The sequence below is a fragment of the Amblyomma americanum genome, chromosome 1, assembly GCF_052857255.1.
Source record: "Amblyomma americanum isolate KBUSLIRL-KWMA chromosome 1, ASM5285725v1, whole genome shotgun sequence".
NCBI classification, from domain to species: domain Eukaryota; kingdom Metazoa; phylum Arthropoda; class Arachnida; order Ixodida; family Ixodidae; genus Amblyomma; species Amblyomma americanum.
Genome location: NC_135497.1, coordinates 481641624 through 481713712, shown reverse-complemented (window position 1 = coordinate 481713712; position 72089 = coordinate 481641624). Strand labels below are relative to the sequence as shown.

The 72089-nt window shown below is 49.1% G+C and overlaps 1 pseudogene; it reads left to right on the top strand.

Moving 5' to 3' along the window:
- Positions 1-32606: 32606 nt before the first annotated feature.
- On the top strand, positions 32607-48928 carry LOC144127006 (uncharacterized; annotated as a pseudogene).
- Positions 48929-72089: the final 23161 nt, after the last annotated feature.

Below are 72089 nucleotides of genomic sequence, written 5' to 3'. Positions count from 1 at the left end.
AGCACGCAATTTTATAGGGCTCCGTCTCACTCGTCCCCCTACTCGAAGCCTCCTATTCCACCCCAGTTCCCTTCAATTCTCCCCGCCATGGGTTTTCTCGTTTTTTTCTTTGTTTTAGGCAATAATTTTCCATAATCGTGTTAATGAGACGATGGAGGCATACGCGCTCCACCTCCTAGACGCATCCACCGTCTGCGCTCGCCTCCGCGGGCACCGTTGCGCTCACTGTGAAGGCTGTTCCCGCACACTGCGCAAACTTCTCGAAGCTAGCGCAATTGTGAGAAGGCAGGAAGAAACAAGACGCCCGAACGCTGCCGCTGAAAGCCCCGTCCTGCACTGCTCTGTGCAATACGAAAACATGGTCATCGGAGCAACTCCAGTGGAAGTATCAAGCGATGACTCCACGGACTGCGAACTCAAGGAGCCTGTTTGGCCCTCCCAAGAGAGGAACACTGCCGAAACTCTTGGGCAGCCACCCCGTCTTCATAGCGCCTGCCACACCAGAGCCGCCTATTCTACGTAGCTACGACAGTAGCACTCCTGACAACCACACAATTGTGAGTTCAGGAACCACCCAGACAACCAACCTTCCTGCTGCATCCAGCAAGGAAGCCGTCGACCAACCGGCCCGCGCTAATGAGATAATTCAAAAAGCAGCTCCACTCAACCGAGACCTGCTTGAAGTTATCCAAGACAGTGCTACCCAAACCAGCCCTGACCACAACAGCCGGCAGCATCCTCCCGAGCACTCCGCCACCACTGAAACTGCCGCAGATCCTGCCGCAAGCAATGGGAATCAACGCGATGAGCTGCCAACAACTTCCGACGCCATTGAAACAGCCGCCAAACAACCCGCAGATGGCCCAGCCCAGCACATTACGGTTGCATTCACCGAGGCTTATTATGCGCGCGCAAAGCTTTATTAAAGAAGCAAAAAACCAGGCGCACCACCCCGCCGCCTGTCCCCTTCTCCTCCTAAAGCGACTGGCAGGGGCGCAAACGCTAACCAAGTCCCACCTCCCGGCAAACCAGAGCGGCCCAATCGCCTTTGCTCGCTCGCTGCTGCGTCGTCTGCTACGCGCGCGCCTGCTGCTCGCTTCTCTGCACGATCGCAAGCCAAAAAAAAAAAACCTACAATCGCAACCATTCTCTACTACCCAGCGGGCAGCAAGACCAAACTGCTGTCCGTCTCAAAGGATGCTGTTGCTGCAGCCCTCAGCAAAGAACCCGCCGTCAAAGCCGTGCAGGTGAACCGGCTGCGCAACGTCATTGCTGTCGATATCAACGCTGCAGCCGACCCCGCGCCCCTTCTCGCAGTCGACACAATTTGTGGCGTCAAAGTGCGCGCCAAAAGAAGCAGGCGGCCACACATGCTCCGGCCTCCTCTTCAGAGTCGACCGCGCTTTTAAAGAAGAGGATATAATGGCCTGCATCGAGAGCAACATTCCCTTTCTCGGATGTTCCCGCAGGGGAAGCGATATCTTCATCCGATTCGCTGGCACCACTCCGCCACAGGAAGTGGCGCTATTCAGGCTACGAAGAGCAGTGCGGGCTCGACTACCCCGACCTCTTCAATGCCTGCAGTGCGGTAGATTCGGTCACGCCACCGCTGCCCGCAAAGCCAAATCGCGATGCCTACGTTGCGGAGATCACCGCACATCACGTTGTGAAGCCGACAAGCCTCGCTGCGTCAACTGTCGCGGACTGCACGTCGCAACCGCACCTCGCTGCCCTCGATGGCAAGAGCGCGCTTTCGCAGTAGCGCTCGTCACAGCCGGGAAGCCTATTATAACCAGACAACAGGCGGCTGTCCGCAGCGCAAAAAAAAACTGATGCTGAATGCCAGGCCAGCGTCGACTCCCTGGCTGAAAACACTGCACGCAACTGTGCCCGCCCCTCCAATGTGCCCACTCGTGAGTCACGCAGCGCTGCTGCTGCTGCACACAACTCCGCTCCCTCTGACAGCCGTCCATGGCCCGCGCTCATTCCGCGATGTAGCGGCTGGTCAACACAGAGCGGCGCCAGAGAAACAGGCCGAACCCGATAACGCGACGCAGCCATCGCCGCCCTCTGTGCTTCTGTGCACACCCTGGTGGGCCAACTCCCAGCAACCTCCCCAGCATGACAACTGTGCGCGGCGGCCCTAGCCGCTCAACAGGAACTATCCCAACATAGAACCAGTCGTGTTTCCCGGCCGCCAGTGCTGCAGCGGAATTGCCGCCACATTCGCCGCCGTCAACCTGAGCTAGCAGCCATGCTGCCGCTACAAAATACGACGTTCTCGCACTACAGGAGACAAACACTCGAGCAGAGGACCTCGTTCTGCCCGGACACTTGGGCTACAGCAGTCCAACCCGGTGCGCGCTAGTGACCTGTGGTGACATCCGGGGTACCGACGCGACGCACCCTCCTGGTTCCCTTCGGGCAGCTATATACGTGCGCTCATCGCTTGCACACTACCTAGTGCCTACTGCAGACCTCACTGGTGGTCCCGTCGAGCGCGTTGCCGTCACAGTACGCATCGGGAAAAGTGACACATCTGTCGCGAGTGGCCTGCAAATCCGTGGGACGCGCGATTCACAGTTCGTCCTACTCCGCGGCTCAACCAGCACCTCCTCATCTGTGGTGGCTTCAACTGCCGACACGTTGAGCGGGGTTCCCGCACTTCATCCAGGCAGGGCTGTGACGTGCTGGACGACATTCACGCTGCTGGACTAAACTTGCCAAGCACAGGCAGTCCAACCTTTGTGCGTTCGCGCTGCACTCCCACAGCCGTCGACATCAGCGTGGCTTCCCCAGAGTGCATACAACTGGTCCACACACCCCGGTACTGGGTGATCAGACCATCTCCCAATTGACATCCTCCCAAGCACTGAATCCCTTGCCGATAAAGTCATCTACAGAGGACACGCTTCCGCGAGCTATAGATGTGAAACTCCAAGCGAACTACATAGCTTCTTTGACCACATTGCCGCCTGCGCGAGTGGTGCTACAATACGTTGTGCTGTGCTCCCAGGAACACCTGTGCCAGATATCAAACCTTTAAAGCTACGTGCTGCGCGTCGAAGGGCTGAAAGTTGAGCACGGCGCACTAACAAACCTGAACATTGCACCATCTACACGCGCTTGGACGCTGTCTGCCGTCGTCACGCCAAACGGCTGCTGCGTCGTGGTTGGATCTCCGCGTGTCGTGCCTTGGACGAACCCCGTGCGCAGGCTCGTGGCTGGCGCATTCCCTCATCCATGTTCCACCCTCAAGCACCAGGCTTCCCTGCTCTCCCCATAGCAGCGGCCGAGGGGATTGACGCTATCGCGCTAGCCGATCTCGTCGCCGATCACTTTTTCCCAGCAGTGGTGAGTGACACACCCATCGCATCCATCTTTTCCGCCGCTCCATTCGTTCCATTCGTCTGGTTTTCGCGCGAATTTCATGCCTTATACACTGAGCATTTCACTCCTCACGAGCTAGACATCGCGCTCGAACGCAAACGCAGGCGACGAAGTGCCCCTGACCCAGACCAAGTCACTTATCAAATGCTTCGGAATTTAAACAGTGACCGACGCCAGCGCTTGCTTGAAGCATACAACCAAGTGTTTGCTATCCTGGAGATGTTCCCCAGTCCTGGCGCACTGCTATTGTAATACCTGTCCTTAAGCCGGGGAAGCCTCCTGCAAACACTAATTTCTACAAGCCCATATCCCTCACTTCAGTCCCAGGAAAAATCATGGAATTTATGGCACTGAAGCGGCTACAATGTATGGCTGTGATGTCAGAGGTGCACTTGTACCAGAACAATGCGGCTTGCGCCACTCCTGATGCACCGCAGATTGCACAGCAGAGGTATCTGCCCTCCTAGAGGAAGAAAAGCACAGAAAAGAAGCTGCTTACCTCGTCCTCTTCGATATCAAGAGTGCTTTTGACTCCCTCGCCCACGCATCGATACTTGATGCTACCATAAACTATAGGTGTTGCTGAGAATCTCTTCAAATCGTTTCTCTCAGGCACAGCCAGTTGCACGAAAGTCTGAGACTCACTCAGCACCCCTCGTGATATCACCAAGGGCGTCCCACAGGGAAGCCCCTTTTTATTTAATGCTGTTCTGGCCAACCTTCCCAGAATCATTCCTCGTACTCCTTTCTAGGTACGGTTTAGTATATACGCAGACGACATAGCCTTCTACTGCAGGGGTGTTACACTGTCTGGACGCACAATTAGGGCACAGCTCCAACATGCACTCCTTGCAATGTGTCAGCCAATATCTCTCCACCGCGGGGCTCACCCTGTCAACCACCAAAACAGATGCCCTAGTATTTCACCCTCGGTCTGCTGCAAGAAAACTGATACCAAACCTGCAGCTAAAAGGCGTCCCCCTCCAATGGAAAAAAAAAAGTGCCCGCTACCTTGGCCTCATTATCGACGCGCAGCTCTCCTGGCGCCCTGCGGTCGCTCAAGAGAGGAAAGAGGCGCGCCATGTTGCCGCAGTGGGTAGCCGATTACAGGCTAAAGGAGAAGGATGCTCCCCAGAGCTGGTGCACCGCTTCTACAAAGGCATAGCGGAAGCTAAGTTCCTCTATGCCTTTCCGCGCGTCGACCTGCGCCCCAGCCATGGAGCTCCATCGATACAGACCAGCGCGCAGCCATCCTCCGCTTTATGAGCTTATCGCGTTGGTCACAAATAGTTGCTGCCTACGCGGAAGCTGACCGTTGGCCTGTCTCCCTCGCAGCAGAGGGAACAGCGCTAAATAACGTCGAGCATATGCGTAGAGCGAAAGACATCATCTCTTTGCACGCCTGCAAAGCGCTCCTTATTCGCATCTGGGCCGCACTGTCAAACTCTTCGACGCGCACATAGCCAGCCCACCTCAACTTGAACCCGCTCCACTTCCACCGAATCAAAGGAAGCCATTCAGTGTGAACCTGAAGATTCCGGGTATTCGGTCTAAGCGCACGACCCGAGCTTGCGCTCTGCAACAAGAGGCAGCTACCTCATCGCAGAGGAATTCTCCAGCCGCACAATACTATACACTGACGGCTCTGTTATTCGAGAATCAAGCTCCGCTGCAGCGGCTTGTGTTGCTCCTTCCCTCGGCATCGCAAGACAATGCCGCTCACCTTTTGCACTATACTCTAGCTGAGCTCGCTGCCCTACATTTAGCGGCTGAACTACTTCTAGAAATGTCTGAACTCACTCGAGTTGCGACTCAAGGGTAGCACTTATGCTACTGAAAAGGACGCACCTGAATCTCCCAGTTCTCCGAAATTTGGAAGAAAAGCTCCGCCGCTTCGAAAACAAGGGCTGCGATGTCATTTTCCAATGGCTTCCATCACATGCAGGAATACACGTAAATGAGCGCGCAGACGAGCTCGCCAAACAGGCTCACGATGCCAACACTCCAGTCACGACGCTGTGACCCGCTTCAATGTATCTTGTGAAAACATGCAAGCGCGAACAGTTCAAAAACACCCAGACACCCGCGTCACAACTGGGAAATCACCTAAGCTCCTACACCTCTGTGAATAGAGCCTTATTGACCGCTCTGCACTGCTGCGAATGCGCACAGGCTGTGTATGGATTGCCGAGCGAATGCATGGGATTCGCGGTGCTGCCTCACTTCACTGTGAACACTGCGGTGCTATCGAGACTCTCGAACGCCTACTCTGCCACTGAAGGACAAAGGAGAGACCTCAAGACTTGCCATCGGAAGCATTGACTCCCATGCGACACCAGAGAACACTTCTCTTCCCCTCCAGCCCGCACGAAACAACGCAGCGCGCCTTTGCTATTTGCTTCGCTTTGTTGACGCCACGCAAGTAACTCCTCGAGCGGTTTTAACAATCCGCCCCTGCTACTGCAGGCGCTTTCATCTTGCTCCCACTTCCTCTCGCCAATTTTCCCCTCTCTCTTTCTAACGCAAACTTTTAAATTTCCTCTCCCACACAGTGGCGCAACGACCATTTCCTCCTTCGGAGAGAGAACACCGCACGCGCTGTCTACCCCTTTCCTTCTTCAGCAACAACAATATTGTCTCTCTCTCAATGGACTAACAGTAACGACATCTCTCTCCTCCGTCTATGCCGGCGCTCCTTCTCGCGGCTCCTCCCGGGCGCCGACGGTGGCGGCACCTATTTGCCTTTCAGCAGCAGAGAGGCGCTAGCAGCGGCCGCCAAGACACACCGGGGAACGGGCGCCGCCGCCCAGGGACGCTGCGCGTCCGCGGGTCGTCTCCGCTGCGCTGACGCCGGCGCGCTGCCCATGTGCGCCGAGTGTGCCGTTGACATGTGTGTGTTGTGGCAGTGATGGTTGGCTTGATAATGGCGACGAAAGCGTCGCGGAGGGAAATGTCACCAGCAGCCGACAGTATGTTCACGGACGAGAAAGCAGCGTCTTCTCCGGTGGTGCAGCGACGTCGGAGTCTGCGAATTGGGGATGGCAGCCGTATTTCATGTGAGTAGGTGCAATCCCTGGCGGCCATTTTCTCGTACCGCGTCGTTCTGTTCATGTCACAGTGTGTTGTGTTGTACTGCAGCGCTCAGACGCTTGTCTCGTTTACTGTTCAAGAGAACAGATCAATGTGCACGTTTATTTGCCGGCCTCGTTACGTGAAAACGCTGTTCGAAACGGCGTTTACATGGAGGGCACAGCAAATGCGGCCTTTCGATGGCAACGTTCAAACGACACTCTGCCGCTCCGAGCGGGTCTAGAGGAATGGGCCTGGGCTCACACCAAAACTGCTAGATGAGCCTGGTCGTTTTCCGGACCCACTGCGTGGCTGCTCTTAGGAGCCGGAGGGGTCTATGACGCCCACAGTTCGGGGCTCGAAAGCCAGCTCAGCTTGCACACGTGCTCAAGTGGTACGAACCGTTTCTCGACAACAGTCGCCGATACTTTTTTTTTTCAGCCGCGATTGTTTGGAGTGCGTTCTCTCTTCGTTTGAATTTTCGTTTTCTTTTCACCCGTGCATTCCCTCGTCCACGTAGCTGGGGGTGTCCGACGATGGATACATGCTGGTCGCGGTTCCCACAGCAAAGTACTTCGTCCTGTGCACTGCCACCACGCCTTCGTAGAATCGCTGAAATTGTGGTCTTCGTGGAACTGGCACTTTCTGTCTTCGGTCGGGAAGCTTTTCCGCGGTGGTCTGTGGGTCTGCGTATGCTTCGCGTAACTTGCGTAGCTAAACCCGTCGCAGCTGGCTCCCTCTCGAGCGACACCATGTCGCCTGCTGGTGACCTGACGCTGTTGTTCGTCGTTTGACACTTTGTTTTTTGGTCTTGTGCTTTGCCGTTTCCATTGGTCATTTCTTGTTCGGACAAGACGCAGCGCGCGGCGTGTGGGGCTTGTGCAGCCCGCGTCGAGAACACAAGATGTCGTCGTGGCAGGTTACGTCGGTGTGGGAAAGGTCCACATTTCGGGCTTGCTCGCTTTGTCGTATCGTTGTGCGCTGCGTTCCCATGTCGACGTATGCTTTAATCGTCTTTCTATTCAAGCTGGCGTTGATGCAATGCTGTTGAATCGGTTAACATGCTACATACTGTCATGCTTTCATGAAAGGCCGCTGATTCGGCTAACATGCTACCTACTGTCATCCTTTGTTTTGTTAGTGCTTCTGCTTCCGTGGCGTATGTTTGCTGAACCTCTCTTCGAAACCAACCTTTTGGCTCGTGGCTCGGTTTTCCGCAATTGGTGCGCTGGTGTCTACGTTGAGGCTTTGGGCTTGCTGCCAAAAAGTGCCTTTATGAAGAGCAGTTAAAACAGTTCCTCATAGCCTGAGTCGCTTTGGGACGTTAAACCCCTATAAACCTTGTTAAAACAACTGGGCTCGCCGTTTTCTTTGTACTTTCGCCGTGGCCCCCTCGTCAATTCGTCGTCTCTGGTGTGGCGCGGACGCTGAATAACTGGTGGCAGATGGTCGTCGTGATAATGGGTCTTTGATTCCGTTTGCTTTAAGGCATCCATTCGTTTGTATACAGTCGCTTCATGAACCGAAGCAACTCTTCAGGGCTGGCGTAGTTTGACAGGGGGCGCACCGGATCACAATCTTTATGAGAGCGGTGGTCAGGTATTCGATGCGTGCCTTGTCGCCGATGTTGCAGCTTCTTGCTTTGGTCAGCTTGTGTTAACGTACGCTTCTATGCGCTCCTAGCCTGGTTCGGTGCCTCGCTAGATCTGCTGCAAGCCTGATGCTGACGCAAACGCCTTGCCGTTCAGCTTTCCACTCGGCCGTATTCGGTGGACATTTTGTGAGCACATCGTAGCACGTCTTCGCGACGCCGTACGTGTAGTTTCGTGAGGGCGGAGCAGGCCGTCTCCGGGTCGCTCCACCCGTATAGGCTACAGCTAAGTTGTCCACTTTTAAGGCGGAAGCCTTATATGTTCCTTTACGACAAAGCCCGTAGTTGGCGTCGTGGTACGAAAAATTGGAGAGCCATGAAGATATGGCAAGGGGGGGGGGGGGGGGGGGGGACAGCGACCGCATCACCTTCGGAGCGAGGGAAGATAGCCGGAGAGGGAGTGATAGGAGTAGAGAGAAATAGTACTGCAGACGGTGTCGTAGCAGAAAGAGAACAAACAGCGTGCGCGGAGTGGAGAAATATGTAGCGTTGTAGCTTTGTTCAATCTAGTAGACGTGCGAAAACGTGTTTAGCCTGGTTGGCTCATGGTTTGCTTTGATGGATCGTCGGCACGTCTGGCGGCGATGTTAGACTCAGATTAAGCCCTGGCCGAGGTTAGGCTCAGCTGATCTGTGCGTGCCGCAGATGGAATGTGGTGGAGACGACGACATTCAGTGTACTACAGCGCGAGTGTGTGTGTGTGTCGCAGTTTAACGCGAGGCGTGTTCGGCTGCGGCGTAGTCTACTGCACTCGCGCAGCGGCCTGCGAAGCTGATGTGTTCGCTCCGCCGCGGGTTCGACTCCCTGTGGTGGATATTTACTTGGTTTTGTTTAAACTTTGCATGGAATCGTTGTTGCTAGGCAGCGGCACAAGGCAGATCGAGTCAAGATTGATGGTCGGTGTTGGTGATCGTGTGAGTGTTCTGGCACAAAAAGCCCCGCAAGGGTGCCGAGCGTCGCAGGGCGTCGGCAGCAGACCACCTGCCGCATGACTCAGTCCCGCCAGCGGTTTGATGTTCTACGAAGGCTTGCGCGGCCGCTCGCGCGTCATTCTCTCCTCATACTGCCTTGTTCGACGGTGTCTGTGTGCGATGGAGTGTGATTAAACAGCGTCGACATGAACGTCTGCGGCCTGCGAGGCGACCGCGTCTCGTCAGCAGGAACAGAAGTGCGGCCACGAAAGTACGCTACCCCCGACGAGGCAAGGGAGATTCTCTGCAGAGGCGGGCAGCACCGGAGACGACCACCGCTACCGTAGCAGCACGGCACGCTAGTCTCAAACGGTTCAAGCGTCAAGAACTCCGCAATCGAGAAGCGGACATGAAGCGACAGAAGCGTGCGGGCGACGTCGAGTTCCGAAAACATGAGGCCGCTCTGTGAAAACAATCTAGAGTTGCGACAACGTGAAGCACAGGCAAGGCGACAGTCGCGGGCCAAGGATCTTCAAAATTGGATAATTCCACGTCAAACGTCCCGGACGTTGCGCTCGGCCATCTCCAATTTGTTCAAAAAAATTAATGGAAACATCCTAATGTGCGTAATAAAGGCCTGAAATATTTTTGCGGAAAAAAAATTATACATGAGGCGGGGGCTTTTTGAATATTTACAAAAGGCTAGAAACCGGACACTGCTCAGCAATAAAAAAATCCAGTTTCTTGGACAAATTTCACCAATTTTTTCTTGAAATTAGCACGAATTCTGGCTTTCGATATAATTTGGAGCATGCAGCTTGTAAAGTGATAATATAAAAAAACGAAAAAGTATGCCAATGTACCATATTTGTCGTTTTTGTTTTAAATATAACTCGCTCTCGGAAATAGCCGCTTTGCTTCTCTAGATGTCTAGGACCTATAACAAATGTTACAGGTGATGAAACTGCATACATCAAAGGAAAAAAAATACTACATTTTCAAAAAGTGCGTTTTGAGCCAAAAACACTCGGTGATGCCACCCGGAGGGGATCCAAGTAAAAGTACAAACAGTAGCCGGTTACGTAGAACAGTTTATTGGCTCTGATTTCTAAAATTGTTATTGAGTTAGTTTTTGTTTAAAGGGAGAAAAGAATTTTTGAAGTTGAAGTCTCGCGCCGCAAGTTGCATCGTCTCTTAACGCCTTTCCACCGCAGAACATGGGACCTGGCGTGGCACGACTTGACACCTATGGCCAGATAACAACTTCAGTTTGCCTTCGTTCGCTGTCGCGCATTTTTAGGTCTCGAGCTAAAGAAGATATCGCGTGAAAGTCGGCGGGTGGTATGCAATAAAAGAGATCGTTTCTCTTTCGAAGTTCGAACAGACCCGCTTTGGTGCGGGGCAGCCAAGAGAACAAATGAGGCTATTCAGTGTGCTGTCTCGCATGGACCACGAGCAGGGATGACCAGCTGGCATAACAGGCGTGTCACACAAGTGCTGTATTTTAAGATTTTTAAGATGGCAGAGAGCGTGTGCCTTGGAGTGCACGTGAAGGTGCGAAGTGCATGCCGCTGCGGCGAGTAAGGGCCGTCGTACGATCGTTTTTAAGTGGCCTCCGCCTCGTCCGGCGAATGGATAGAAAGTTGGTCAACTTCAACTTTCGGACGGTCGAGCGGGTCCGGCCAGTGACCGGATTGCAGCTATTGGCTGCTTTTTCCGTGACGTCTGTGACGTCTCGAGCCCCTCTGCCGTTCCTGGGCAAGATGACTGTCCGTCGACTGAACTGGGGAGCGCGGCCTGGGCAGTGGCAGCGATGTCGCGATGCATATATATTGGCCACATCTTGATATTACGAGTGTTCAGAGCGACTGCGAACTTTGCCGCGTTCAGCAATGGCGAGCGACAGTTCCACTAGTTGAATTCTGCAATCATCTACACTGACAAAGTTGACAGAGTGCCTCTTACACAAGACCTGTGCAGTGGCAGTGTCACGAAGTGTTTATTTCGAGCTGTTTGTGGTTGTTGCGAGCGTTTTGTAATTTCTGCTGAGTTATTTACTTGTGTGTGCGCAAATTTCACAGCATAGCGACAAGTGTCCGCATAGTGAAAGTGGTTATGGTCGGTGCGAGTGCTTTGCCGTCAAGTCAGCGATATGATCACCTGCGAAAAACTTGCGATGCACGCCATTTTCCGAATGCTGAAATGAACTTGTAGCTGTGCAGCTGGTCGCGTCCATTGCGATGGCTGCAATGATCGTGGCTGAGGCGAGCCCACGACAATGTTTCTGCTACATAGCAAACTGCTGTGTGCGACTTCACACGATCTTGGCTGCACGGCCGTCGCAGTGTTTTCTGCTGCGACAACAGCAGCGTCGCCAGTCTTGTGTGTCTTGGTGCACGATAGAGTAGTACGTTTTATCTTCATGGGTGCGCGGGTCGCGACAGTGTGCTAGCGGCATTATGTTGCCTGTGTGAAAAAAATCAGTGCGCAGTGGAAATGTCAGTTCAGGGCACCATCATTTTGTATGCATGTGTGTATGTGCCACACAGCAAAGGTGTGCCAAAGTGGATTAAGCTGTCTCTATGCTTTTGTTGGAGGTCTGTTTGCCAACATGATTTTGTCAGTGCCGAGCAGTTGTTCAGCAGCAGCGCTTAATGCTATGAGCTGCATTAGTTTATTTGATGATGCATTATCGAAGTCTTCAACAAGAGATGTAATCCATGCACATTTGCATGATTATCTGCTGCCTTCATTTGTTTGTGACTGCCTATGAACACGATTATTTGCGAGCTGGGTGACAGCAATGGTTGGCCTGCAAGAACTTATGTGTCGGCAGTGTAGTATGCTTCTGGGATTTTCTTAGCCCTCCTTGCATTTTCCAGATTGACGGAATAATGAGCGCAGAGGAAGACACGGACTGGCGCTAACTCACATCTGATTTATTTTCAGCCACAGCAGAAAATATATAAAAGGGGGGGGAAGACATGCGCAGTACACACAAGATAAAAAGAACACAAGGTGACAAGGCAACCAAATGATCACATCAAACCACACGTTCAAGAAACCCGATTTCTGCCTTGTAGAGTTTAACCGACGTATCACTGACACATTTGTCGCCCAATTTCCTGATATGAAAGGCTTCTAGTAACTCGCGCACGGTTTTATCTCGACCTTTACCTAGAATCTTTATAGCGCTCAGTCGTGGTTCACACCCTGCGCGCGAGTTACTAGAAGCCTTTCATATCAGGAAATTTGGTGACAAATGTGTCAGTGATACGTCGGTTAAACTCTACAAAGCAGAAATCGGGTTTCTTGAACGTGTGGTTTGATGTGATCATTTGGTTGCCTTGTCACCTTGTGTTCTTTTTATCTTGTGTGTACTGCGCATGTCTTCCCCCCCACTTTTATATATTTTCTGCTGTGGCTGAAAATAAATCAGATGTGAGTTAGCGCCAGTGCGTGTCTTCCTCTGCTCTTGTGTGTGTTGTCCTGTGCGCTTATTATTCTGTCAATCTGTGATGCACCATCTAGCCCGTCATCAGGTGTTGTTAATTGCATTTTCCACTGGCCGAAATTTATTTGCTCATAAGTAAATTCATAATTGTACATTCTTCACTTACCAGATAAGTTGCCTGCAACACTTACCCGATCACATCTGTTTCATGATCATGACAGCACTATTCCTGCATATGTTCTCAAACAAACAGTTACAAGGCTTTTTTAATTCCTTGAAATGTACTCTACACTGTTGCGTGGTGGTTGGCTCTGCAATACCAATGCTCACTCATTCCTGCGAGCCCTGCAGTATTGATGCAACTGTGGATCAGTCGAGGCTGACACGAGATATAAATTGAACCCATTTCTTTTTTGCTTGGATCGGCTGAAATGGTTGTAGCCATTAGCATTCACAGATTCTCTGCTTTGCAGTGGAACCAAGTTCTTTTTCTGCCTAACGTGCACACCTGAAACCAGAGCATTGCATTTTTCATCTCGCAGTGCGCTGCATTTAAACTTAGTTTTGTGGGCTGCGGGGAGTCATCTCTGCGGTTATAAAAGTTGAAAAGTAAGCAAGCGGTTCTGTTCTTTGCTTTTTCAGAAGATTTATTTGTTTTGTGAAATGAGTACTGTGTACCAGGTAGTGAGTGGCGAAGCTGTGATCATGATTTTGATACCAGAAAGAGAAGTGCTTTGGCAACCAGAAAGAGTGTGAGCAGGAGCAATCAGTGTGCATGGCAGTTCATGGGTTTAAGGTAAGAACAGTATGAAGAACCCAGTGCAACAATTGTATATGATTTAGTCTGTGTTTGGCGTGTCCACTCAAATCAAAACATTTGTAACACTCTTTGCGCTGTACATTATTGTCTTGTTAGCAGAGCTGAGATTTTGTTCACACTGCTGTTCAGATTAACACTAGAAAAGAAAATTCAGGGGGGCACTTTGTTGACCTAAAGTGCGGTGAGGTGAAAACCTTTAGTGCTATGTTCGTGCTTGCGTCACTGATGTGTGGTTAAGATGGTGATTAAGTACACAATTGTTTGTGAATCTTAAAGGCTAGAGACACTGGAGGGCGTTTCAGGGGCATCCGTCTGCTTCGACGCCTGTCCACAAACACTCTCCAGCATCCTTACGCTAGACATATTAGTGTCGGCAGAGAAAAACATGAGAACTACATATGCGTTGGCAGGAAGTAGCATGGTCGTTTGCTCGCTCGGCCGTGGATCACAAGAATAGTGGTTCCAATCCCGTCGTGCACGATTTTTTTCTGCTGATGTCAACAGTGCGACATGATTTGAGATCAGGCATGAACTGAGACCAGACAAGGTCATGGCTGCAAGTATGAGCCATTAAAGGCTTTCGCCTCAATACGTAAAACGTTGGGCTGTATGCATTTTCACCCTGTCCACTGTGTCATCAGCGACATTCTGTCGTAGTGAGATGTACATGCATTCAAAAAGTATAGTCCCCAGAAAAGATGACCCTAATTCCTGTCCATATTCATCAGTTCTGTACTACCGAGGCATGACTGTATAGATGAAGTTATGGCTAATTATTTAGTTCTCATGGTGTCGTCAGCAATAAATTTTTGTGTGCCCTATCTGACACAAGAAGTAAAGTCATCTTTGCAAACTTTGAAAGCTGATGAAATAATGCGTTTTGTGGCACAGGAGTCTGGTGGTTGAAGAAAAATATTTGCCTTCACCTGACAGCACTTTTAAAGAGCACATTGCAAAATGAGCCTTGAGTAGGTGGTAAAACTGCATTAGGAACACAGATGATGGGAAACACGACCACTGCACAAGGTGGAAGTTCTAGCTCCGTTGGCCACCAGTCACCCAGCAGTGTAAACATATATTTATTGTACATTGTACAGACAGTTTCCTGCCTCAGCAGTTTGCCCTCTAGATGCATCCTACCAATGATCACCCAGCACCTGTTGCCCTATAATTGGTGTGTGCTGCAGTCATAAATTATATTATGTACTATTGCTCTGCTGAATTGTTTTGCGCCATTAAGTTGTTTCATCAGAATTGGCACGCATTTAGAAAGCATCCCTCTAATAGCCAACATGCTCTCGTTCTTTGTGACATGCACTTGCTCCTTGACTGCAACTTCCCCCTTGATTTTTTTTCTGGGTTTTGAAAAAGCATGTGATAGGATCCCTCATCTGCGTAGGCTGATTCAGTCATGTTTTAACTTGCATCTAATCACTTTTAACTGGATCCATTTGTTGCCGACGGCTGCTTAAGGTACCCAGCCTCCTTTGAAACCTTTAATATCATGTTTTGCTCTTAATGCTGGGCAGAAGGGTATAACCTCTTAGGCATTCTACACCGCCATATTTTTATACCTTTGTAAAATTCTACAGAAAACAATTTCTTATACCTTGAACTTGGCGCATGGTAGCCTTAGTCGCTTATGCGCGATTAAACTCAACTCAACCCATTTGTTGCCAGCCAGGCGTCGATAATTTGCCCGTACTAACTCTTACTCATCGTGCTTTTTTCCTGCAATCTCGGGCATCGCGCAGTGCCTTGCCTTTGGCCTTCAGCTTTTTTATTACATATATTGCAACCTCCCCTTGAATGTTCAGTCTAACAATTCTTGATTGGTAACACTGTGGTCTGCTATCTTTCAATTAATACCAGTGTTTCAATTCTGCAGAGCTTCCGTTTGCATGCACTTGAATAGTGCACTTCCCAATGTTACGAAGACAGTGTGCACTAACATTTTTTGCTGTCAGCATAACTGAACGGTGCCTACTTATGAGGCCTTGCTGAGCAGGGAATATTCACTGCATACTTGTTCCATTACTCGGCATTTAATAAGGCGCAGAGTGTAACGTGCTCTCAATTATAAATCCTTGTACAACCACCCACAGCCTATGACGTTTACGCATGTCCTTAGCATTATCATCTCCCAAGTCTCAAAACTCCTGTGTAGCCACAGGTTGGGTATTGTAATTCCATATGCCACAAATCAAGCTTCACAAATCAAGCTTCACAAATCAAGCTTCCTGGGATGAGTTCAAACCTGAGCCGCTTGTTTTATTCTCGGACTATTTCTCAAGGTCCAGTGTCACGGCACTAAACGTGCATTTATAAATCTCTTGATCTCATGCTGAAACTGCAAGTTTTTTTGCTCCTTACCAACACACCACCAGCTAATCTGTTCCAATTCGTGGTACCTTCTGCAGTGGCCGCACTAACGCTCTTGGCTCGTGCCACTGCATCTTAAGATTAATTTTTGTTCATGCCACGAGACTGCAATTGTCTTGCACCCCACAAGGCTATGCAACTTACTGTCCTTCGAAGTGGTCACTGCAGAAGTGATGCTATAAATGATGAACTCTTCGAGCTCTTACTTGGCACACCATTTTAAAGCTTGCCATTCAAGTATGTCATTTAGGACCACTAAGGTGTGATACATATTAAAAATGGTGTGCAGTCACTCGGTCACCTCGGCAAACCAATACAATGCTGTCCCATGCATAATGTGGTCATCAAGGCCTTTTCTTCGTAATTTATTTCAAGCAATATCAGGGCAGGTGTACACAATATTAACATTTGGGCTAACCTGCAGACTGCACAAGCTAGCTCTATCCAGCTGCATTCGCACACTGCAAAGGTAAACATGCATTAGTGCGCCCATCTGTGTTCACCAGTCTTTCCTTTTTGCTTGTCTGTTCTGTTCATCTTAGCAATGCACAGACTTAATGTGGCTCAGTGATGTTAGTACATGTGTATGCTTATTATGCATGTAACTGTTATATATTTGCGTATACTGAGGACAATACTAACTAAGCAGTTGGTTCATCTTAAACATAAAAGCTGTCATCATTAGGCTACAGCACGTGCACTGACATCGCACAGTATATAGGCCTCTGGAAATTCACCTCCATTGAGATTCGATCGCAGCAGTCAGGATCGAACCAGAGCCCTTCGGGTCAGCAGCCAAGTGCCATAACCACTCAACCACCGCTGCAGCCTTCGAGAACGTATGCATGTATGCCCCAAACATACTTTAATAGCTTATTTTTTATTTCATTCTATCCTGCGCCATCATACATCTCGTTCTGGAAATCCTATACAAAGTATTCCATCCCAGCTGCAGCCAGGATTTGCAATGTAAACCTTCAAAATCGGTTCTTGCATTCACTTAACCTGTAAGCCGGTGCACTTACTCCTGTATCTAATTGTATATACATTACTATGGAAGGCACATGTACGCTTTTCTGCAGTACTGAGCAACCGCTTTGTTTTTAATTCATGGGACAGTTAAGAATAATGCTTTGTGGCGGCAAGCAGTACTGAGCAACCGCTTTGTTTTTAATTCATGGGACAGTTAAGAATAATGCTTTGTGGCGGCAAGCACTAAATGCCACCTTGTTTCTGTACATGTCAACATTGATTGCCCCTCAACAGAACACCACCTTGTTTCTGTACATGTCAACATTGATTGCCCCTCAACAGAACTCCCCACATTTGCTTACAATGCTGCATACTCGTTTGCACAATGTTTGTAGAAATGCAGCTCAGGAAGCACTGGTAAAAAGAAGTGGCCTGCCTACTATCACTACAGAATAAAAGCCGTGCACTTTAGCCCTGTGATGCACATTGTTGCCGCTTTAAAGCATCGCAGTGGTATTTCTATTCCGGCTTTCGTAATGGCCTGAAAAAACATGATGAACAGAAATCAGTATTGTTGCTTCGTCATTTTTCTGTGAGATTGCATGCACTTGCGGTTACCATTGCTCTTCCATGTTTCTAAATGTTGGGAACGTTGTGATGTCCTCATATATAGATACGTTATATTTGACAGCAACGTGCTGAAATATGGTGAATTTTTCATGCATGCATAATACACACATACACCTTTTGTTTAATGAGAGACAGCAGTGTGTTTGTTGTCATTTAACAACACATACGATGATGCAGATAGAATTAAACTGTGGCACTGGTGAACAGGGATACAAGAAGAATGATACACAGGTGATACTGGATTTCCCATAGCTTAAGAACCAAGCTGTGCAAAAGTGATCTGTGACGGAGTATTATTAATGGTCATGAACAAGGAGTCCACATCAAGAGCAGATGCCTTTTCTACAGATGCAACAACCAATGTTTCCTAGGTCAGCTTGACGTCAGAACCGATAGTATGGACTAAGCCTCCATACAATTCCCTTCTTACTAAGAACGTGCAGGCATCTGCTGTACACTACTGCAAGACAGTCCAGTGCACGCTGTTCGTGACATCGCTTTGGAGAGTTAGCAGTATCAATGAGGTGTTTGTTGTGGGTTGTCTCTTTTTTTGTTCCATGCTAGCTATGTGGATATGTCCCTAGAACAAATATATTTGCATTGAGTTCGCTTCCAAAGTAAGCCAATAAGCAATGTTCAGTTTCTATTTTTGGTTGTCACATATTATCGCCGGACACTACAGAAGTTACGTAGTTTGTGAATCAGAATCATAAAATTTCGATCACAGAAATTTCAGCATGTTCAGATGTTTAATATGTGCCAAGCATTTATTTTTAATTTGTCATGACCATTCCACTGAAAGGTCACCCTGAGAGGAAAAATGTATGTCACAAGGCCACCCTCCTCAATGCCAGGAAAGCAATCTCGGATATACACTATTGCTTTTTTATTTGCAGTTACGGCGCATGCAGGCAGCCAACTTCAGTGTTAATGTACTTCACTCAAGGTGTTGATTTGCTTTTGCAAACAATGGAAACTCACTATATGCATGTACTTGATTGCATAGAAGTTCGCCAGCTAAAAATAACGAGTCATATTCACCCGACATCACTGCTATCATACAGCAGTGCAGAGAACAGTGTGGAACAAACCCACGGCTACAGACAAAGTGCAGGAACCAGTGTGTATACATATGTAGTGCGTGCTGTACGTACTGGTTCTTACTTCAGAACGCTGGCTCCCCGTAACCTACTTGCCAATTACCACCTAGCAGCTGTTGCCCATTTCCATCAGTATACATGTTCAGTGTTCAAAAGCATGCACTTTAATTAGCATCCAACTGTGCAGCTCTGCATACAATAATTCCCAGTAGGTGTCAGCAGTTCACCCATGATGCTCTCATCTCTCACTCATCCTGCTTTTTCAATTATAACCTCAGGAATGCCTTCAGGCACTGTCCCTGGGCCTTTTCACACCTCTGTCCTATTATGTGGATGGTGCTTGTGATTAGTCCTTTCAGCTAGTTCATCCACCAATAACTCTTTCCTCTTGAGGCTCTTCACTGGTACATGTTCCTCTGTAATGTCATTTCCCACCTGTCTTAGTTGCCCTCTGAGCTTCTCCCAATAAATGCGGGCTTATCATCAGCTGTTTTTTCAGTTATTTCATTATCCTTTGTCATTGTATGACCGTCGCAGCATTCCATTTTTAGAGTTTGACATTCTTTGTTTTAAATGCCCCTTGTAGGTGGTGTTGGCATTTCGCGCATCCATCTCGGAATCCATGGGATCGGTACGCGCTACTGATACCGCAGCTATGTGCTTCCGAATTCGTTCACGCTGTCATGTACAGATCGCAGCCTGCCGTAATTTCGAGTGCTACTGCATTGTAAATGCGTCCGTCTCCTCCCCTTCCGTCTCGTGCCCCACTAGTAGGAAAGCTCTTCCCAGCGGTACAACGCGCGGGCACAGCGGGGAATCAAGGCATCAAGTGGTATATCCACGAGACGGTTCGCTTTGAAACCAGTTCGCCGCGTTGCGTCACCGTTGCGTGTGCAATGTGTTTCGTCCTGTTGCCGGAGAAAGTGTGGTTTTCGTTAAATATTTCATTGTCTTCTCGCGCTTGGAATCTCAACGCAAATTGCACCGCCCTCGTGGTATACGCATCAGCGCCAGCGCATGTTTTGCGACGGCTGCCTGTATAGCAGACGAAATTTTTTTTTGCGCTCGGCGCGTCGAGCTTTACTGGCGGTACTCTGCGTGCGGAAATGAGATTCTTGGTGACGATTCAGGAAAGCGAGGGCACAGCGAAGCAACGCTCTCTCTGATGACATCGTAATAACTGCGCTGCAGCTGGACGATTGCGTCCGCAGCAACGAATTATTATTGTGCGACTAATTGCCAGTTCGCCCTGTTTGTGTTGGCCATGTAACCGCGCAAAATCTCTACACAAGAGCTGCTCATCTGGTAGCTGACGAGAGCCGCCAACAACAGCAAGAACTTGGAAACGCACGGCGATGCCGATGCTCAGCCTAGGTGCAGATCGCCGAGGAACAGAGAAAAATACCGCGTGACCACGTTCTAAAGTGGTTATTGGGAACGCTCATACGTTCTCGCGCTGGCTAGGTTGCCATCAGCCGGAGAAGGCTACTGGTCAGAGGGCAATGCCGGGCGCGCCAATCGGCATGCTGGGACCGTCCGCCTCGCTCGCAAGCGCCAAAGTGATCGTACAACACTTTTCCGCCTGACGTCCGCCTGGCGGCCCGCTCGCCAAGCGGGCCTTGGGGAACGCGCTGGCGGTGAACGCGACCTGCTCGCGCGTAGCGTCGCTCGCATGAAGGTGGTTCGCCAGCAGAGTGGCTAGACCGCAGCGGTGGCCGAGTCGTTTGAGCATCCGCCTCGCATGCGGGGGTTCGATTCCCCAGTGTCGCCGGGTACCCACCGGTGATATAATGGGTACAAGTTTTACCCTGCCTGGTGCTCGGCTTCTTTAGAGGGAGATGCTTATGAAATGGGTCTCTGAACCCGCCTTGAGAAAAGGAAACAACCTTGTGCCATGGCGCTCTTATCCCGCAGATGCCCTTGCGCCTTAAAAATTCATAATCATCAGCATAGTGGTTCGTGTACAGTTATTGCTGGAGTATTAATGCAAAAATTGCACTGATTAAGTCAAATGCAACCAAGACATCACAACGCAAACAACCGGGCATGAGCCTCTGACGGTCACAAGGGTCAGGTGCCCTGCGGTGCTGCTGCGTCGCGGATTGCGTCAACACCGGATCGTTCTGGTGATTTCCAGTTCGGCGTCTCAGAAGCTCTTACGCTGGTGCTTACGTCTGTCATGGCGCTAACAAGACTTTCTGCCACAGAACCACACCGAACAACTAGCGGATTTGGGGATATTCCACCGAGCATGCGGCGGCAACGCATGCTGGGTGCCGCCGCTGCGTATTGTGTTAAATATTCTGACAGTGATCCCCCCCCCCCCAAGATGTCTTCACGGCACAACATTGGGAGCCGTGCACTGTGTCTGAGGGAAGGACGCCTCGGCTGCTTCCGAGAACAGTTGGGAGGCGCCCGTTAGTCCCTCTGAGGGAGAGCGGTGTCGATGTGTGACGGCCGGTTGCGCGGAGGGGGCGATCGCGTGCCAAGGTCAGCAAAGCCAGACACTCAGCGACCCCGGAAAAGCGAGGCTCCCGTTTTGACGCTGTCCGGGCAGTGTTTCTTACTTCTGTGTAGTTGCAAGTAAATCCTCGTTCGTTGTTTTTGACAGTATCGTTCTCCCGTATGTCATTGAAAAACGAACATATTGTGCTGTGCCCGCCTTAGGCTCATTCCGGCGTAAGTACAAAAAGCAAAGTAAAAAATAACGTGGAATGAGAAGTAGCCTGTACCTGCAGAGCATCACCAGTCTTAAACCAAAGAAAAATGAACAGGGCCCATTTGGTAAAAAAATGAAATCTGGTGGAAAAAGCCAATTGAAAAAATAAAATGGTGGGCACGGTAACTGAAACAGTGTCGTAAGGGGGCAACGAGCACAGAGGGATGAAAAGCCCCGCGCGAGCTGATTATTCATGATAAAATAGACATTAAGGGAGTATGAATGTGCCCGAAAGGAATGGTGCAAGAAAAGAAAAAAACAGACACAGAAATCAAATGAAACCATGAAAATGAAGATGCAGACTGGAAGGCAGGGAAGAAACGGACAGGAAATGAATTGCCGAAATGATCTGAAAAATGAGAGACAGACGCAGAAGGAAAGAAGAAAGGTGCAGAAGTCCTGCCCTGAAAATAATGGAGGGAACGAAATAATACAAAAAATAACACCTAAAATAAAAACATACCCCTTAAAAAAGTACACGCACTAAATCCGCGACATGTGGTTTGCAGAGGAGCGGACGTTGAAGACGTCCACCTCTTATGGTCTAAACGGCTCCCTTGAGAAACCGCAGTGCCAACGTGAGAAAGAAAAAATAAAGAGAAAAACCACAAAAAAGCAAAAAAAAAACCGGAAGAAAATAAGAATGAAATAAAAATAAACAAAAAGAATAAAAAATCTCAAATCAAAACGTAAGGTCGCTTTGGGGACGCGTCCCCGAAAACACTCCAGGCCCGATCGCGAGGCTCAAAAAATGCGGGAGCGCCCGCCAGTCCCGAAAGGGAGAGCCAGGAATGAGGGGGCGCCCCCGAGCAAAAGAAATGCTGGCGCCGATGAGGCGGGCCAACGATCGTTTTAAAAGCCCCGCGCCCATCGGGCGGAAGGGGCGAAAGAAAAATTTGGCAGGACCGTTAGGTGCTCCCCCGAAAGTAGTTCGGGAGAGCAGCACTGACCAATGGCAGCCACCCGACAAAGAATGACACAAGAGCGGGAATCGTCAGGCCATCGGCGCCATACAGCCAAGTACTCGGCCTCCCCGCGACCGGGCAGGCCGGCCACCGCAGCGCTTGTAATGGGAAAGTCTGATAAATGATGTCTGACTCCGCCGACGGCGCAAGTCCGAATCTGTGTAAGTAAGCAGGGAACCGGCCGTGTCCAGTCACGGGGACAACGATCGGGCGCGGGGGTGGAGATGACGATGGCATGTTAAGGACGTCGGGCACCCAGGAGAAAATTCCAGTGTCCTCGATGTTTTCACGCGGCCCACCTGACACGCACGACGGCGCGAAACGCAGTCCGCACAGCGACCCTCTAGCGCAGGATACGCCTCCCCCGCGACAAGCTGGCCACGACGTCCGCAGTCTCACTGCCGAGGACACCTGCGTGGCTCGGCACATGAAAGAGGTTAACGGATCTTGTGTATGCGAGCAAAGAAATTTGAGATTTTATGATGTCAATTTCGGTGTCACGCGTGGCGCATGCTGCCAACGCGGAAAGAAGGGATTGTGAATCTGTGTAAAAATAAACCGACGCAATCCCCGTAAGCGACCGCGCAAAGCGGACCGCCTCCGTAAAGGCCACCAGCTCCGCAGCGTAAGGGCTGGTCGCGCCCTCCACCCGAAAGCGACCGACCACCCGGAGGTCACCACGCAGGTCGAACGCCACAAAGGCAGCGCCCGCAGAAACGGAGGTGTACGCACTGTCGGTATGAACGTGGTGCACCGACAGCAACGCCGCAGCCGCCGCCACCTCCACGCGTCCAACTGGCAGTGCTCAGAAGCCACAGCCTCCGAAGGGTGCCGAGCGTAATCGTCGAAGGGCTCTTGCACCTCGACAGCGCGGAAGGACCTCGTCCCGAAAGCGGCATCTCGCCGACGGGAAAGAAGGTCAAACTCCGCGTTGAGCCTGTCGAGGTCTACCGCCAAGGGTGGGGCGTGCAGAAGAATCTGCAAAGCCCGCGTGCTCGTCGTGAAATAGGCCCTCGCCAACACCAAAAGCGGGCCCGGACCTCTGCACAGACACAAGGCGAGAGCAGAGACCCGAGTGGGGACACTCAGTCCACGAAACGAGCGATGCGTAGGCAAGTGTCGGCAGCACAACCTGGCGGTAAAGCATACTCAGACGACCAGGCGCCGGCGTGCCGCTAATGCGCAAGAAAGTAGCGAGGCGGGCGGACAGCATCTTGGCACGCTCCTTGAGCCTCTCCGCGTGGGGAATAAACGAGAGGGTGCGATCGAAGACGACGCCGAGCACCTTGGCAGCAGGCCTGAAAGACAAGCGGGCGCCGCCAAGGTGAACTGCGGGCATGGTGCGACCGATTCCCCTCCTGGGAGGAGAAATGAGCACTGTTGCAAATGGGTTGCAAGCCCCAAGGGTAGCGTTGGCCTGGCGGCCTGGGGCACAGCTGGAAACATCCGAAGGTCCTGGCAAAGGATGAGTCGACTGCCAACAGAACAACTTGTTTATTCTGGCATCGCAAAAGAGCAGCCGGTCAGTGCGACCACGTTACTCGAAGGAAGAAATCGAAGTCTCTCTGGCGTCCGGGGCAGCTGCTTTTATACCCACGGAGTCGAGGGCAAGAAGGAACGGCTTGGGATGAGTCGCACTAGACGGCGACGCACGGACATGTTGAGACGTGAAGTGACGCGTCCGCCGGGCCGGCGCCGGTCAGACCTCCTCGCCTCCCAGTTGGGGAGCTCCTCTCCCCGGCTGCCGCGCTTTGACAAGCGTGGGCACCAACATGCACACACACACGCACACACGAAGACACGTGGCATTGAAACCTGCCTGGACGCGCTTGGCGGGAGGCGTTACGGCAGCACTGAACGGGCCCAAAATGACCGCCACTTTGAACGAAGCCCCGGCGTCCGTTGCATCCGCGCCGGCTATACCGCGCGTCGTAGGCGAAACGTAACAGACCGCCCCGCCGGGAGAAGGAGATCCCGATGGTCAGGGGACTGCATCCGCTATCCGGAGGGATGTCGCTCGATGATGCTCGTAGTCGAAACCGGTCGTCCCTCGACGTTGCTTGAGCGCAGCGCACAGAGAAGGCCTCGTTCTCAGGTTCAGGATCACACAGGACACTGCAAAGTGACTTCGGGAGAGTTGCCATTTTTGTGCTCGTTCCCAGCAAGCGTTAGAACTACGCCGAAACGCAACCGCTCAGTCAGCAAGCACGATACAACCCTCACTAAGCTCTGCCAGGCTCTTTCCCCTTTTATACTACTGCCTAGTTCCTTACAGTAGTCAAGCAGCACTCAGAACGCGTCCACAAATTGGAAAATTGCACTAGAAAGCACATAATCACTTTGAAACACTAAATAAAAGCAATATGTTAGAAATCCTGCCTCAGGAAGAAAACATCAGTAACAAACAACTTTGAGGCGGATTCCTACGTTAGGGGCTTCGACTTAAGCCATCGGCGTTACCGTTGAGACTCCCCTTTTTGTAACGCACCTCAAAGGAATATTGTTGCAAAGCGAGGCTCCAGCGCAGGAGGCGGCCATTTTTGGGAGAGATGGTCTGCAGCCATTGGAGAGGGCAGTGATCCGTCTCAATGATAAACCTCGAGCCGGCTAGGTAGCATGACAATTTCTGAACGGCCCACACGAGACATGCACACTCTTTCTCGGTGGCGCTGTACGCCTGCTCACGACAGGTCAGCTTACGACTAGCATAAAGGACGGGGTGTTCCACTTCTCCATTTTCCCGTTGGCACAGTACAACGCCCATGCCTCGCTCACTAGCATCGCACTGAACAACGAACCCTTTTGTGTAGTCTGGCGATCGTAGCACAGGCTGGCTTGTTAGCGCGCTCTTTAGGGCGCTAAAAGCTCTTTCCTTTGTTTCGCTCCAGACGACTGTTTGGGGCTCTGTTTTTCTTAGAGCATCCGTCAGGGGAGCCGCGATATCGGAGTACCTGGGGATGTACCTCTGATAGTAGCCGGCGACACCTAAGAACGACCGAATATCGGTCTTCGTGCGCGGTTGCGGGAAGTCTCGCACAGCGGCCACTTTTATTTCAGAGGGGCGGCGACGACCCTGTCCAATCACGTGACCGAGGTAGACAACCTCGGCCTGTGCTAATTGGCACTTGGGAGCCTTGACTGTCAAGCCCGCTTCGCGCAGGCGGGTTAGCACTGCCCGCAAGTGTGCCATATGCTCAGACCAGGATGCGGAGAATATCGCTACGTCGTCTAAATACGGTAAAGCGAATTCTTCCTGTCCCCACAACACTTTGTCCATGAGGCTTGAAAAGCAGTATGGCGCGTTCTTCAAACCAAAACTCAAAACTTTAGGACGGAATGTTCCCATTGGTGAAATGAACGCCGCATACCTACTAGCCTCTTCTGTAAGTGGAACCTGCCAATAACCCCTGACAAGATCTAGGGTGGAAATAAACTGAGCGCTACTAACTTTCTCAAGGCGCTCCTCGATGTTAGGGATCGGATAAATTTGATCCTTAGTGATGGAATTAAGCCTGCGGTAGTCGACGCAAGGACGAGGTTCCTTGCCCGGTACCTCAACTAAAATCAAAGGGGAGGTATAATCACTCTCACTCACCTCAATAACACCGAGCTGTAGCATTTTCTTTACCTCAGCCTCCATAATATCGCGCTGGCGGGGTGACACCCGGTACGCCTTGGATCGTACTGGCTCTGGGGAGGTAAGTTCTATTTCATGAGTAAGGACAGAAGTCCTACCAGGTCTCTCAGAGAACTGACCTTGAAACTCTTGTAAGAGTTGGTGTAGTTCGGTTTTCTGCTCAGGCGACAGCGGTGCTTTAATGATTAAGTCACTAATGACCTGATCAGTGTCTTCCCTGTTCGTCACTGAGCTTAGTCCCGGAAGCTCGACCGGAAGCTCTTCTAACTTTCCCGTGTCGGGCATTTCCTCTCCAGTACCTGGTGCCTTCAACGCTACAGGCTCAATTTTATTCAGTTCGGACGTGCTCTGAATATCAGCTTGCTGCGCCTCCGACCCTTTTTCATTGTTCGACAACGTCGGCCCCGCAACTACCGCCTTTGCAGCGAGCTCCCGAACTCTCTATCTGGTTAAGGCCTGAACGCTAGCCTCACCAAACAAAAGCCCCTTCTCGCGCAGGAGGTGATCGGACCTGTTCGAAAATAGGTACGGGTACTGGGGGGGCAGCATAGATGACACTACGGCCTCCGTCTCAAGTGCTCCGAAAGGTCCTTCAATAAGCACTTTTGCTACGGGCAGACACACGCTATGAGCTTCCACGGCTTGCTTGATCCATGCGCACTCGCCCGTGAACATATCGGGTTCTACGTAAGAGGGGTGAACTACATCCATTGTAGCTGCGGAATCACGAAGCACTCGGCACTCTTTCCCGTTCACGAGGAAGTCTCGCATGTAAGGCTCGAGAAGCTTCATGTTCTCGTCATTGCTACATAATGACAAACACACGACTTTTCTTTTTGTTTCTGGACACTGCGCCGAAAAGTGACCCGGCTTCTGGCACGTATAACACGCGCGCTTGCCTCCTCTCGAACCGCTTTCTGCGTTCGGCTTCGGCTGCCGCCGTCTCCTTACGTTCGGTCGGACTGCTTTCACTCGCATCCGCACTACGTGTGTCCCCCCTTGCTCTCATGGGTGTGAACTTCGGCCTCTCAGACTTGGAGCCAAATTCACCCTTTTGACCGTCCTTAGCTCCGCGAGCCCGACGCGTCACAAACTCCTCGGCTAGCTTGGCGGCAGCCACTGTACTAACGTCTGGCCTATCCAAGACCCAATACCGCACGTTCTCAGGTAACCGACTATAAAACTGTTCTAGCCCGAAACACTGCAGAATTTTCTCGTGGTCACCAAACGCTTTCTCTTCTTTGAGCCACTCCTGCATGTTTGACATAAGCCTGTAGGCAAACTCTGTATATGACTCACTTCTGCCTTTTTCATTTTCCCGAAACTTCCGACGGAACGCCTCCGCTGACAGCTTGTACTTTTTTAGCTGACTCGATTTCACTTGGTCGAAATCCTTTGCCTCCTCTCTCTTCAAGCGAGCGACTACGTCGGCCGCCTCGCCGGGTAACAAAGTGAGCAAGCGCTGTGGCCACGTTTCCCGAGAGAACCCCTGCTTCTCGCACGTTCGCTCAAAGTTAACCAGGAACAAACCAATGCCCTCTCCAAGCTTAAACGGCCGCATCAGGTCAGTCATTTTGAACGATACTCGTTCTCCTGCACCGTGTGCCTGACTTCCATTACGAGCGCGTTCCATCTCTACCTCGAGACGCTTCATTTCCAAAGCGTGTTGACGGTCGCGCTCTTCTTTCTCTTTTTGCTCTTTACGTTCGCGCTCGTCTTTCTCTTTTTGCTCTTTACGTTCGCGCTCGTCTTTCTCTTTATCTTTTTGTTCTTTACGTTCGCGCTCGTCTTTCTCTTTTTGCTCCCTCTCCTCAATGGTCTCAAGGCATTCCGACAGTTCGTCATCCTCAGCCTCCAACTCAAGAATAGCCCTTAGCAGTTCTGGTTTTCTGAGTTTGTCTGAGACATCCAGACCCAACTCTCTTGCAAGCTCCAGCAATTTCGGTTTGCGCAACGACTTCAAATCCATGGCTGCTCCGAATGCTGCTTTCTCTACTGCCTACTATCGTCTTGCCGCAAACTAACCCGGCAGCAACGACAACCACAATTACCAGCTCTGTTTCTGACACTAACAAAAGCCTGGTAAAACTCAGAAGAAGAAAGTCCCGCACTCACCAAACCTCGCAGCCAAGAATTCAGCGCAGTCGTTCCGCTGCAGGCAACCAGTCATCACACAGGGCTCGTTGCACTGCTCCCGGATGGTCGTTGTGCTGCTCAGCATACAGTTGACCGCATATCTTCGCTGCTGGCCTCCGTTGTCGGGATCTCACCGCTGGCAATCAGTTGTTGCAAATGGGTTGCAAGCCCCAAGGGTAGCGTTGCGGCCTGGGGCACAGCTGGAAACATCCGAAGGTCCTGGCAAAGGATGAGTCGACTGCCAACAGAACGACTTGTTTATTCTGGCATCGCAAAAGAGCAGCCGGTCAGGGCGACCACGTTACTCGAAGGAAGAAATCGAAGTCTCTCTTTGGCGTCCGGGGCAGCTGCTTTTATACCCACGGAGTCGAGGGCAAGAAGGAACGGCTCGGGATGAGTCGCACAAGACGGCGACGCACGGACATGTTGAGACGTGAAGTGACGCGTCCGCCGGGCCGGCGCCGGTCAGACCTCCTTGCCTCCCAGTTGGGGAGCTCCTCTCCCCGGCTGCCGCGCTTTGACAAGCGTGGGCACCAACATGCACACACACGCACACACGAAGACACGTGGCATTGAAACCTGCCTGGACGCGCTTGGCGGGAGGCGTTACGGCAGCACTGAACAGGCCCAAAATGACCGCCACTTTGAACGAAGCCCCGGCGTCCGTTGCATCCGCGCCGGCTATACCGCGCGTCGTAGGCGAAACGTAACAGCACGCGCACCGTCTTGTCGCGGGAGATGGTCATTCTCGCAACACTCGCCCAAGTAGCGACTCGGCCGAGCGCATCGTCCGCCAATTGCTCGAGCTCCTTCCTATTGGCTCCAGGCACCAGGACGGCGACGTCGTCCGCATACGCCTGAAGTGACACGCCCTCCGGCATGGGCAGCGCCAAAAGGCCACGCACTACTATATTCCATAGCACGGGAGACGGCGGGGATCCCTGTGGGCTGCCCAGGGTGGGACGCGCGACTGCATCTCCCGCAGAGGAGCGGAAAACCACCTCTCGGTCAGAAAGGAATGAACGGAGCAACGCGCAGAGGTTCCTCCGACATCCGCAATCGCCGAGAGAGCTCAGGGCCAATGGGTGCGACACGCTGTCAAATGCCCCCTGGAAATATATGGAAAGCAGCAGTACGTGCAGGCCTGCGTCCCGTATCTGCCTTAATCTTGAAACAAGCACGTAAAGGGCATCAACTGGCCCCCGCCCTCTCGTGAATCCGAATTGGGCATCGTGGTGCACGCCACGAAGGGCAAAAAAATTTATAAAGGCGATTAAATAATAGCCGCTCCAACACCTTCCCCACGGCAGAGTTTATGACGATCGGTCGGTACGACGTAGGGGCCTCGGGCGGCCGACCGGGCTTCAAAAGGATGATCATTCTTCCCCGCCTCTAGATTCGTGGAAGGTGACCGAGGCGCAGCGCAGCGTTGAAAACCTAAGGAAAGAAATTTGAGTCGCCCAAAGCGCACGCAGCATGCGGGGACTAATCCCGTCAAGGCCCGAGGCCGTTCCCCGTTTGGCGCGGAAGACTGCCAACTGGACCCCGCCAAACGTAAAGGGAACGTCCTCTGGACCGCCCAAAACAGGACGGGCCACCGCAGCACGCAATGCAACGGGCGCGGGCGTGTCGAATTCGGTCATGTCGCTAGGGGCCTGCGCCTCGAGCAGGGCCCCGGCCGTCGCCAAGACGGAATCCGTAAAATCTCCGTCCGGCTTCAAAACCGGAGGGAACAGGGGAGGGGGGGGGGTCCACGCAAACGGCCGAACGCCCTCCTGAAGGGTCGTCCAATTAAGTTTTGCAACGTTGCCTCACGGGCTAGCTCGCGCACGGCCGCCTCCCTCGCAGCCGCGACATGGGCCAGGGCTCCGTTGAAGTCGGTCCTTAAGAAGGTGCGAATGGAATCGTCGCGCGCACACTGGTACCGTCTGCGCAGCGCACGCACGCGTTTGCGCTCGAGGGCCATGTCATTCGTCCACCACGACGCCCCCCCCCCCCCCCGCGGCCCGACGGAGCGACCCTGCGAGCGGACGAGTAGCGACGGCGCTGCCGCTCGAAAATGTCATTAAATTTTGTTATAATCATGTCCAGTGCACTCCCCGTGCCTAGGTCGCCGCCAACCGCCGCCGAAAAGAAACGCGAGCGGCGCAGCGCAGCCATGACACGCGCCAAACCACGACAGGTCAGAACCCTTCCTCGAGGCACGTCGCCCTCCCCGAAATGGACCGCAATGTGGCGGTGTTCGGACAATGTTTCTGTTTCCGCCACCGACCAGCTAAACCCCGCGAGTGTTACATCAATCCAACCATCTGTGCAACGCGTGGTGTAGATGGGCTGAGACGCAGGATCGTTGAGGACAAGTAGGCTGGCTCCAGAAGCAAAGCGCAAGAGCTCCCCGCCACGCGCATCGCAGAGTTCGAGGCCCCAGACCTCTTGCTTTGCGTTAAAGTCGCCGGCGACCATCGCCGGAGCATCAGCTGCGAGTGCGAGCGCAGCAGAAATCTCTCCGAGGACGGGAGCTATCGGAGAGTGGCGGCGCATAAATACTGAGTAGAAGAAATGACACCGAGCGGCGCGTGCACCGAACGGCCACGACTCGCGGCGACACGTGAATGGGGAAGAGGTCGACTCGGGGATGTCACGCCAGAATGGCGCATCGCGGGTTGTTTAATGCTTCAAACAACGGCCAATCCTGTGGGATGGACGGGATTGCGCCGTCGCGGACATAACGAAAGCAGGGCGAAATCGAAACCGGCGTCTTCCACCCTTGCAACCAAAATACCCGTGGTGCGCCTGTAGTGGTCTAAGTTTTCCAGAATGAAGGAGAAGGGAAAATTAAAAGCCATGACAGTATTTAGTAAAAAGAGAAGTGAAAGAAAGTAGTAACGAAGTAGCACGACGGCAACACTGCAGGCCCACGGGCGACAGGTGGAGCCCCGAGAAACACCCGTCCTCGCGAAGACAGTCCACAGCAACCTAGACGGGAGCGAGAGGACAGTGAATGCAGGCGGGCGAACGAAAAAGGAGCAAAAATGTGGTTGACGCTTAAACGAATTAATATGGGAAGACGGCAAAAGCAGGAGAATGCGAAATAACGAATCGGAGGTGCAATTAATGAATTAATGGATAGTGAATAGAGTGAGCAGGCAAGCCGCGCAAGAAAAATAAAAAGAACTGCGTCAGCGAAGGCTAAGTGCGAAAACAAAAAGAAACGAAAAGGAAAAGATGTGAGTGGTGCGAGCTGTCGAAAGGAGAGCGGCGCAATCCAGTGATAAAGACGATTAAGGAGAAGAGGAATACCTCCGCCAGAGGAAAAATAAGAAATAAGAGGAAGAAAACGAACGGAGATGGCGCTGCGGGCGCCCCGAGGCGCAGCGCCAACCACGACGCGAAAAGAGAGAATGAAGCGCGGCCGCCCTCCACTCGTCGCAGGTACCCTAGTTCTAAGGCGAGCCATAATGTGTTCTGGCCCGCAACCTGGCCACCCGTTCCCGCAGTATGGGGCAGGATGCTGCAGCCGCGGGATGCGGGGAACCCTCGCGGCCCGCTCTCCGGCATTCCGCGCACGCAACCACCGCGTCTCCAGCGCGAACGGCACGCGTCTCGGCCAGCTGGGCCCCGGCACACTTCGTAGAGACCGCCCTGTCTGCATGAGCGGCCTGACGACATGCCCTACTCGAGTGGCCGTAGGAGGCGCAGGATGTGCACATCGGCACATTAGTGTCCTCAGCCACGAAGGACCAGCCGATGATGACCCTGTCCCTAGCAACGAGGCGCCGGAAGGCGTCGGGGGCCAGGGACAGGATTTGTGTGTTCGCCCTGTCACGCTGTGTGCAAGTATAGCGACGGGTAGTGGTACGCGGATCTAGGTCTAAGCCCGGATTCTTGATGTTTAGTGGGCGTACTACCTCGTCGTTCGCGACGTCAGGAGGATCCGCGCCATAAATCCTGACGTGTGGCTTGCGGCGCTCGGCTACGCGGACGTTCATGACAGTGCGCGTGGTCTCGTTTGACCGCACTGCGGCACACAAATTATCGACTGTCGCGGGATCTTTCGCAAGTAGTGTAACGCCAGCGGGCGTCGGGTGTAGGACAACAGGGACTATGCCCGCGTCCTCAGTTAAGATGTTCTGTTTTAAAGCCGAAATAAGATTGCGCGGCGATATGTTTGCCGCAGGCGCAGATGTTAAAAATGCAATATGATCTTGTTTAACTTGCCGCGTTGTCGAGACGGCCTCCGCAGGTGGTTGTGCGGGAGGTAGCGGTGCCGAGCCCCGGAGGACTTCGGCAAAAGTAGGAGGCCGCGGATCCGCTGGCGGTGTGGGCCGCGAGATGGGCGCGGCAGCCACTTCGAGTCGCGCCTCCGCGTTGGAGGCGAGGCCCAGGTCCTGGCGTCAGAGGACTCCCGACTCTCCGCCGACCACATGGCACGAAAACCTCTGCCCGGCCCCTGGCGTCGGGCGCCAGTGCGCGATATTCTGCCCAACGAAGCATGACCTCGCCGAACATGTGCGAGATTTGCGTGCGGGCCTGAACAGAGATCTTGTTCTTATCTGTGTTCAGGAACGCAGTCAGGCGCTCCTCAAGTTTGGTGACGTCAGCAAAATCAGGCATCGCAGCGAAGACCAGGTTGAGCCTGGCCTCAAGGTCCGTAGTGGCCACGGTAGGAACGACCAGCAGACCAAGCACAGGGCCCGGGGCAGCGTCGTCCGGGCGGGGGACCGGCGGCAAGGGTTGGTCACCTGAGGGCGACTCGCAAACAGGTGATTCATGGGAACCCGGTGCGGTCCCTGGAGTCGTCTCGGTCTGCTGTGCCAGTGGACTCGCGCAGTGGGAGGCGCAGCAGGAGGCTGCGCGGTCGAAACCGGTTCGGGAACACTGGCGAGGAGTTCGTCCCTGGCTTCCGAAAACGGCGAGGTTGCAGGGTTGGACCGGGCCTCCGAAGTGCCTGAGTCCGTGGTCATGTCCGGGGAAAGGTCGTTTATCGCCACCACAGGTAAATTCGCCCTAGTGGGCGACGCAGAAGGGGAAGCGCTCGAGGCGCTCATGGCTGCGGCGGCAATCGAGACAATGCCCGACTACCAGCGCGACAGGGCGGGACCAGACCTGGGCCTAGTGAGAGATGTTTATTTGGCAGCTTGAAGCAGTTTTATGGAGCTCACACACGCCGGAAGTCGAGTTCCATCGCCGGCGCAGTTGCCCGAACAGCCAAGTGTGAACGAGATGGGACATGCGTCGCATTAACCAGCAAATGCTGTGGTTAATAATTAGCAGCAGTCGTGGGATGGGGAAGGCTGTGTGTTTACGCGTCTACGTTTCGAGACGCGGAAATGCCCTTCGCTCTCACCGCGCGGGACACTGCCCCGCCCTTCCTGCACAGCACCCCGGGAAAGTCATGGCACAAATGGCTGGTTTAAATTACAGTAATTTATTCACTTGTTTCGGTAATTTGTAATGCAAACTATTACCGTTCTGGTATAGTAATTTAGTTATGCAAAAACTGCTGTGGGGCAGTAATTTCGCAGCAAAAGTAATGCATTTACGTTTATTCTAATCGATCACTTTCTGGCAGTCGCCAAAGCTTCGATCCTTTGTTTGTCCGGAAGGGCGCCTCGAAAGCACGAACGACGCGCGGCAAGCCTGGGCCTTTTTAAGCAATAGGAAAGTATATTGACAGTACTGCACCTCCAGTGTCCTCTTGTGACCGGTCGCCGACCGTTGGGGTATCAGAAGTAGGCAGGAGTGCACCTGTCGCGAGCAATCCTCCGAGGAGCAAGGTTTAAAGCTGTGTTTGGGCTTCCGAAGAAGGGGCGCATGGAGGACTCCCGAGTTGCTGTAGAAGAGACGCGAGCGCTCGCCGAGGTGCCTCCATGGTTCCATTGTCCATAGTCACAGCGCTGCTCGGTTACGCACAGGGTGCGGTGGGACAGGCGGAAACGCGTCTTTCGTGAACATTCCAAAGCAGAAGCTGCCAAGGAGTAATTTTAGTAATTCCAGAGCAATAACCTCCTGCAGGTGCTTCAAGCAGTGTAGCAAACTCCGGGCAGCAAGGTTCGCCTCTCGTTTCGCTCTACAGCGCAGTGAAAGCGACGGGTGTTTGGAAGTGCAGCGTGCCTATGTTTTCATCTCGTGGTCTTGTGTTTGCAATGGGAAAAAGAAAGTGGGAGAAGAGGACTGATTCGCTACTGGCCCGGTGTTTGGCGGGAAGACCTAAAAATGTGCGGTTTGCGTTGCAAGAGAATTTGTGTTCCTTCTAGACTCTTTCCTATGGAAGAGAGTTAATAAGACGGCAAGTTTAGTGGCCTCTCGCACAATCTAGCGCAGCAGTCAGTTTTTCTTGTTGATGTTTTTGGCTAGCTACATCCCAGGCAGCAGATCCGTTTGCCGCTGACTCTAGAGATGTCTCTGTGAAGAAAGAATTGCATCAACACCCACAAGTGATGTGCACGGCGAATTCTTCAAAATCAACTCAGCGCGACTGCATGGCGCATTGAAGGATTCACATGCCCGCCTGATCTAGTGACTAAACGACGATTTTATCACTTTTCTGTGCTATCCAAAGCTGAAAACTCCATTCACAACGCTGGCTTTCCCTCATCTGCACCGCCGAAGTGGCTACTCAGCATACGTTCTATTACATAAAGTAGGGCAAAATTTTCGGCCCCACTTTTGCAGCTCTCTTACTCCTGCGGTGCAGTAAATTAAGAGATCTGAAATATTCCCAAGAGCTGTGATCGGTGAACTATGTATGTGTGAATTGCGAAAAGTGAGTTAAAGGTAGAAGCATTACTTTTTGGAAGTAATTGAAATTTAATTTCATTATTGTGACCTGCATTCGTTAATTTATTTGGAGCGATTTTTAGGAAACTAATGAACAATGTAATTTGTTGACTTCTCAAAAGTAATATTACCATGTATTCCCGGAAGGTCGAATTCGGCAGTAAAACGCAACCTCTGCGAGCAAGAAAAGACACCGCGTTTCTCTGCGCTTGCTACTGTATCATTTGTGGTCCACCACACGACGACGCTGCCTGCCGGCTTTAGAGACGACTTTCCTAGAGCCTGTTACCCAGGACAATGTTGGGTGAGACACAAGGGCGGCCGACTGCGCTGCCCCGACGGCCTTGCCTGGACAGTCGATGGAGCCCCTCTTGCTTAACATACTCTAAACAGAATGGAGTAAAAAGGGAGTAATCTGTCCTCTAGCACACACCCTTTTATGGAAAGGAATGCGCTACCCAGTCAACCAGTGTACATTCATCGGATATGCGAAGTATGTCCTTCATTGGATATACGTACATTAGTGGGAGATCTGCCGATGTACAACTTTCTCTCGCACGGACCTCCGACGGAGGTACAAATTTAGACCGCCGACAGATAATCCATTCCGGATCTCCACCGGCGGATCTGTTGACGATATTCGCAAGCCATAATTACAACCACCAAGTACATCTCGCAGGGCCCATGGACTTATTAAAAGCCCGCAGAATGTCCGGAATGGGACATACTTCTTGCCGTATGTCTTATGCATGAATGTTTAAAGCAGTCAACGACCTACTTGGCAAGGCGTATCAAATTTGAGATGATTTTGTTAATGGTATAAATGCTGTCTTCAGTCTTCGCAGCAAATTCTTCAAGCTGGCCACAGATAGGGTTTACGTAGCAGGAAGGATACTGTACAGACCATGGATGAATTTCTCGCCTAACTGGGGACATTTTCTGCAGAAAACAGTGCACACTAAGTAAGTTAAGAATGTCATTAAAGCAAATCAAGCGAATTTGATAGATCACATTCACTTCTATGCAATAACTCCGCAGTGCCCAGTAAGTTAGTCATCAGTCATTGCGAGAGCAAGTTTGCATCTTGAAAAACCCGCAATTCGGAGGCAACGGATGAGAATATTTCTTCAAATGCAAAATACTTTGCAAGTAGGCAGCAGATATGGCATTGATGTTCTATTTTCGGCATCAAACAAGCTCGGCAAATTATGCGCCATTATAGATAGATGGTCCAGGGAGGAGGAAAAGAAACGAAGAAAAACAAAAAGAGGGTGCCAAATAAAGCATGACCTGAGGTTTGACCCTTGTGCTGAAAGGGTTGTGTATGAAATGCCGTTCACGTGTGGGAAGACCTGTATAGGTCAAACAGGAATGTGCCTGAATACCCGCCTACAAGAACACAACACTTCTTTGAAAGGGGCTCCATCCTCAAATCTAGCTTTGCATTACAGTACAGTGGTGGTTCAACTGCGCCATTTTGCTACAATTCTACTTGTCGGCGCCTCGCTGCGCCCAACGAAGTGCAACTTGTGCCAAGTGTGCTGAAGCGCCACCTTTGCCTTGCTAACGCAACCGTAGAACGCTTATAGCTTCTATTTGGTTTTGGTCTCGCAACCAGCCCCAGGCACGCCGATCGGCTTGCTTGTCAGGCTATGGCTTGTCCCTTGTCTATCAGTTTCCCGCGCGTTCGTCCATCGTTGAGCAACGGGAAAATCGCCAACACGGTTCGGAGAATGAGCAAATGTAAGTATGGTCTCTTCATTTGGCGCTTGCGTTGTTATCGCGGAAGCTGTTATCGCAAAGTTGAAACGAGCCGGTGATACATTGCAGCGGCCGAAACAAGTTGTCGGTGAATCGCATCGTGCAAACCTGTACTACCGCGTTGGTACTAAAGCGGCAGCGAAGCAAACGTCATGAAACGACATAGAGTGCACCATATATAGCGTGAAGGAGTAGTATTATAAAACAATGTAATCGGCGACACTTTCATGGGATTAGCACCGGGCAGGTCGGCATCTACGAGCGAAAACATTTCTGATCTTGTTCGCTCGTAGCCGCTGATCGCTCGACTGCGCCCATATCGTCGCTAGGCGCTTCGGAATTAATCACCGACGCTATATTTTTTTATCGTTGTCGCTCATCGCATTAATTGTATACCAAGAAGAAAATACGCTTATATCGGCGGCACCGTCTGCTGCGATGCGAGCACAGGCTGGGTCGCCGGCCGTCGGTAGCCGTGTACTCAGCTGAGCTCGAGAAGTATCGGAGCTCTCGTTCGTGTTTAGCGTTTGACAGTGGATATCGTTTTTCATAAAATGTACAATTTAGGCATCGCTTTATCTAGTGGAAATTATTTTGCTTGAAAGGAGCTGCAGCCGGTGTATGCGTTGCCGGCGGCGGAGGCGCGCAAATTCGCGGTAGTCTAGAGTTACTCCGTAGGCTCACTTATACAGTAACTGTACGGTAGTCGATTGGCCCGTCGGTTGTGCGGTGCGCCGGCCGAACTTTGGACACCTCTCGCGCGGCAGACGGCACTGGAGACTGGTTCTCCGCTACGGCGTTTGCCGCTAACGTGTAGGGTACGTTAGTTTCAGACTACAGTGCGACGCCAGCTCTTGTAGGTCGCGTACTACTGCAAGGGTTGATAGTCTTGCGACGGCGTGTTGCTTTTGCTGCGCAAGAATTAATATGACGTTCAAGAGTAAAAAAGAATGTTCATGTCTAAGGAAAAAATATTCATATTTACTTTTTAGCTTGGTGTACTAGGAAAGAATGTCGCCAGTGCGATTATTGGGAAAGATGATTTTTTTGTTTTTAGAGTAAATGGTGTCGTAATTCTAATTTCTAGAAAATAATCTAACTGGTATATTTTCTTGTTCTTTCAGGGCAAAGTACCAAGTTCAAGGAGTCTGTGCTCAATGAAATTGATAGCAATAAGTACCCCATTCATCTTTGGTGTAAAAATGGAGTTAGACACACAAGCACTTTGTATTGTCTGCAATTGCACTATTGATTGCTCACAACACGATATTGCTGCAGTAAAACGTCATGCGACAATGACAAAGCACATCCATGCAACTGCAAAGAACAGAGACAAAAAATTGATACCTCCAGCCTCCTAAATTTGTGCAAGCGGCTTTGAACTTTTCACCGGGAGCATCTAGCACCTCTCTACAAGATCAAGTTTTCAAGGCCGAAGCAATTTTTGCCATGTCTATCACAACCAAGTGCATCCAATTTTCATGGGGCGACACCGCAACAGAAATCTACCACACAATGTTCCCAGACAGCAGTGTTGCCAAGGGCTTCAGATGTGGCAGGTCAAAGCTGTCATGCATTGTGTCTGATGGACTAGGCACATATTTCAAGTCAAAAGTGGTGGATGAACTATGTAATCCGGGTGTTTTCTATTCTATTATGGTGGATGAAACTCCAAAACCTGACCAGCGAGTGCAGCATCTTGATGTGCTTGTAAGGTTCTTCTCTGAAGCAGAACAGCATGTTGTGGAACATGTGCAGTCATATAATATTGGACGGGTCACCGCTGAGATCATTCTCGGCTGTGTAAGAGATGCACTTGTTCAGCTTCCACGACAGGGCATCATTTGTTTCTTTAGTGACGGTCCTAACGTCATGAAGAGTGTCAGAAGAAAGCTAGAACAGCATCTGACATCAAGCATTGCCGATGTCGGTCACTGTAGTTTACACAAAGTCCACAATGCTTTTGCAAAGGGCTTAGATGCTTTTGAACCTGACGTAGAAGTGGTAAGAAATGTTTACTATTACTTCAAATCTGCTGTCGGCTCAGAGCTATTCAGAGAAAGCCAGGAAGTCCTAGGTATTCCTTCGCGTGTATTTTGCGACGTGTCGTACAGGTGGCTCACTTTACAAGAATCACTGTGCCGTATTCAGGTGCAATTTGATGCCATTAAGGACTACTTTGAAAAAGCAAACAAGACTGGCCAGCGGTCTGCCACCCAAAGTCTTCATAACAATTGGCTGGGGCATTCTCGCAGAAACCACTCTATGTTAAGATACTTTTCCTGAAGAATTGTGCTGAGCTATTCACTGGCTTCCAGGAGCTGATTTAGAAACAAGAACCACTTGCGCATTCTTTGTGCGGAATTGCAGTTATTAGTTCAGCGAGTTCTTAGCCGCTTCTTACGCAGTGAAGCCTACCATGGCAAGACTGTTGATGATCTGTAGAGCCTTAACCTGTAAGACTCCACACTGGAAGACAAAGCCCGAGGTGGGTATGGATACAGATGATACAATGCGGACCTGGGACATCCCTGAAAGAAAGCGTTTGCGGCTTGGGGCCTGCGCTTTTTACATAACGTGCTTACAAGACTTGCTGCAACAGCTACCTCCTGAAAACAAACTGCTGCAACATGCAAGCATGCTTGGCTTGCACGTCACAGATGCAGACTCGGAAGCCCGCTCAATGCGATACCTTGCTTCAAAACTGCCACAAGTGCTACAGCTGAATGAAGTGTGTTCATTAATTGACGAATGGTGCATGCTTAAATCTGATCCAGTTAACAGCACTGAAGTTGCAGTGCCTGAAAGGATTGACAGCTCATGGGCTAAAGTATATCAATGGAAATCAGCTGCTGGTGAGCAAAAGTACCCACTGCTTGCAAAACTCGTGAAAGCCCTCCTGTCTATCCCGCATGGTAATGCAGATTGCGAGAGAGGGTTCAGTATAAATAAGCGTCTGCTTGAGGGCCGTGCCGCTTTGTCTCATAATAGCCTGAATGGACTACGGCAGGTTAAGACATATTTGTAAAGGCACAATGGGGATGCTACCAAAATACCCCTGTCACCTAAGCTTGTCCGATGCGTAAAGAAGGCAAGGACATGTTATGCATTATAGGCTTGAAAAGGAAAGTTACGATTCGGAGGTGACGACGCCTACAACCATACAGACCCAGTCCAGTGCCATTACTGTGGAACGACTGAAAACGGGCTTAAATGAAAAGGTTGCCTCATGCCGTGCATTACTTAAACGCGCAGGAGAGACAATCTCTACTGGCTTGGCTCACAACAGCATGGAGCAGGACCAAAGCGGCCAACAGTTGTTAGCTGAAGGGAATGCTAGCCTGGCTACTGCACTTCTCGAGCTTGACGAGCTGAAAAAAAGTAGCAGAAGCCACTGACGGAAATAACTTTCCATATTTTCATTGTGCAATATGTGTGGCTTAAGTAGATAAAATCATTATGTTTTAATGCTTATTTTAGTGTAAACAAGACATGCTCAGATGGTGCATGTAGGCACGTCTAAATAGCAAAATTATATTTACTTTTCATACAGCTGTATATGTCTAGTCATTCTTTTATTGCCGACAGCACAAAATTGCTTTTCGTCATTTCTAGTCACTTTTGTATTAAGTTTTATTGCATAAAACTGTTCTCACTAGTGTGAAAGAGCTTTTTGCATAGGCAAATAAGGTCTGTTTGCAACATACTGTGGTTTCCTGCTGTGGACACACGAACTAGATGGCTGCGCTGCGTCAGTCTGTCTTGCTTGTGTCTATTTGCTGTAAAAAAAATAGTGAACAATTGTGCAGTAGTAATAAGCTACACCAAATGTCATGCATTTGCTTTTCTCCTGCTCCAACTGATCCAAAATTCAGTTTGGTGCTACAGAACTGCTACAAAATGCTAATGTGGCTGCTCCTAAATTACTACAAAACAGACTTTTTCCTGCTTAAAAAATTGCTCCAAATCTGAGATTGGCTGGACCACCACTGATTACAGGAACTTTCTCCGGAATAACCAACCCGATTCTTCTGGAAAATCATGTACCCCCATTTTTAATGAAGCTAGGATCCTGTATAAACACAAAAATAAACTAACAAGGGAAATCAGTGAAGCGTTTCAATATTCATAAAAACATTGACTCCTGCGTGAGCACCCCCCCCCCCCCATAACAGTTCATGACTGTGAACTAATGTATCTTGGTTAAACTGATTGATGTAGATTGATGTATAACTATGGCTTTTGGTGTTGCGCACGCGCTCCTGGCTGTCAAAGGAGTATATTTTGCGTGTTTTTTTCTCATAAACTTTCAGTTCATAGTCAGCACTGCTCCTGTTGTTTTCTTTCTTTGTCCCTCGTCTCAGCGCTGTTATTCCCCCCCAGCAGTATGTACCAACCAGCTCAACTCTTCGTTTTATTGAACATTTCACATTTTGAGGCGAAATTGTAGATGTTCGTGCACTGTGCAATATCAGTGACCGTTAGATAACCCCAAGTGGTCGAAATTATCCGGGGCCTCCACTACGGCATCCATCATAGAGTCTTAGTCGCTTTGGGACCTTAGACCTCATAAAACCAAACCTAAAGCACAAATTCACAAGTGTAGCCCTTTAATTCTCTCTTATGGAGGTAGACACAGAGCGCGGCGTGGTCGTCGAGCAATCTGTTATTCACCGGCTGCATGCCCACCACCAAGTCCTGAGAGCAAGGTTTTCTCGGATCCTTCTCCAGCACGTGTTTACGAACGAAGAGCTCCAGGGCAAGTCTTTGTGGAAAAGGGGCTAAGGCCCATTAAGAAGTTACATCAAGGAATGGCATGGATCCAGTTTGCGTCAAGGCTCTCTTAACAATTACCGCGCTCCCTACGACTTGTAGCGTCCGCACGTGCCACCGGGTGGCCACAGCGCTTGTAAGCGCGGGGCGTGGATAAACAGCGCGCTTGAAAGGTAAAGTACTGTACCATTCCAGGAGTCCGTACGAGTCGAGTCCTCGAGTTGGCGGCCAAACAAGCAACTCCCCATTGTGGGGGGTCTGCAACACGCATGGTTTCATCGTATGCTTCCAGCAGTTTCTCCGAGGTGATGGATGTAACCCCTAGCCCGTCCGTGCAACTTGGGCGGCACAGCTCACACGAGCGTTGAAGCAAAGGAAAGCCGACAGTAACGGGACCCGAAAAGCTAGAAACAGGTTTCTGCTCGGCCTTTCAAGAAAAAAAAGAAAAAAACAACGAAAATGGCATGTCTAATTCAGTGGACTGTAAACACTCATATAAAACTGCAGACATGTAACAGATCTGTTAAACGTACCTCCCCCAGTCGTTTTTTGTTTACAAGAGACCAATTTAGAACCGCAGCACAAAATTCTGATTGTGAAAAAAGTACAAAGTATTTCGTCGCGACCAAGCGCAAGCATGTAGGCTCTCTTAACGTGCTGCCATTGTTCAGAGTGGTAGTGCAGCTCGCGAAGTCAAACTACAGACTAAATATGAAGCTGTTGCAGCCACTGTTCGTTTTAAAACCATCACAGTATGCTCCATCTATATCGAACCACACATAACCGTAACATTTGAAGACATGGAACCACTTTTACAACAGCTATCAGAGCCATATCTTTTGGGTGGAGATTTTAATGTCCACTCATCCTTTTTCAAACTGACACATTTTAAATTTTATAGTGTCCAATGATGTCTGCCTACTGAATACAAGAAAGCGCACGAACTGCTCCCCATGCACTGGCAAAACTAGCCCCTTAGTGTTTATCTTGTAGTTCACCATCAGTTTTTACAGATCTTAAACGGGATGTCCTGGACTACGCTTATAGAAGTGACCATTTGCCGGTCATTGTCAGCATACCATCCTCACAATTAATCATCCCAATCAAACCTCGTCGTTGGAAGCTACACTTAGCTGGCTCGTCACTCGTTCGAGAAAAAACCAGCATGGAAAAAATATTGTCCGGTGACCCTAGCGTCTTCGAACGAAAAGTCTTATGCCATTCATTTCAACGCTCTCCAGACAAGTAAGGAGACCATTAGCGACAAGCGTCCTGAAGAAATCCCCTGACAGGTCATATCTTCATCGCACTTGAAGGAACTACTACAACGGTTAGGCATCGCTGGATACCCGGACGCTGTTCTTTGTAGCGTTGGCGACAAAATTTTGAACGATTTTCGCCGAGCAGGCTCGAAGACAGAGAGCCAAGAACGAGAAAAAAAACAGTTCTTATCCCGTAGGTGCACGGTGTAAGGTTTCTGGCGACAGCCCGTCTGGTTCAGCTGCGTAGTCGGCCCGGGACGCCTGCAGCCGGGCTCACTGCACGGCGATAGGCATCTTGGTTCCCACGGCCAGACCTCGCTTGGGTTATTGGATTCGAGACGGAGGATTCTACTGCCGTTTGTAAACAACATTGTTCCCGGAAGATCGACCGTGCGGTACGGAGGCAGTTAGCGACCACCAAAACCGAGAAGGGGTGGCTCACCCCTTCAACTGTGCCTTCTCGCCAGCGCCTCGCCCATTCGGACTTCCCGGAAGACGTGTCCAGCTTGACAGCGTGAGAAGTGTCGTTCGGACGCGAAGACAACGCTCTCTCTGCGGGGGCGATTGCCCAGCGGCACCCTCTCTCTCCGGCGAGGCATGTGACGGGGGCGTGTCCCTATGTGAAGTGGTGTGTGTGTGTGTGCGACAGCGCAAGTTAGGCCACGCCCAACCTGGCGAAGACCACGAACCTGGGGAATCCTAGGGACCGGACCCTTTTAAAACCGGACGACGAGTGCCATGAGAAGGAATCCTGGATCATCCTCAGATCTCAGATCCTCCGACCTTCCCCCATCACCCTCCAGTGGGTTCCTAAATCTTGTAAATAATGTAAATAAACCCCCTGTACAGTTTCCTTCATAACCAAGTCCGACAACGTCATTCGGAGAAGGGACCTGCGGCGCTGAAAGAGTCAGCTCACTCAAGGACCACTCATATCCAACAACGGCGACAGCCATCCTCTAAAAAAAAAAGCTCTGGGGTGGTCCGATGTAAGGATGGTCTTTTGCTGTGCCTAACAAACTGGACAATCCGCAAGATGATCACCCGAGAAGACCGGCCACGAAAACAGTTCGAAAAGGAACTCAAAAATGCTTTCACTGATTCGTAAAATGCTATTTTGTCTGCGCAATTCCGTTATCATGTGGGTTGTCATATGTATGAGGGGCGCAAAGAACCTAGGATATGAAAGGTTGCGCGAGAAAGATTATTCCAGAACACGTGGCCACCTGCCAGAAGACCGCAAATTTTGACAGAAGCAAGGTTCTGAGGTGTTACAAGCAGCCGCTTGTGCACCAATTGTTTGAAGCGCATGTCATTCACAAAATAGGAGTGAAGTGTGTCTGCACGGCTTCTGCCGCCCTGAAAAGAAAAGAGATCAGATTTCTTCATGGCTGAGAATGCGAAGAATATTGCGCTTTGGTTGTAACATCTTGGTTTTTCTTCAGTGGGCGTGGCCTGTGGTATATATTGCCATTGCTGCAATAAACTTCTTCCAGCTCCCAGTCTGTGCTCATGTCTCTTTCTTTTGCCGTGTTTGTTGCACTGCTAATTTTTACGTCATGAACCAAGTAGCCCTGCTAAGTACCGTCTTGTTTGACGTTGCTGTACGCCACATCATCCACAGATTGCGCTGAACCTCCCTCGTTTGGTCTAATGAGGTAGCATTATCTCTCGTCCTGAGCGTTTCCTTGTCGCACCTCGGCCAGGTTTGGAGGTCCACAGAGCACGCGCCCCAACCAAGCGACAGTTACACGGCAGGGCAACCAGCCCTCGGGTGTTTTGACGTGAGTGTGCATGCGCGGCTAGCATACCTACTTACTTACCTACGGTGATTAAACTTTATGAGTCAGGCATTCACTTCTACACAAGTTTCGCGACCCAGCGCGCCTATCGTATTAGGGCCATGGCCGCGGCATGCCTTGGCACATTGCTGTCAAGGTCCGTTGGTTCACGAGGCTTTGTATTCACTGGGTTACAGTGGCCCGCCAGCTCCCCTAGCCATTTCGCATGTCTTGAAAAATTCGCGATCCTATCTCTGTTCGGGCGTTTTCAACAGCGTGCCCTTCACACTACGGACACGACAGAGCGAGCCCTAAACACACAGGAACCTCAGATGCACGAATATTCCTACTGATTAGATTACATGGGCGTTCAAGATCCCTCAGCCAATTCCCCATGGTTTCCCAATGTTCTACCACGCCGAGCAATCTTCCACCCCCGTGCATATTATTCGCCTTCTCACTGGGCACGGGAGGTCCCCGCGTATTTCTGGCGCTTTGACCTCTGCATTGAACAAACATGTCCATTGGACGCCCAGGTTGGCGATGCTCCTCCTTACATTTCTGCATGTTCCTAGACTGTTCCCATTGTTGGCGTCCTTGGCGACGGACTAGCGCGCATTACGCTGCAGTTTTGCGGTTGCCTGTTGCACTCGCCCCGCCCACGCGCTCACATTCGCACTGCTCGCATTGTTCAGGTCATCGTCCCTGAGGCTTTTTGTCGTCGTCCTGGCCCTGATGCGCATTAGTCGCTCTCTCGCGCCTCATCTGATGTCTGCAGGTCGTGGACGCCCAGACGGCCAATACTGGCGAGGGCTTCCTCTGCGCCTGCGGCCTGGACATGGAGTCGCACGAGAGTTTAGTGCCCCTACTACACACATCTTTTATTTCCATACCAACAGTCAATTCGTGCTGTTTGTGTCTATTTTTTCTCATTCTCCGCAAATTTCACCACACTACCATGATATTTTTTTCATGCTCTTATGCTGCTTCCGCCACCCTTTAGGCGCTCGGCTTCTTTCATGGTTTCGCCTTTAAGCTCTCTCCAACAACTGGTGGCCCTTAAATGCTCATCTATCCTTACGCATGTCTACTACTCTGTCCGTTTTCTATTTACGATTTTGCATTTCAGTGTGATGTGTCTGCTTTGGTGTATATTGCAGCCTCTGTTCTTTTGTGATCGATTAGTTTCAGCCAATTTTAATTCATTCAGGTGCAGGCTTCCTCCCCTTTATTTCATTTTTTTTTCAATCCTTTGAGGACTGTAAGCAGAAGGGGTCCCCTCTCGCAGTTTTTTTCCTCCAGCGTCGCCAGTTTTTCGGTAGTGCTGGCCCAGGTCTGGTGTGCTTGCTTGGGGTGAATGAATGTAGTGGCTCAACGGCATTTGCGCTCAATTTTTTTCAGGGACTAGAGACAAAGCAATTTCATCATGATTAATACTTACAAGCTGTGCACATCACAACTATTTGGCCAGCTTGCCAAGGCAGGCGGCGATGTGCTAAGAAGAACCGAGAGTACGGACATAGCCGCATGTGATTAGGCATTTTCTTTCGCTTTTGTTTCGTTCCTTACCAGCCAGATATAGTCTTGTTTGCGTTTGTATTTTACTGTGAGCTTGCGTATTTTTCTTTGTACCTCGTCGATGTTTATCTGTTATTTTCCGCCTGGGAGTTTTCGAATTTAAAAATCGCCTATATTGGCTAAAAGCATCGGAAGTTCTCACGAATCACAGTTTTGCCAGTTTTTATTGGTTTTCGCTTGGGTGCCGCTGCAAGCGCGTCGCGTCATTTCGAGCCAGTACTAGCTTGCACCGGCGCGAGAAATGATCATGGCTCGGGCGTATGCCTCTAGCTTGTTGTGGGAAACAAAATGTACAGCATTCTTTGCTCACATATCATAGATAAAACACTCAAAGAAAGCATCCTTCGTGAGTAATATTTGTATTATTATTTTTGTTGTACCATCCCAGGTAGCACATTACAACGGGCCAATATTAGAAAACCGTTGGCAAACTATGACCCTAATTAGGGCCAGAGTTCCCAATGAGCATCTGATATTCGCTGAACCAATTACTAACACATCCAATGATGGCCCTGGTTCTCCATCGCTTTTCCTGTACTGGCTGTGCCGTCATCAAATAATGGCTATCATGGGCCACGTTAGCAAGAATTCTTCCTCTCTTTTGTCATTCGTGGCCGTGCCAACTTGGAATCACGTCTATCACGGGCCATGTTAGCCAGAGTGTCCCCACTGTTTGCCAGAATTGGCTATGCCATTCAAGCAAGCTGTCTGTATTGGCTTAGCTTTGCCATCACTCATCCAGTGTTAAAAGTATACTGGCAAACGCTGGTCAACCTTGTGCCATCTGCTAAAACGACATGCAACGTTCAGTTTTCCACAACAGAGACAGTTTATAATTTTTTCAACTCGTAGGAACTGACTTGAGCTTTCTATAAGAGGTTTGAGACCTGTATAGGCCTGTCTGATGTCAGTTTAACTATAATTGGCATGTATATGTAACCAAAGCAGATATTTTACAGTGATCCTTGAGATCAAAACACATGTTCCTGGAGCACATTATAGCATTTCATCAGTATTATAGTAGTAGCGCTGTGCTATACTATACTACTACTACAGCAATTCTATCATAATACCCATGTTACGCGGACTTTTAAGTCCGCGTAACATTAGCATTTGAGTCAAATGCTAATCGACACTTCGAATGGCGTTCGGACCAAACGGGGTTCTATAAGGTGCTTCACAACAATTTCCAAACGCATTCGGAAGCATTCCAAACGCATTCGCTCGCTCTATAGCAATGGTGCTGCTGCCGTCGACTTTTGCGCTGTCCGTACGCTGATTTTGAGTTGTACAACGGCGTGACGCCGACTTCGGTGGTGGTCAGTGGACTGTCCATATTCCGCCAAAGAGGAACCGGCCTTTCGCATAAGGCCGACGACGACACCATCCAGACCGACAACTACAGATCTACAGAATTATATCGTTGATACTGGGCAACTAGAAGGGGCTGCAACTAACCACTAAAATTCCTTAAAAAATTAGTAAAATTAGTAATTAACGAATGCACGTTGACATGACCCAGTTGTAATGATTCGTGTAACTATATATGGCTTAGCCAAGGCGCTAATAAAAAAAATATACTTGTTTTGAGAAGTGCACAGAGCTCACGCTGTGTCGCCTTTGTCCTTTTTCTGGGCATAATAACCCGCCTATTTGTATGAAATTTGTATATTTGAAAGCGTTTTTGCACGCTATGCTTGCGTGAGTTTCTGAAAACCAGCCCAAGGGGCTTCCTTCTAAAAAAAAATCAAATGATTTTCATTTAGTAATTTTATTTACATTAAAAAAGAGCTTTTTTCTTCACTCTAGAGAATTCACTGCCACACTGCGCAGTGGGTGTCAGCTTAATGGAGGTCCTAAATCAAACGTAATAATTTAGTGCAAGTGCATTCGCTAAGCCGACTTTGTGAGCAATTTTAGCAACGTCCAGAAACGAAGCAGTGGCCTCGTAATTTGCAATTATAAGTTGCGCTCGCGCGAAATATTAGGCCGCCGCTTCATAAACGCACGCGATCACGCGGTAAGAGATTCCTACACTTCCGTATGCCGTCCCCTGTGATCGCGCCTTCCCCTGTGTTTTCCGACTTGCTTTTTCTTTCCCTTTCTGCAGATCGTAATGTTTAAAAATGTTGTTTGTGTGCATTATATTGTTCTGTTGCGGAATTTGCATTGAGGGATACAGCTCTTGCTGACGTCTTTACTTATTTGCTCGCAAATTAATTTTTTTGCTTTTGAACATTACCTTTATTGATGAAAAACATAGGCAATAGTTGCGAGTCACAATTCTACACGGTTTTGTTTGTTTTTGCTTTTTTTACGTGAAATTTCTACACCAACAAAAAGTTTGAGATTCTTCGACGACCAGCGAATAAATCTATTGACAAATGGTGTTAGACGCATTTAACCTAGCTTGTTTGCCACATGTACCGTATATAATACTATGAAACAGTGCGAATTTGCTTGCAGAATATTTTATTTATTGTTTTATGTTTTTGTTATTTCATGATATCAGTTTTAGGCATCCTGAACTAACACGCGGCCCCACAAAATGCGCGAGTGTCTGAAGTCGTTTTGGCGAAATCCATCTCGAAGCTCCACGTATTTTCGCTTCAATGTTTTCGGTTGCTGGACATGATGCTTCTCCTTCGGTTTTGCAACAATGCTTTGACGCTTCCGCGTTTGCCACACCCTTGCCCTCTGAACTGCCTCCCGTCCGCTCTCTCTTTTGAAGTCTCCTATATCCCCAACTCAACTCCGGTACGTGCCCTTTTCAAGGCAGCGCGCTAACCCCCTTCCTCGCGAAGCACATTTTTTTTACTCACTTTCTCCTGGCTGTTCCTCCCGTGCGCAGCTACGCGCTGTGCCGTTCGTGCACCCCCCCGCCCCCCCCCCCCCCCCTCTCCAAGATCTTCCTTTCTCTACATTTCAGCTCGAAACTTTTTTCGCGACCACAAAACCTGTGTAAGAAATAATGGCTCTCCCCCCACATGCAGCCACCACCCCTCCCCCGCCACCACCACCGTCGTGCCCCTGCCACTCCTCACAGCACGATGTATCGCCACGACACATTCTTGACTGGACGGGTCTTGCCTTGCCTGGCACGGCGGCGCCCAACCGCACAAACAGCGCGACAAAAGAGCATGCACATTCGAGCTGATTCCCTCTGTAGTCTGCTCAAGCGAAAACCCACATCTGATACTGTATATGAGCTTCGACGCGGTTGACTACCCTGGCCTGCAATATCTGATTTGTAAGTACCCATTTGTAAGAACCCATCAGACGTCTCAGCGCTCTGCTCTTCTCTCCCTTGCGACATCCTTCAACTCAGATGGAAAGCCGCGGCGGTCTTTCCGGGTGGTCCCACACGCAAGCGTTTCGCGCTCGAAGGGGTGCAAAAACGTTTGGTGGGCGTATACAAGTGTTCCATGTAAGTTTTGTACCCTACGTGCCTCCCGTTTGCTGCCTTCGTTTGGCCGGAACATGCTGGTTGGCTGCGCGGATCGAACTCATTAGGTTCACAGCACGCCGATCCTTCCAGTGCATATACAAGATGTTTCCATCGCGAACCCATCGGACGTCTCAGCGCTCTGCTCTTGTCTCCCTTGCGACATCCTTCAATTCAAATGGAAACCCGCGGCGATCTTTCCGGGTGGTCCCACACGCAAGCGTTTCGCGCTCGAGAAGGTGTTAAAAAAGTTTGGTGAGCGTATACAAGTGTTCCATGTAAGTTTTGTACTCTACGTGCATCCCGTTTACTGCCTTCATTTGGCCGGAACATGCTGGTTGGCTGTGCGGATCGAATTCATTAGGTTCACAGCATGCCGATCCTTCCAGTGCATATACAAGATGTTTCCATCGCGAACCCATCGGACGTCTCAGCGCTCTGCTCTTCTCTCCCTTGCGACATCCTTAAATTCGGATGGAAAGCCGCGACGATCTTTCCGGGTGGTCCCACACGCAACCGTTTCGCGCTCGAGGAGGTGTTAAAAAAGTTTGATGAATGTATACAAGTTGTCCATGTAAATTTTTGTGCGCGACATGCTTCCTGTTTTCTGCCTTCGTTTGGCCGGAACGTGCTATTTGGATGTGCGGATCGAACTCATTAGGTTCACAGCACGCCGATCCTTCCAGTGCATATACAAGATGTTTCCATCGCGAACCCATCGGACGTCTCTGCGCTCTGCTCTTCTCTCCCTTGCGGCATCCTTCAACTCAGATGGAAAGCCGCGGCGGTCTTTCCGGGTGGTCCCACACGCAAGCGTTTCGCGCTCGAAGAGGTGCTCAAAACGTTTGGTGGATGTATACAAGTTGTCCATGGAAATTTTGTACCCCACGTGCCTCCCGTTTGCTGCCTTCGTTTGGCCGGAACATGCTGGTTGGCTGTGCAGATCGAACTCATTAGGTTCACAGCATGCCGATCCTTCTATTGCATATACAAGATGTTTCCATCGCGAACCCATCGGACGTGTCCGCGTTCTACTCTTCTCTCTCATGCGACATCCTTTAATTCAGATATGGAAAGCCGCAGCTATCTTTCCGTGTGGTCCCACACGTAAGAGTTTTGTGATCGAGGAGGTGTTAGAAAAGTTTGGTGGATGTATACAAGTTGTCCATGTAAATTTTGCACCCCACGTGTCTCCCATTTGCTGCCTTTGTTTGGCGGGAACGTGCTGTTTGGCTGTGTGGATCGAACTCATTAGGTTCACAGCACGCCGGTCCTTCCACTGCGTATGCAAGATGTTTCCATCGCGAATCCATCGGACATCTCAGCGCTCTGCTCTTCTCTCCCTTGTGACATCCTTCAATTCGGATGGAAAGCCGCGGCGATCTTTCCGGGTGGTCCCAGACGCAAGCGTTTTGCGCTCGAAGAGGTGCTCAAAAAGTTTGGTGGGCGTATACAAGTTGTCCACGTAAGTTTTGTACCCCACGTGCCTCCTGCTAGCTGCCTGTGTTTGGCCGGAACATGCTGGTTGGCTGTGCGGATCGAACACATTAGGTTCACAGTACGCCGATCCTTCCAGTGCATATACAAGATGTTTCCATCGCGAACCCATCGGACGTCTCAGCGCTCTGCTCTTCTCTCCATTGCGGCATCATTTAATTCAGATATTGAAAGCCGCAGCTATATTTCCGGGTGATCCCACACCCAAGGGTTTTGAGCTCGAGGAAGTGCTCAAAACGTTTCGTGGACGTATAGAAGTTGTCGACGTAAATTTTGTGCCCCACGTGCCTCCTGTTTCCTGCCTTCGTTTGGCCAGAACGTGCTGATTGGCTGTGCGGATCGTACTGATTAGGTTCACAGCGCGCCAATCCTTCCAGTGCATATACAAGATGTTTCCATCCCGAACCCACCGGACGTCTCCGCGCTCTGCTCTTCTCTCCCTTGTGACATCCTTCAATTCAGATGGAATGCCGCGGCGATCTTTCCGTGTGGTCCCACACGGAAGCGTTTCGCGCTCGAAGAGGTGCTCAAAAAGTTTGGTGGGCGTATACAAGTTGTCCACATAAGTTTTATACCCCACGCGCCTCCCGTTTGCTGCCTTCGTTTGGCCGGAACATGCTGGTTGGCTGTGCGCATCGAACTCATTAGGTTCACAGCACGCCGATCCTTGCAGTGCATATACAAGATGTTTTCATCGCGAACCCATCGGACGTCTCCGCGCTCTGCTCTTCTCTCCCATGCGACATCCTTTAATTCAGATATGGAAAGCCGCAGCTATCTTTCCGGGTAGTCCCACACCCAAAGGTTTTGAGCTCGAGGAAGTGCTCAAAAACTTTGGTGGACGTATAGAAGTTGATGGTGGACGTATAGAAGTTGTAAATTTTCTTCCCCACGTGCATCCTGTTTCCTGCCTTTGTTCGACCGGAACGTGCTGGTTGGCTGTGTGGATCGTACTGATTAGGTTCACAGCGCGCCAATCCTTCCATTGCATATACAAGATCTTTCCATCCCGAACCCACCGGACGTCTCCGCGCTCTGCTCTTCTCTTCCTTGTGACATCCTTCAATTCAGATGGAATGCCGCGACGATCTTTCCGTGTGGTCCCACACGTAAGCGTTTTGCGCTCGAGGAGGTGTTAAAAAAGTTTAGTAGATGTATGCAAGTTGTCCATGTAAATTTTGTACCCCACGTGCCTCCCGTTTGCTGCCTTCGTTTGGCCGGAACATGCTGGTTGGCTGTGCGGATCGAACTCATTAGGTTCACAGCACGCCGATCCTTCCAGTGCATATACAAGATGTTTCCATCGCGAACCCATCGAACATCTCAGCGCTCTGCTCTTCTCTCCCTTGTGACATCCTTCAATTCAGATGGAAACCCGCGGTTATCTTTCCGTGTGTTCCCACACGTATGCGTTTTGCGCTTGAGGAAGTGCTCAAAAAGTTTGGTAGATGTATACAAGTTGTCCACGTAAATTTTGTACCCCACATGCCTCCCGTTTGCTGCCTTCGTTTGGCCCGGAACGAGCTGGTTGGCTGCGTGGATCGAACTCATTAGGTTCACAGCACGCCGATCCTTTCACTGCATACACAAGATGTTTCCATCCCGAACCCACCGGACGTCTCCGTGCTCTCCTCTTCTCTCCCTTGTGACATCCTTCAGTGCAGATGGAAAGCCGCGGCGATCTTTTCGTGTGGTCCAAAACGTAAGCGTTTTGCGCTCGAGGAGGTGTTAAAAAAATTTGGTGGATGTATACAAGTTGTATGTAAATTTTGTACCCCACGTGCCTCCCGTTTGCTGCCTTCGTTTGGCCGGAACGTGCTGGTTGGCTGTGTCGATCGAACTCATTAGGTTCACAGCATGCCAATACTTCCACTGCATATACAAGATGTTTCCATCGCGAATCCATCGAACATCTCAGCGCTCTGCTCTTCTCTCCCTTGCGACATCCTTCAATTCGGATGGAAAGCCGCGACGACCTTTCCGGGTGGTCCCACACGCAAGAGTTTTGCACTCGAGGAGGTCCTCAAAAAATTTGGTGGATGTATACTAGTTGTCCATGTAAATTTTGTACCCCACGTGCCTCCCGTTTGCTGCCTGTGTTTGGCCAGAACATGCTGGTTGGCTGTGCGGATCGAACGCATTAGGTTCACAGTACGCCGATCCTTCCAGTGCATATACAAGATCTTTCCATCGCGAACCCATCTCAAGTCTCAGCGCTCTGCTCTTCTCTCCCTTGTGACATCCCTCAATTCGGATGGAAAGCCGCGGCGATCTTTCCGTGTGGTCCCACACGTAAGCGTTTGCGCTCGAGGAGGTGTTAAAAAAGTTTAGTAGATGTATGCAAGTTGTCCATGTAAATTTTGTACCCCACGTGCCTCCCGTTTGCTGCCTTCGTTTGGCCGGAGCATGCTGGTTGGCTGTGCGGATCGAACTCATTAGGTTCACAGCACGCCGATCCTTCCACTGCGTATGCAAGATGTTTCCATCGCGAATCCATCGGACATCTCAGCGCTCTGCTCTTCTCTCCCTTGTGACATCCTTCAATTCGGATGGAAAGCCGTGGCGATCTTTCTGGGTGGTCCCACACGTATGCGTTTTGCGCTTGAGGAAGTGCTCAAAAGGTTTGGTAGAAGTATACAAGTTGTCCACGTAAATTTTGTACCCCACGTGCCTCCCGTTTGCTGCCTTCGTTTGGCCCGGAACGAGCTGGTTGGCTGCGTGGATCGAACTCATTAGGTTCACAGCACGCCGATCCTTTCACTGCATACACAAGATGTTTCCATCCCAAACCAGCGGATGTCTCCGCGCTCTCCTCTTCTCTCCCTTCTGACATCCTTCAGTGCAGATGGAAAGCCGCAGTGATCTTTTCGTGTGGTCCCAAACGTGTTTTGCGCTCGAGGAGGTGTTAAAAAAATTTGGTTGATGTATACAAGTTGTATGTAAATTTCGTACCCCACGTGCCTCCCGTTTGCTGCCTTCGTGTGGCCGGAACGTGCTGGTTGGCTGTGTGGATCGAACTCATTAGGTTCACAGCATGCCAATACTTCCATTGCATATACAGATGTTTCCATCGCGAATCCATCGAACATCTCAGCGCTCTGCTCTTCTCTCCCTTGCGACATCCTTCAATTCGGATCGAAAGCCGCGACGACCTTTCCGGGTGGTCCCACACGGAAGCGTTTCACGCTCGAAGAGGTGCTCAAAAAGTTTGGTGGGCGTATACAAGTTGTCCACGCAAGTTTTGTACCCTACGTGTTTCCCGTTTGCTGCTTCGTTTGGCCGGAACATGCTGGTTGGCTGTGCGCATCGAACTCATTAGGAAACTCATTAGGTTCACAGCACGCCGATCCTTCCAGTGCATATACAAGATGTTTCCATCGCGAACCCATCGGACGTGTCCGCGCTCTGCTCTTCTCTCCCATGCGACATCCTTTAATTTAGATATGGAAAGCCGCAGCTATCTTTTCGGGTGGTCCCACACGCAAGGGTTTTGCGCTCGAGGAAGTGCTCAAAAAGTTTGGTGGACATATAGGAGTTGGCATAAATTTTCTGCCCCACGTGCCTCCTGTGTTTCCTGCCTTCGTTTGGCCGGAACGTGCTGGTTGGCTGTGTGGATCGTACTGAGTAGTTTCACAGCGCACCAAGCCTTCCAGTGCATATACAAGATGTTTCCATGCCAAACCCACCGGACGTCTCCGCGCTCTGCTCTTCTCTCCCATGTGACATCTTTCAATTCAGATATGGAAAGCCGCAGCTATCTTTCCGGGTGGTCCCACACGCAAGGGTTTTGTGCTCGGAGGTGCTCAAAAAGTTTGGTGGGTCTATACAAGTTGTCCACGTAAGTTTTGTACCTCACGTGCCTCCCGTTTGCTGCCTTCGTTTGGCCGGAACATGCTGGTTGGCTGTGCGGATCGAACTCTTTAGGTTTACAGCACGCCGATCCTTCCATTGCATATACAAGATTTTTCCATCCCGAACACACCGGACGTCTCCGCGCTCTGCTCTTCTCTCCCTTGTGACATCCTTCAATTCAGATGGAAAGCCGCGGCGATCTTTCCGTGTGGTCCCACACGCAAGCGTTTTGCGCTCGAGGAGGTCCTCAAAAAATTTGGTGGATGTATACTAGTTGTCCATGTAAATTTTGTACCCCACGTGCCTCCCGTTTGCTGCCTTCGTGTGGCCGGAACATGCTGGTTGGCTGTGTGGATCGTACTCATTAGGTTCACAGCGCGCCGATCCTGCCACATCATATACAATATGTTTCCATCGCGAACCCATCGGACATCTCAGCCATCTGCTCTTCTCTCCCTTGTGATATCCTTCAATTCGGATGGAAAGCCGCGGCGATCTTTCCGGGTGATCCCACACGCAAGCGTTTCGCGCTCGAATAGGTGCTCAAAAAGTTTGGTGGCCGCATACAATTTGTCCACGTAAGTTTTGTACCCCACGTGCCTCCCGTTTGCTGCCTGTGTTTGGCCGGAACATGCTGGTTGGCTGGGCGGATCGAACACATTAGGTTCACAGTACGCCGATCCTTCCAGTGCATATACAAGATGTTTCCATCGCGAACCCATCGGACATCTCAGCGCTCTGCTCTTCTCTCCCTTGTGACATCCTTCAATTCAGATGGAAACCCGCGGCGATCGCTCTTCCCTTCTCTCCCATGTGACATCCTTCAATTCAGATATGGAAAGCCGCAGCTATCTTTCCGGGTAGTCCCATACGCAAGGGTTTTGGGCTCGAGGAGGTGCTCAAAAAGTTTTATTGACGTATAGTAGTTGACGTAAATTTTGTGCCCCACGTGCCTCCTGTTTCCTGCCTTCGTTTGGCTGGAACGTGCTGGTTGGCTGTGTGGATTGAACTCATTAGGTTCACAGCACGTCGATCCTTCCATTGCATATACAATATGTTTCCATCGCGAACCCACTGGACGTCTCCCCGCTTTGCTATTCTCTCCCTTGTGACATCCTTCATTTCAGATGGAAAGCCGCAGCGATCTTTCCGGATGGTCCCACATGCAAGTGTTTCGTGCTCGAAGAGGTGTTAAAAACGTTTGGTGGATGTATACAAGTTGTCCATGTAAATTTTGTACGCCACGTGTCTTCCGTTTTCTGCCTTTGTTTGGCCGGAACGTGCTGGTTGGCTGTGTGGATCGTACTCATTAGGTTCACAGCACGCCGATCCTTCCACTGCTTATACAAGACGTTCCCATGCCGAACCCACCGGACGTGTCCGCGGTCTGCTCTTCTCTCCCTTGTGACATCCTTCAATTCGGATGGAAAGCCTTGATGATCTTTCCGGGTGGGCCCGCACGCAAGCGTTTTGCCGACACCGGTCAAAAAGTAAGTAGTCCGGGCAACAAACTTGCATAATGTCTTTTGTTTGTGATCTCCGCTGTCTGCTAAACATCGGTGAGACTGGTGAGAGGGCCGGAGTCGCACTGAGGTTTGGAGGCATGTCAATTTGATCGTTAGGGTTGGTCGTTAGTGCCGACTCACGATGGCGAATATTCTCAGGTTATTCGAGCTTCTGCATGTGTTGGCTCATGTCATTATTTTATGTAGGTCGCACTACGTGTGAACAGAAATAGAAAATAGCATAGATACTCGACTGCTGTGGAAGCGAACACTGATGACCACGCGCAACTTCGTGATAGAATACAGTGCCAGGTTTATTATGTGCCGTAAAAAAAGCACAAAAAACATAACTTAGTTTCTCCGCCATCTAGGTTGGTATCTCGAACTGCTGCTTCGTGTCACGCATAATTTAGGCACTAACATGACTACTTTCACTTCGAGTTCCTACTGTTTCAGCCAGCGCTTGAGGAGCTGCATTCCATTCGTTTGTTCTGCAGTGATCAATTTCCTTCATTTCCTTGAGCTTCTGTCAGGAGCAGCAAGTCAAGGCATCTGATACGTTCATATTCTTGCGCACCATGCCTGAGAAAATATATATCTACCGAGTCACAGGGCTCCTTCCATATCTCCCCTGCGATCTCAGGAAACGCTGGAAGTACGAATGCGCCTCGGGTTCTATGCTACTGCGGGCCCCATCGATAGCAGGATGGTTGAAGGTCGGCTGCAACGTTTCCCAAAATCTAATTACATCCTTTTGCTTTTAGTTCCCAGCCGTGCGACATTGTTTTCCAGGAGCTCATCCTCAATTTCGCGAGGTGTGGCGTCTTGCTCCGTAAGTAGGCTCTTTAGCAACTGCGTAAGCAACTGCAACTCAAAAAGTTCTGTCTTCAGAACGGTTGTCTTGGTCTGCCTGCGTGCCATTCGTTTCAGGCGGCTTAGAACTTCTCAAAATGCCTGCTGAAGCGGTCGGTTAGTGGTCTGCTATGGATGCAGACGGAGTAAATCAAACGAACAGTGGTGAACAACATCGGGTAAGGTTTTTGAGAAAAGATTCTTTTTGCTGCATTTCCAAATCTTCCGAGTTTGACATTGTGGGCAGTAGAAGGCGGTCCCATTCCGCTAGCGTAATGTTCAGAGGGCCAGCCTTGTTGACGACAAACGAACAAGGTAAAAGTGGTGTGTCCGTGAAAGGCAAGCGTATGTATGCAGGTGACATTTTACGTCGCAAACGTGCTCGTCGAATCCAGCGGACAGCCATTTCTAAAGAGGGAGGTTTTCTGAATTCGGTGGTTGCCGCCAAAGTTATTTGCTGCTTTCTACGAAACGGCGGCAGGTAGCAAGGCTCAGTCAGCCTCCTGGAATAGCAGCCACCCACTTGTCAGTTTATCTCAGGGCAGCAGTGAGCTTTCTGACTGCCGACTTTAGGCTGCGAACTTGAGCGGCAGTCTCGCTGCGGTGCTGCACTTAAAAGGAGCTTCAACTGCACACTTTACGGACTCGAAGGGCTCGGTTCACATTAGCGACTACCTGCTGAAATATGGACTATTATGTCCCAAAACACGTGGTCATATAGAGGTCAAGCAGAGGTTTGGAACTGTGTATATAGATACAATATGTTGCATGCAGCTGCTTCTCCTTTTTTAAATGCAGTGGGTGCTGGCTGCACATAGCTCAGGGAGGCGTGCATGAAATGCCGCATCCTGTGTATTTGAGGGCTTCCGGAAGTCACCGGTGTGCCGGGTCTCCAGCAGCTGGCGCACGTCCTCCGCCTGCATGCTGCTCTGCTGTTGGACTAGACGGCCCTGCACTGCCGCTGGCTGCTGTTGTGTAGCTGTCAAAGGAAAAAGTGATTGCATGTGCACTTATCATGAAGTACAGTACGATTGCAATAAGCTGACGGTTTATGGAATATCTGAGAGGACTGTTGACATGCATACTGGGGAGCAGTAGGGCATGAAAGCAGTGATAATCATCGCTATGAGAAGCAGCGTCGTTTGAATGCATTCAATGTGCACATTCGCTTAACCATCAGAGATAATACAGTTCCGTCAGAGAAAAAAAAACATGCATAGGGTACCAATGGTGGATATGAAGGAGAGTTCTGCGGCTATCGTCAAACGATACTGATAGCCCATTCCTGCAAATGGTATCAATTTCAAGTAGCTTGTGAAATGGGTAATGTGAGCCTGATATTGGCACACGAATTCACAGGCTGTGTCACACAGCTGCACCTCCTCCACCATCAACTTCTCCACAGCCATCTTCATTCCCCGAGAGCCGTCTCTTCTTCGACCATCTCAGGTGCGTCTTCGGGGTAACCGTTTATGTGAAGTCATTCTACAAGGCACCACTGCTTAGCAGACAGTTTCAGGATACTACGTATTTTATTTGCTCAAAATGCACGGTTACTCGGTACTGAGACACATGACGAAAAACAGCACTAGCAAGAAGATACAAGCTACATAACTTGATGTTGCATTTGCTACCTCCAGTTAACGCATTCACATCCCTTCCAAACTGAAAAAAAACAACAAAAGAATGTGGTCAACAATGTACTATCGGGGAAAAAGTTGTGTACTCCATCCATGCAGCGGCAGCCGGAGCAACCGAAACCTGCATCTTAACGCCATCTAAAACACGAAACATTACGAGTCAAGCGACATGCCTGCACATAATAAAGGGCTGCCATTCGCTGTCTCGACCTCAGATGCCGCCTGTAGATCGCGTTACAATGCTGTTTTCCGTCGCTCCGGCTCCCGCTGCGTTGAGTATACCACTTTTGTCCGCGATAGTACACAAGTTGTAAGCTGTACATATCTAATCACCAAAAATTCATCTACCAGCTGCTGACCGTTCCTCTTGACTACTGCAGGCTGGTCATTCCAGCAACGTCTCCGACCGACACGCGGAGCGGGTTCTGCAACAGGCAGAGCGCTGCAAGTGGGAACATTGGCGCCGAAATGCCTTTCACAGTGGCTGGCGATCGCAGGTTTACAACGCGGCCTGGCATCCCTGGCAGCATGCCGCCCCCACTGCCCCTGCGACAGGATGCGGAGAGGCATGTTCAACGGCCATTCCACATACCTTCCCGTGAACAAAAGCTGCGTCTCGTCCCTCTTGCAGCGCCTAGGCCACAAGTGCCGACTGTGGCACAAAGACGGGCACAGACTTGACAGCCGGGACAATGGCGTTCACCAAGTCGGCCAACTCTTGCCATAGCAATCGCTTGCGAGCCGCCTTGTAGCCCCCGTTAAAGGGTCAAGCAGCGTGAGGCAGCGCCGGGTGCTGCTCTGTAAATTCTAACATTAGGAGGTACTGCGCCTGCGATGTACGCATAGATGTTTTTGCAGACGCCATTTCGAATGATAACAGTCTATCATGCCAATTCCCTGAGCGATATTTTGGTATCGGTACGGAAATTAAATGGGAACTAATGGGGAATCTGCATCTTGGCTTCAAACAGACGTGCGCTGTGTATAACTTCAGTCCACACAGCAGAGCGCATAGACATGCGCTGTATTGCAACAATTTACAGCAATGCTGCGAAGCAGCAAGGACGGGCAAAACGGTTGCTAGTGTGCCCCTAGTCGTTTTTCTCGTCCTTGTTCGTTCCTAACATACGCACCTACATATGACGAACAGAAGACCGTGCTGCCATACAACTTCATTTTGCCCCACATTTCACCGTTCACTCTCCTCATGTATTTCCCAAACAAAAAAGAGAACCACACATCCACACGTCACCCTAAGAGTATATTTGGGCATTTTGAGTGAATGTGAAACTGCGCATAGACACGGGTGATGTTCCTTGCCTGCGCGCAGTGACGCCTGACTGAATTGTGTGACACTATTACCAGAATTAGCTCTAGCTATGCAACAAGTACCTTTTGAAATAAATTTACCTTTAAATCTGAGCTTTTTGGACACATGTAGGTACCCGCCGCGGTAGCTCAGTGGTTGGGGCGCTCGGCTACTGATCCGGAGTTGCCGGGTTCGAACCCGACTGCGGCGGCTGCGTTTTTATGGAGGCAAAACGCAAAGGCGCCCGTGTGCTGTGCGACATCAGTGCATGTTAAAGATCCGCAGGTGGTCGAAATTATTCCCGAGCCCTCCACTATGGCACCTCTTCCTTCCTTTCTTTCACTCCCTCCTTTATAGCTTTCCTTACGGCATGGTTCAGGTGTCCACCGATATATGAGACAGATACTGCGCCATTTCCTTTCCCCCAAAACCAATTATTATTATTTATGTTATCAATAGTAAGCGCCGACCAATAACACACCACAATAAGTTGTCTTAGTCGATTTTCGAGCCCAGCGCTCCTTGTTAGTTCATCTTTGCATCCTCATAACCTTCACTGCCTTCAGATTTTTCTGCGCACTTAAGATATCGGCAAAGTTCCTTGATTTCAGACGACATTAAAAAAAAAACAGGAACTAGCCGTGCCATCGGCTGTTTTCTAGCAGGCCGCCATGTTCATGCTTATACCACTGCCAGGTGTCCTCATGGCAAAAGAACTTACTCTACAGGAAATCTAATTGCAAAACTGAAAACGCATCGAATTTTCCTTCGTGTTGAGTTTTCAACATATTTTATTAGTAAAATAAAACATTATTTTTTATTCATTGCGTGTTTTTTTTAAGCTGACATATTCACGCATTACCGCTATTAGCGCACCTTCACGGCAAAAAAGTGACTAAAAGCGAACTTCATTGCAAAAGTGAAGACACTTCTCTCTTTGCTTCGTGTTGTTGAGTCTGAAATAGTTTTTTAGCAAAATAGACCAGTTTTATTCACTGAGTCTTTACAGCAAATCGCCAGCCTACGGTCCCTTGTCATGCAAATAAGTGCCTCCGGGGTGCAGCACTGCTACCAGCCACCGCAACCTTCCTTGCTATATTTATTTATTTATTTTATATTTACAAAATGCCCCTAAAGGCCCTCAATTTGAGGATATTACATGGGGGGGTACATGCAAGAATCAAAAGAAATAAATAAGCCAAAAAATTCAAGAAACTACAAACAAAAAACAGATAACAGCATATGGATCGTTGGAATAAAAATACAAAACCGCCATAATTAAACGTTGAAGCATAAATGGCAAGAAACAGAAACATTAAGAGAGTAAAATTAATACAAGTTATAAAATGTCTATCCACAACGGCATGCAATTAATACAACGAGAATCATCAATAACAGAAATAAAAGAAAAATCTAATTCACTGGTAAGTTGACATTGTACTAAAAGATGTTACGCAGAAGTAGTGGCAGATATTAGTTTATAAAATTTCTTAGGATCAGTGGTGGTAGCAACATCTGAAGGGAGAGCGTTCCAGTTGGTTATAGTGCGTGGAATGGATTAATGTGCACAGTTAGTTGTACGGCATGACAAGCGCGTAACTTTAAACGGATGGTCACGGCGGTCAAAAATGGAGGAAGGCAAAGAAAAAAAGTCATAAGGAAGCGTTGGGTGATGATACAGTTTATGAAAAAGTGATAAGCATGCCACTTTACGACGGAGATATAGATCTTGCAGATCAGGGCGTTTCTTCAGGGCTGTGATGCTGGAATGACGTGAATAATCAGAGTAGATCAGAGCTGCGCGATTCTGCAATGATCCGATGTTATTTATTAAATATGCTTGATGAGGGTCCCAAATAGCCGAAGCATATTCAATTTTAGGTCGAATAAGAGTGGTGTAAGCACGTAATCGGAGGTGAGAGGGAGCATGCATTAAGTTATGTTTTAAGAGGCCTAATGACCGATTAACAGATGCAAGAATAAGGTTAATGTGGTGGTTCCATGTTAGGTCTGGATGAACGTGAAGACCGAGGTATTTATACGTGGTTGCCAACTCGACTGGAGTGTTATTTAAAGAATACGCTGTTTGAAATCGAGATATTCGGTTAGTAAAGACAAGTTTTGTTTTGGAAAGGCTAAGTTGCATATACCAAGTAGAGCACCATGCTATTACTGTCTAGAGGTCGGATTGTAATGCTAGGCGATCTTCGTTACTATAAATTTTGCGATAACTTACACAATCGTCGCAAAAAGTCTGATTCGGGAAGAAATAGAGTTAGGTAAATCGTTAATAAATATAAAAAAGCAAGTGGCCAAGCACGCTTCCTTGTGGGACGCCAGAATGTACTTGGCTGAGAGACGAGTTATGGTTATTGGCACTGAGAATGTACTTGGCTGAGAGACGAGTTATGGTTATTGGCACTGGTAAACTGAAACCTGGAACGGAGAAAATCATTCAGCCCATGCAATAACAATAGGGTGGATATTAAGAAGTGTTAAATTGGTTAATAACCGGTTATGAGGTACCCTGTCGAAAGCTTTGGAAAAATCAAGAAATATGGAGACGACTTGAATTCCAGCATCAACAGATGAATGAAGTTTGTGGATGAAACCAGCAAGTTGCGTTTCGCACGAGTACCCTTTACGGAAGCCATGTTGATATTTAAAGATGATGTGTTGTTCTGAAAGTTAAAAACCTGCGAATGAATCACGTGTTCAATGAGTTTACAAATCGTGCTAGTTAATGAAATTGGTCGATAATTGAGTGGTAAAGAACGATCACGGGACTTGAAAATAGGCACAACCTTAGCTAGGCACCAGTTACGTGGAGCCAAACCAGATGAAAGGGATTGCGAAAAAATAGCGGATAAGATGCAATGGATACCATCAGATGAGTTCTTGAGTATTTTGTGATTAAAACCAAGGTGATCAGACGCTGATGTTGTTTTAAGTTTCCTTAGTAAAGATAAGATATCAGTCTCGCTAATAAGTATTTCGGACATTGAGGTATTAGAATGATTCGTAGTAGTAGGGACTGAATAAACCTCTTCTCGAGTAAAGGCTGATGAGAATGCGTCGTTAAGAATTTGTGCGCATTCAGCCACAGGAACGCTGCCTCCTTCGGCATTGGTAAGAGTTATATCAGGATGATTCGAAGGGTTGATCGTCTGCCAGAACTTACGAGGGTTATTCTTTAACACTGATGGTAAATCGTTGGTGAAGAAATGGCGACGAACAGATTTAAGCGCCTTCTGATAATCTTTATCGCACTTTTGTATCGCTGCCAAAAATCAGAGTGCCTGTTTTTGTCGGTCTGTCTGTAAAGACGCTTTTTCTTATTGTTCAGGTGACGCAGGTGTCTATTAAACCAGGGCGCAGTGTTAGTGTGAGGTATACTGATAACAGGTATATATCTGTCGATAAGTGCAGCAAGTTTGTTGCTGAAAAGGTTCCAGTTGTCCTCCACTGAACGTGTTAAGAAATCAAAAAGGAAGAGTTCAGCAAAAACTGTCTTCTCAGCGTTAATTTCATCGAAGTTTGCTCGGTTGTAGCACCTGATTTGTTTCTTGCGAGTTATTTTTTTATGGAGCGTGAAGTTAATTTCGGTGATTATGGAATGATCTGGGCTGAAAGTCCTTCTAAGAGCGTAATATTATAACAAAGATAAGGATTATTGGCTAAGACAAGATCCAGAACATTTGCAGAAGTGGCGGAACAACGCGCGGGTTCAAAGATTAGTTGCTGCAATGAAAAGTCCAGGCAAGACTGGAGGAAAGCCCGAGCTTCCGGATCATTAGTTGGAGCAAATAGTGCGGACCAGTTAATTGTCCGAAAGTTAAAATCACATAGCAACAGGAAGGTTGACTTCGGAAGCCGAACAGCAAGTTCGCCTAATATTCGATGAAATTCACTTAAGAATGAAGTGCTCATGTCAGGAGGCCGGTAAACTACACCAATAATGATAACAGAAGGGCTACATTGCAAGCAAACCCACACTGACTCCAGTCACGACGCGACGTCAATAAGCAAAGCGGTGATCTCTTTCTTAACTGCTAGAAGTACACCACCGCCCCTACGGCCCACGCGGTCACAACGAAATATGTTAAATTCAGAATCACAGGTGAAAATGACATTGTCAGGAATCGTGTCATTTAACCAAGTCTCGGTAAGCGCGATGATCGACGAACAGCACGAATCGATTAGTGAAGAAAGAGCCACGTTTTTATAAAGAACACTTATGTTGGTGTAGAAGAATTTTGTACCCAAAACAGCGCAGCGCTGTGCAAGTGACCGCAAGGTTTGTAACAACCGCAATAATGTAACAACCGCAATGTTCGTAAGTGACCGCAAGGTTTTTCTGGTTAAAGTGCTTTTTGATACGTTCACTTCATAAAGTTTCATGCCCTTTTTCTTTTTTTTGTGGCTTTTCCTTCTGGTTCATACATGTGTTGGCCGCCCCTTGATGACTGTGGATTGGGTTGTAATCTTTGGCCCCCTGACTGTCACTTATTTTTTGGCATATATTGTGCTGCGTTTTCCTCGAAAATAAAGAGTTGTTAGTCAGCGCCCGTCCTGTCGTCCCCGTCTGTTTCCGCGCTGGTCATTTTGAATCTTGTTTTCATCCTTGAGCGGAAGAGAAGGTGAAGATGTCGGTGCCAACTGCAGTTCTTGGCAGCGTCAAAGAGCAGGGAAGCTGCTAGGCAAACGCACACACAGGCAGGGAGAGACGACGTGGTCCGCTTCACCACAGCATTTGTTCTATGCTGAACTAGTGCCGCAATAAAGTCCATGCCTTGGCCTCTCCACTGCACTGACAGGTCGATTATGCGTTAGAATTTTTTCATTACGAACGCAAAAACAACATAAAATAGACTTAAATGAACGAATTGATTACGCACCTGGAAAGGGCACGATTCCAGGCGGTGAAAAGGACTTGTAGTCGTAAATTAATATTGACGAGTCCACTTAGCTGAGTAGTAAAAGCAAGCAAACTGTCTTCCTTCAGCCCCATCGAGGAAAGAACTGTTTAACGATCTCGCCAACTATAATATGCGAAAAATTTAATTCTATGTCGAGGTTCTTGAAACACAACGTTCCCGCGGAACAGTGACAAATTGCACACGCCATCCGCGCGACCATTGCCGCCATGGCTGCCCTAGCACGGACGGTGCGTGCGAAACTGACGCTTGTTTCGTATCGGCAACTTTTTATACTTAGTACTTTGTTTGCTCTAGCATAAAAAATAAGTTAATAATTTTGAAATTGTAACAAATTACTTTTTTCTCATACCTGTAATCGCCGTGCATAGTTTGTGCTATTATTGATAAAATACGCTACGAACTTCAATGCGATGGCGGCGTAGAGAATGACACCCGCACCCAGTCCGCTGGAGAATAGAGTTTCTTGAGGGAAATCTGGCGGCGCTGCACCGCAGCCACCATGGGCGCTCAAAGCGTCATGGGGCGATGACCTACTTGGTGCGGGAGAGTCCGTTTTTTTTTTTTTCAGAAACAGAGAGTTTCGTTACTGAGATGTCCCATTCCGTCCACAGCGCGCCCTGCGCGCAGACGACTTTGGCACATACGTAGTGCGCAGAATTCATAGTAGCGAACATGCAACAGCACACGACGCCAATAAAATGTTGCTATTTTCCGAATGCCATTATAAAACGTCTTAAAGTGTAACATATTCCTTGACATTACATGGTTTTCTGCTCGTTTGTTGGAATTCATAGACATGATATTGAATGTTAGGGCAATCTTGATTATCGAACGTTTGTTTTTTTTCATTATTTTTGGCCAAATGTTGTGGTTCTGCAGTCGGTAGCTCTCCGCCCCATGATGCTTCGAGCGCCCATGGTGGCTCGAGGAACCTCCGTGCAAACTCCCATATGCGGGGCGCCAGCTTTCCTTCTAGTTAATGGCAACAAACTCTATGCGCTGGAGTCAAGGTAGGGTCCCTAGAAATACTTGCTACTCTGGCGTCCGCCGGCTGCTGATGAATGATCGCCGCGGTTGCGCTGCGAGGAATCGGTGTGCCATGCCAGCCACGGCGTCTGTGGTAGTAGCGCGCTTTTCGCCCCGCGAAACGAATTCACTGCGTGTTTTAAGATGCCTTGAGCATGACATTGCACTATTTTTTACTTAATGTTAGTCGTTTTTCAATGCGCACTGGAGTTATCGGCGTAGACACAAACGTTTTTTTTTTTTGCAAAGAAATTTTGTGCGCGTACTCCAGAGTCGAAGGCGAAACGAACTTACTTTTACACCCTATTCTCCTTTCTGAGTACTGCTGCCATGCTGTATTATAATACAGTATTCTGAGGAATTTAAATAAATATATTCTTGCTTCAAGGATATTATCCAGGATTCTAAACACCACGGCCGTGTGTGCGCGCAGCAGAACGCTATTGAGAGCTCGTTTTAATTCATGCTATTGATCCGATCTCAACTTCTACATACTCTAAATGAAGTTAGAAGACAGGCTGAACTTTGGAAACTTCTAGATGCACGTGCAATTAAAACATGTAAGAGCAGAACCTGAGACCTGTAAATCGCGTGCTTTAGACAAACTGCAGGAACGCATTCCTTAGTGCTTATGCAACCGAGTTACAGAAGTAATGAACGCAAGCATGCATTCTAAGTAGTTCCTTCGAATCGCGTTCTTCGTCAAATATAATTATTAGCCAATGAAATGTTGGTTACACGTACTGTCAGGGAAAAGATACCAAAGGATCAGTAATGTATAGCACATAATAAAAATCGTTGTTAAATACATTTATTTCCATCACTTTGCTCTCAGGCTGCCTACATTTTTGTTTGCATCACCTACTGGCATCTCATCTTTAACAGCTTCAGCTGCTCTTTCTTGGCAGCCCTCGCAACATTGACTGACTTTGTATAGAAGTGCAGGCGAAGCAGGATATAGAATTTGATTATGTCGTTAACAATTTCACGTCCACGTTTTACAGAGGCCAGAGGTAGAAAATGTACATGTGTTAAAAAATCGGCGAAGTCAAGTTATTTAGACTAAAATAAGTGGCGAAGCTGACTTAAAGGACGGTGATAATTTTCAAGGGGCAGACGAATACAGTAAGCCACCATTATCAAAGTTTGCAGTGAAAGCTGTAGCTTGATCATTTTCTGTAACCACTGCTTTTTCAGTCGTCAAGGCTAACGCACTGGCTTTTTTCAGTGCTTTTATAGATATATGTAGCCCGCGATATAAAAAATAACATCTTGTGGAATTTTCCTGTAACACAGGCACTGTGGTCAGAGGCAATACTTATACGCGGAGCAGAAGAAATAATGCAGTTTCTGCATCATTGAGCGCCCCTTTATCATCAGTGAGGCTGTCGAGAATAGCCAGCATATTCTCGCTGCACGGCTGTTTCTTAGGCACCGAAACTAAGGAAGCGACCACTTCTGGTTCACAGTTTCCCGATGGTGGTGGTTTCGCAAGATTGTAGAATGCGAGTGCATTAAGAGTTAGCAAAAACTGACCGGCATTCGGATGGTCGGTAGATCCTGGTGATTGCCGAACAATGCTAAATACGCTTTCAAGCCTGTCTTTGCTCAATCAATTTTGCACTCATCAGATACTTAATACCAAGTGTGCTGAGATATGCAACTAAACTAAGTGTGCTCAGAATTGAAACACAGAGTCCCTCTCCTGTGCTGTTGCTCAAAAACCGGCCGTTTGTGGCCTTTGCATGATTTTCCCACTTTGTGAAGTGTTCAATGAACTCCTTTAAAAATGCAAAGTTTGGTGACTGTGGGTATAACGCTGCTTTTGGCGCACGCGCAGTCATTATCCTGATAAGCTTATACATTTTTTCTTGGTCCTTGGTCCCTTGTACAATTTCTCGCATCAGTCAACTAAACTCACAAGGGTGACAGTTCGGTCAGTATTTAACATATCACACAAATCAACTTTCCAGAATATCAAAGGCAAATATCGTCATCCACCACGTATCACAGAAAACTTTCCACAATATGAACAGAAAATATCGTCATTCACAACACTTAAGTAAACTGAAACTTCCTTATCCTTCAAATTGCTCTTTGAAACACAATCTTCAGGAAAGCATGTATGGAAAGAAAAAGCGCAGATTCTAACCTGGCGGATTCTGTCCAGAAGGTACTATCGGGGACAAAAGTCTCCGGACCGCCCCGCACGGTCGCTGGAGCAGCAGCGAGTAGAGTCACTGGAAAAAATGACTAGCAGCGAGCGCATCGCCGTGCGCTCTCGCGGTGACGCGCCTGGTGACGAGACGACGCTGCGCGTATGCGCGTCCTTTCGTACCTGCGAGCATATCGGTTTACTCATGGAGGAGAAAAAAAGAAAAAAACTAGGAGGGAGCATGACGTCACGCGGTCAGCCTCTGCAAGCCATCCTCCTTTGACGCCGCTGCCGAGGGCCCTTTGGCGCACTGACTCTTGGGAAATAGGCCCTCCACAGTTACCAGACTGACAACCAGCTTGGATAGCGGTGCTTTTTAGTGAACGTCCGTGCTCCTATGTAGCGCAGCGCCTGTCTTGCAGCTTTGGCGGAATGCGTACCGAGGTTGTGTGAAGGCTCCGCGCCCATACGCTGTTCCGACGTGAAATGCAGCAGTAAAGTATTTCTCTAGAGCTCTCTCGCTGTCGAGAGAGAGCGCCGACGGCTTTACGTCTGCCTGTATGCCCCTGCGTGGGGTGCAGGGGGGTCCCCGGCCCTCGGCGTTAGCTTGTTCGTCGGTTTCGGAGTCGATGCTCGGAGTTGACGCGGTGCTGTGGGCTCACGCAGTTGCTCGAGAACTGTATGCTCTTGTCGGAAGACGACGGCAGATACCGTCCTATAGAATAATGCAGCTTTCGTTACTGCGACCTGACAGGCTCTGTCATTAGTCACAGTAGCAATTAGCTTTCTGTTTGTGATTGTGGTGAGGCAGTTTCTGTTTGGAAAATGCACATTTATGAAAACATTTATCCAAGCAAGCAGGTCATCATACATGAGCCACTCGTAGTAGCATAACTGCACAACGGCACAAACAGATCATATGGTACAAAATATTCACAAAGTAGTGTTACACATATGGAACCAATCGAGATATGTATGAAAATATTTATACCAGGTCAACATATATGAGTCACCTCGTAACATAACTGCAAAAGGGCAAGAACAAATCATATGGCACAAGATGTTCATAAGCAGCAGAAAGACATGATTTATCGAAGCCAACACGTGAATGTTTATCCAAACAGTCAGGTTAGCATCAGCAGGACTCGTCTACACAGCTGCCAACAATATTAGTAATCTGCCAACACAATCAAAGCATTCACAACGTACGATGGGACAAAAGCTTGCCAAGGTAACATCAGTATGTTTATCCAAACAGTGGAACCATCATAAATCCCAAAGTGAGCTTGGTCCACGCAGCTATTTGCAAATCTTTGAAGATACGACATTCACAGCAAGGTTCAATGCACTTTAAGAAAGAAACACGTGACAGTATTTCGCTGTTCCTCAAAAAAGGTTTTCTGTGCAGGCTATTGATCCGTCTGTATTGAATCATCCTTATCTTTGTGTATCAAAAGTTTCCTCATTCATAGTATATAACTGAAGAACCCACTCATCAAATAATAGAGGGGGTCACATTTTTGCGCCATTTTTTCACCTGCATTATTGTCTTTTATTTTGTTTCAACTAATAAGCTAAACAGACATAAATTGGTTAGAACACTGTTTAATTGGAACTTTCAGAGCGTGGGTTCTTCAACAAAGATTCAGTCTCCAATGCTTAATTACAGTCTTGAAAGCTCTATGTGCACTGGTATGTATGTCTTGACCATCTTCCATTAACGGAGATTAAGGTTCTTGGACAACGGCCACAGCAGTTGTTGGCCTTGATGGCCTACCAAACACTGTTGTGCTTCTTGATAGTGTTTTTTTTGGCTCTGGGCTATGGCTTTACTGTATGCAAAGTTATTTCTGTTCTGTGCTTATATTTAGCTCAGCTCTGTTTCCTCCTTCCTTTTTATATTCCACCATCTCCTTCCCCCAGTGTAGTGCGGCAGCAAGTCGGTATCTTCTGGTTAAGGTCCGTGCCTTTACTTCTCTCCCCTCTCTTGGGAGCTTCACCTAACTCTGCATGACCTGACGCATATTGCTCGCTGGCATACTAAATTTGATATATATTTTATTTTGCTTTTGCTGCTCACATGGCCCTCACAAGTATGCTCAGTGCCCTTACTTTTCCCTTTTTTTGCTGTTAGTTTCCGTTTTCCTTGTATATTTACGACAGTGGTCTTCTGCAGATTTTTTTTCCTGCAAGATGGAATTGCAACTCTAGCAGTGAACATCTGCACACAAAGACTGCTGTCCAAACAGTAAAATCATCGTTAGATCACAATCACAAAAGAAGCCCCATCTGTACAATTGGTAACAGGCTGCTCTAGGCCCCAGAATGAGCACAATCAGTTAAAGCATGCAGGACGGAATTTATTTACTCGGATGTGACTTTGGTGGCTGTGTCATCCGAGGTTTTGCAAATTTAATTATTTTCAGAGGTGCAACCTGTCACTCTAGTTTCCTCCTGGAAGCTGATAACTGCTTTTGTGTAACCTGTGATCAGGAGCATAGCGGTTCGCATATCTGCCACGCCTTTTACAAAATTGCACATACCCATAGGGAGGACTAGCCGTGCAAGGAAGTGCCTTGATTTTGGCTCTGCCCATAGACTTCTCTCGTGGCGTTTGCAATTTTTTGTTGTTCTCTCCTGCTCCTTTTCTTCCGTTCAACATTCTTGTCATTTTTTTATAATTTGCCCGTGTTTATTACTAAACAAGACATTCTCAATATATTTATTGTCTGGGAGCCCCTATGAATTTCTGGAAGTCCTCATGTCTTGGCTTGCATCCTATTCTGCCTGGCATTAATGCAGAAATGAGCAGTCACATAACCCCTCTAATAATGGCAAAATTTAATTTCTGTTAATTCAGTTATAAATGGCTGCTTATATAAAGAATAATTATACTGTAAGAATTTAAAATACAATTAGTACAAAATAAAGTTAGCAAAAAACAAAGGGGGGTTGAGGCATCCATGAATTTAACTGCTTGTGGAATCAAACATGAGCTCCAAGAAACCAAAGAATTCACCAGAAACAAGTATGAGAATCTCTGCATTAACTGCTTACTTTCATACAGGTATAAATGGAATATGCTGATAAGATAATTTTACGGCAATAAACAGCACTGAAAAGCAATGGAAGATCAAAATTTTACCTTGCAATAGTTAGAATATAGTTTACGACCGACACAAAACCTTGCTACTGGCCCTTGAACTGCGTTAACTTTGTGTATTTCTGTCAAACCCTTTCATGATGTAGCCTATGTGTGATTGACCTGGCAACGTGATGCATTCTCACATCCAGATATTTGTCAACTATTGCCCTCATTAAATGAGCTGAGTGGCTCTCCAGGGCATAACTATCGAGCATATGCTCATCTAGACCCTTAAACAGGTCTCTGCCAATGAATGTAGCCATTGTAGTAAGGGCAACCTTAGCTGAAAGTCTTTGGGATGGCAGTGAGGAATATGCAAGAGCCCTGCGCAAGTGCTTCTCTGTTTCTCGGCAAATCGTTAACACATCTCTTGAAGGATAGTTAAGTCCACCGGAGGACTTTATTTGTATGAGAGAGTGTGCAGTGTATACAGGGCCTGAAACAGTCAGTGCAGAAGTGCACTCGGAGCACTTGATACGGGCCTGCAAATGACGAATAACAAAACCGGCAATGTGTGCAATGATGGAATCACCAAGATCCGCTACGCAGTACGTGTGATCTTCCGGGAGGAGGGTCTCTGTTGAAAGGGCTTCACTGTCGGCAAGGCTTCTTCTCGAGGTGCTCAAGTTAATCACGTCGGTGTAAGAAGGCTTTGCTGTTGAACTCGCATACAAAATTTGAATTTGTTCTAGTGGAAGATAGTTCCCAGCAGCAACATCCTTCACCTCATTTTTAATTATTAGGCATTTGTATGCTGCAGCAAACTGTCTTGTAGGATTGTCATTGCATCCCCCAAATGAACGAATTGCACCAAAGAACAATTCCAAGTGATCTTGACTTAGTTTTATTGTAAGAAGGTATGCCAGTAGCTGATTGTCCCGGATTAAATGATTGTATAGAGAGATAACACTTTTGATGCAGATAATAAAGCCAATAAATCCAGTTTTCCTGT